The following is a 66,548-nucleotide window of genomic DNA, read 5'->3' on the forward strand; positions in this document are numbered from 1 at the left end:
CTGGGGCTGGGGGGTCCTGCGGGGGGCAGCCCCCCAGCCACTCCCCCCCAGCCCCTCTCTTCCGTCCAGGCCCCGGGACTGGAGCTGACGGGCAGTGTCTCGCCCCCCCTGCCCGACAGCAGCATCGAGATCCTGCCCCCCGAGGAGCCCGCCATGGCCCAGAGCCCCCTGCCCTGAGCTGGACGCCGGGGTCCGCCCACCCCTTCCAGCTGTTCAAACCAGCACTTTAACAGGGGTCGGGGGTCCCATTGTGCCCGGGGGGGGGGGTGTCGGGGCCAGACCTTGTTCCCAGGGTGCACTGGGTTCTGCTCCCGGCCCTGCGAGCTCAGACTCCTGGGTTCTGAGCCCCGGCCCCCTCCCTGAGCCCGGACTCCTGGGTTCTAGCCCTGGTTCTGGCGAGGGGAGGGGGTCCTTCAAACACCATCACCCCACTTGCCCGGGCCCATGACCTTCAGGGGGGCTGGGCCTGACCCTCATGCCATATGGGGGAGCAGCAGGTGGGGCGACACCCATATTCTCGTGGCCTCGGGGGGGTCCCCGGAGTTGCCTGTGAGTGGAAGTGGGGGGCAGCCTGGGAACCAGGACTCCTGGTTCCCCCGGAGGTCCATCCCCTGCCCTCCCCCCCTGCCCAGCTGCTGTTCACCCCAGCCCCGGGGCTCCCCCATTGCTGCCCTGAGGCTCGCTGCTTTCTGCGATGTACAGACCCCAAAGGGCTGGGGGGTCCCTACTGCTCCCCAGACACTGACACCCCCCTAACGGCTGCTGTCCTGGGGGGCCCTGCCCCTCCTGCTTCCTTTGTAATGTACATTAAAAACTCATGTTTACCAAATGCCTTGTATCTTTCCTAATTGGGGCTGGGAGCCAGGACTCCTGGGTTCTCTGCCCAGCTCTGGGAGGGGAGTGGGGTCTAGTGGTTACAGCGGGGAGGGGTGGGAACCAGGACTCCTGGGTTCTCTCCCTAAGCTGCAGCGGGAGGCCCCTTGTCCTCCCGAAATCCGCTTCTGAGGAGTTTGCAGCATCCGCTTCACGGCCTGTGACCCCTCCCTGAGCATGTCACGTGTGTGTGTGGGGGGGGTATTTCCCAGCGAGGGGGCGCCAGCCCCCCCCATCCAGGGAAGGGAATTTCTTGGGTCTGCTCTAACCTGCCCCCATCTGCCCCAGCCAGAGCCCCATGTCCCCCTCCCCCTCATCAGGGAGATGGGGGCCAGGGTCGCTGTCTCGGGTGGGGGGGCCCGCTGGGTGTTGGGGGTAGGAGGGGGCAGAGAAGGCCTGGACTCCTGGGTTCCAACACTCCTCCTGCGGGTCATTGTTGGTCTGTAGCCTTTATGTGTGTGTGTGTGCGGGGGGGGACTTCATCATTTCCCCTCCCCTGCCCTGATAGGGAGAATCTAGGCCGCGCGTCCCCCCCCACAGCGGGGGCTATTTTGAGCCACGCAGCCCCCTCGGCGGCTCCCTTATGTAACCAGCTGCGGCCCCCGGGACACGACCTATTTATAGCGAAATGCAGGCAGCTGCTCCCCCCCCCCCAGCAGGGATGGACAGATGGGGGGGCTGGGTCAGCCTGGAACATGGCCCCCCCTGCACCGCCCCCATGCAGCTGGGCTGCTGCCCCTCACTCCCGACCCACAGCCCCCTGCCAGCCCAGCCCTGTCCCCCCCCCAGCCCTGCCGGTGCCCCTCACTCCCAACCCGCAGCCCCTGCTAGCCCGGCCCTGGGTCCCCCCCCCCCAGCCCTGCCAGTGCCCCTCACTCCCGACCCGCAGCCCGCTGCTCGCCCAGGTGTTGCTCTGTGTTTGTCTCCTCCAGGGCCTTTGCCAGGCTGCCCCAGCCCCACAGAGGCCCCCTGGCAGGAGAGGGGAGAATCCAGCTGCCGTGGGGGAGTCACAGGCTCTCCCTGATCCAAGGCCAGCCCTGGCATCACCCAAACGTTGACCTCGGCTCCAGCCCCTCCGTGGGGCCCGGCCATCCCAGCGCTGCCACCAACGCGACCCCCCCTGTCAGCCGCTGCGGCCTGCAGCATGAATGGGGGCATTGGAGCCACCAGGGAAGACACCCCCCCTCCACCACAGCCCCAGCCATGGGGGAGGGGAGCCCAGGGCTGGGCTAGCAGGGAGCTGTGGGTCAGGAGTGAGGGGCACCGGCAGGGCTGGGGGCTGCCAACTCGTGCGGGGGGCTCATACTGGTTGTGGCGGAGGATAGAAAGGAGGGCAGCCCCTGCCAGCTTCCCCTCCCCGGCGGCTGAGCAGCAGCTCATTACTACCACCCCCACGCCCAGTGGGCCCGGAGAATTAATTAGCTACAACCGAGCTAAACTGGGTCTGGAAGGACTGAAATAGAGCGAAAATGGAGAACTGAGAGAATTCCACCCCACCCCCCGGCCCCGCTCCGGACTCCTGGGTTCTCTGGAGTCCTGGCCCTGGGAGGGGAGTGGGGTCCAGTGGTTAGAGCAGGGGGAGCTGGGAGCCAGGACTCCGGGTTTCTCTCCCTGGCTCGGGGAGGGGAGTGGGGTCTAGTGCTTAGAGCAGGGGGGGCTGGGAGCCGGGACTCCGGGGTTCTCTCCCTGGCTCGGAGAGGGAGGGGGTCTGGTGATTAGAGCGGGGGGGCTGGGAGCTAGGACTCCGGGGTTCTCTGTCCCGTCCTACTTGTACCCGGGGTCAGTCCCTGCCTGGTGGTGGGTCGAGACCAGGCTGTGCGGGCTCAGGGCTGCTGGGGAAGGGGCCGGGGGCTCGGAGCTGGGCAGGGTCATGGGCCTGGTGCCTGAGGCTGGTTCTGCCAGCTGGGCGCCTTCGAGCTGCCAGGATCCGGCCGGGAGCTGGCAGATCCGGCCCAGCCCCAGCTGTGGGCCTGGTTCCCGGCCCAGCTCCCCAGCGCCAGGCCTGGGACAGGAGCCCAGAGCTCCCCTCCCCGCCCAGCGCGGCTGCAGGGGACAGAGCCTAATTAGGGGCTCAAAATTAACCAAATTAATTCACTAACAAAGGGGCTGGATGGATGGAGGAGCAGAGAAATGGGGGGGTTGGCGGCAGACCAAGCTGGGGTGGGCGGCATCACTCCCACCCCGCAGACCCCCCCCCCCAGCTCTGCCGGTGCCCCTCACTCCTGACCCACAGCCCCCTGCCAGCCCGGCCCTGGGCTCCCCCCACCCCAGCTCTGCCGGTGCTCCTCACTCCCAACCCGCAGCCCCAGGTTCCCCCCAGCCCTGGGCTCCCCCCAGTTCTGCTGGTGCCCCTCACTCCCAACCTGCAGCCCCCTGCCAGCCTGGCCCTGCCCCCCCGGCCCCATGTTTGCTAGACCCCCGCAGCCTCTCACTGGGGCAGGGTTTGGGGGGGGTGACAGTTGGCTGGGGGACTTTTGGGGTTCTCAGACTTTGTGGGTGGGGGGGCAGTGCCTGGGGAGGCCCAGCTTGGGGTGGGGCTGGCAAGTGGTTGCCCAATTCTGCTATTTCCCCCTCCCCCTTAGGCTCAGAGCCCCCACCCCACCCCCACCCCTACCCCTGGCAGTTGCCTGCCCCCACCTCAAGGAAGAAGCTGGAGCCCCTAAAGGGCCCAGAGACGGGGGGGGTGTTCCCTATTAGGGGGGGGATTCCCAGCCAGCCCTAGGATGGGGGACTGGGTGGCTGGGGGGGAATGGGGCACGGGGGGGGGCCTGCTCTGGGCCCTGTTTCCCTGGCAGTGTATGGGGGTGCCCCCCCAATTCCCCCCCCTCGGCGCTGGTCAGAAGGAGGCGCTGCCCACGCGGGGTGAAAGGTTTCCATGAAAAGGATTCGTTTATTTCATGCTGTAAAGTCCTGGCCTGGCCGATCATGCAGCCCCCGGACCCCCTCCCCGCCCCCCCGGCAGGCAGAGACCGGGGAGGGGACATGGGGGGGACAGATAACAGGGGAGAGAAAAGAAACAGCAACAAAAGCACAACCCCCCCCCCAGGAGCTGCTCAGCCCCCCACCCAGCCCTGAGTGCTTGGGTGGGGGAGTCCAGGCGGGCCGGGGGGGGCAACACCACGCCCCCCCCAGGGGTCGCGTAGCACCAGAGTTGAATGGGAGCGGGGGGGGTGAAGGATGCCCCCCCAGAGGTGCGGGGGAGGAAGACTTGCTGGGGAGGATCGGGGGGGGGCTGGTGGCGGGGGGGGGTCGATATGTGACAGGAAGGGGGGGGTGGAAGGAAGGTTATGGGGGGCCTGGAAGATGGGGTGGCTGGACGAAGGAGGGGGGCAGGCAGACTGGGGGGCAGGGGGTTGAAGGACAGATGGATGGGGGGGGTGGATGGGGAGGCAGGATATGGGGGGGCGGTCCCTCGGCTCACGGCCTTGGCTGAGTTGGGGGGGGGGTCACCCTGGGTCCTGCTGGCTCATGGGATGGGGGGAACCCACTGGGGCTCGGAGCTCAGCCAGGTCCTGCCCCCCCCAGACCTGCCCCCCCCCGCTCAGGACGCTGCTGGGGCAGTATTATTGCTTTGTGTGGGGGGGCAGCACTAGGGAGACCCCCCCCAACCCAGGCGCACTGATCCCACGAGGGACCCCCCCCGGGGGGATGTGGGTGCGGGGGGGGGGGGGCTGGTACCAACACATGCCTGGGGCAGCCGAGAAGGGTGGGGAGGGATGAGAGATGGGGGAGGGCTGGAGCAAGGGGGGAGACATGGCACATGGGGGGGCCACAGGCGGGGGGGGCCGGAATTACACGTCATCCAGCTATTTCCACCCCCCCATCACAACTCACAAATTTGGCACACTCGTGGGATTGGGGCCAGGACCTGCCGCGGGATGGGAAGGGGGGGAGCAGGAAATATGGGGCGATGGGACCCAGGCGTCCGGGGGGAGGCAGGAGCGTGTCTCTCCCCCAGCCACATGGCTCATGCCCTGCGGTGCCCCCCACCCCCGACTCCCTCACAGCTGGTGCTTTGCCATGGAAACTGGGAGCCGGGGGGGCCGGGGGGGGGGCTTGTTTCTATGAAAAAATAATGTCGCGATTCTGCATTTTATTAAACATCTGCTTGAAAAAATAGACCTGTGCCCCCCCGGCCCCCCCCACCTGCCCATCCCCCCACTTTGCACCTTTCCCTGCCTCCTGCCCCCCCCCCCGGGGGGCTGGACCATCCCCAGGCCCCCCCTTCCTGAGACTAAAACACCCTGTAGTTGCTGGAAGACATTGTCAACCCTGTCCTCTGTGGGGCTGCCCCACAGCTACAGGGCTCAGCTCCCCCCACCCCCGGTTCTTAAATCAGGGACCCCCCCGGGAGATAATTTAATCAAGGAGCCAGCCCCGCCCCCCCCAGGTTACAGGGTGACCTGTAACTCCCCCAATATATGAAGCGAGGAGCTGAAATTCCCAAGGGGGGGTGTGTGTTTAAAGTGCGATATGTGTGTGTGTGTGGGGGGGGAACCACAGAAAAAGATTAGCCCCCCACCCCAGCAATGGATGGGGGGTCAGACACGGGGGGGGAGCCAAGTGTTTATGGGGGGGGCTTATTTTAAATTAATTGGAACCCCCCCATACCATGCACCTGGGGGAGGTGGTAGACAGGCCTTGCCCCCCCCTTTAAGTAGCATCTCCCCCCACATGAGGGGCTGGGCGACGCACCCACATTCCCCACCCTGGTGGGGGGGGCTCAGAGCCAGGGGGGAAGCCAGCCAGGCTGGGGGGGGATTGGAGCCGGGGGGGGGGGAACCCAGCCAGGATGGGGGGGGGAGGGCCTTCGGTCAATATGACCCATTAGCTGCCCTCAGCAGTGGGCAGGGACAGGGGTGGGGTGGGGGCAGCACTACAGGGGAGTCCCCTCCCCCCAGCCTTCCCCCCCCCATCTGCTTCTCCAGGGTGGGAGCAAAGCCAGACCCCCCCTGCCCCCGCCAACTTGCGAGAGAATCGCTTTCATTTTGCATAGGAATTGTTGCATAAGAAGCTTCTGGTATCTGCTGGGGGGGGGGCAAGAGACCGGTGGGGGGGTCGGGGGGGTCTCTCAGAGCAATGGCAGGAAGGGGCTGGAATTGAGGGGGCTTCCCCCCAGGAGACCCCCCCCCCGGCTCAGACAGGGTGATGTTGCATAGTGTGACAGATGAATTTCCCGGTGGGGGGTTGTCCACCCTGCAAAGGGGTGGGGGGTGATGTATCGGGGGGGGGGCAGACTCTCCCCAGCCCTATGCCATGCAGCTGCTGCAGGGGGGGGGGGGGGGCTCCAACCACTTTGAGGCCTAGTTTGCTGTAGGTGGAGGTTGTGGGGGTCTCTGGTGGGGGGGGAACTGAGTGAGGAAGAGCAGGGCCAGGTGGGGGGGGAGGCAGAGCTGTGCCCCCACCTCAAATGGCCCCCCACAGTCCCCCCACCACCACCGCATCCCCTCTCGCTATCCCCCCTTCCCGCAGGGGAGGAGGGCAAACCGGGCGCTAAAGGGGAGGAGACCCAGGGCTGGGGGGGGGGTCCAGTGCCCTCCCCCCCCCTCGGGCCGGGGGGGGGGCGTGGGGAGGGGAGTTTTGCATATAACACGAGCGGATTCACATGCAGACACATGCTGGCTGGCACAATGCAACTTGGAGATCAGCTCCGGGCGGGGGAAGGGTGTCCAGTCCCGATCCTGCACCCGCAGGGGGGGGACCCCCCCCCACACACACACACTGGTCCCACCTCCGGCCGCTGGGGCCCTCAGTTCCACTGGTGCCGGCGTCCGGCCCTGGGGCGCAGCCGGGGTGGGGATCACAGTGACGGGCCGCGCCAGGACGGGGGGCATGGCCCCGGGGCAGCCGGAAGCCAGGCAGGGGAGGAGGAGGAGGAGGAAGGTGGGAGCCGGCTGCCCCCCCTCACCCCACGCCGGCGCTCCTCCGTCCGTCCGTCCGTCCGACCCGACGGTCCGCGAAGTGTCTGCGTCCCGGGCCCGGCGGCATGCAGCCGGAGAGGCCAGCATGTAGCTTATTGCTTGTGTGATCCATGGAAGATCCATGCAGGAGAGAACCAAGCGGGCGGGGGGTCCGGCAGTGGGGGGGGTCCCTCAAAGGAGCAGAGTCTGTGAGTCCAGAAACCGGATGGGGGGGGGGACAGACAGACAGACAGGCGCACACAGGGGTGGACGGACAGAATGGTGCATATGGGGGCAGACAGGGGGATGGGGTGTGTATGGGGACAGACAGACAGCTGGAGGGGTGTGTATGGGGACAGACAGAGAGACGTAGGGATGTGTATGGAGACAGCTGGAGGGGGGTTGATGAGGACAGTCAGCTGGAGGGGGGTTGATGAGGACAGACAGACAGCCGGAGAGAAGTGTACGGGGACAGACAGTCGGACGGGGGTGTATGGGGACAGATAGCCAGAGGGGGGTTGATGAGGACAGACAGACTGACAGTCGGAGTGGGGTGTACGGGGATAGACAGCCAGCCAGAGAGGGTGTATGGAGACAGACAGACAGTTGGAGGGGGGTTAATGAGGACAGACAGTCAGAGGGTGCTGATGAAGACAGACAGTCAGAGGAGTGTGTATGGGGACAGACAGACAGACAGTCAGAGGGGTGTTGATGAGGACAGACAGCTGGAGGGGGGTGTATGGAGACAGACAGTTGGAGCGGTGTGTACAGGGACAGACAGCCGGAGGGGGGTGTCCGGGGACAGACAGACAGACAGACGGAGGGGTGTTGATGAGGACAGACAGACAGTCGGAGGGGTGTGTATAGGGGCAGACAGTCAGAGGGGAGTGTACAGGGACAGACAGACAGATGGAGCGGGGTGTCTGGGGACAGACAGACGGAGGGGTGTTGATGAGGACAGACAGACAGTTGGAGCGGGGTGTATGGGGACAGCCAGCCAGAGGGGCGTGTCCGGGGACAGACAGACAGCTGGAGGGCTGTTGATGAGGACAGACAGTCAGAGGGGTGTGCATAGGGGCAGACAGTCAGAGGGGAGCGTACAGGGACAGACAGACAGATGGAGCGGGGTGTATGGGGACAGACAGACAGACGGAGGGGTGTTGATGAGGACAAACAGTTGGAGCGGGGTGTATGGGAACAGACAGCCGGAGGGGGGTGTCCGGGGACAGACAGACAGAGACGGAGGGGTGTTGATGAGGACAGACAGACAGACACAGCCGGAGGGAATGGACTGAAGGACCCAGAGGTGCAGCGTGGGGCAGGGGGCTCCGGGACCCCCGTCTCTGTCCCTTGCTGACCCCCCCGCACAGTATTTGGATTCTCAGAGCAAACCTCCCTCCTGCCAAAAAATATAAACTCTACCCCCCCCAGCCCCAGGCCAGGCCCCTCCCCGGAGGGACCCAGGCGTCCTGCTCCAGGAGGGGGCAGGGGCGTAACTCATGGATGTTCCAGAAAGTGCCGTGTAGCGTGTCCTGTAGAAGCCAAAGGGGAGACGGGACCCACGTTGCCCCTGGCGACGAAGCCCCCCGCTTGCCCCTGGCGACGAAGCCCCCGGTTGCCCCCGGTGACGCCTCCTCTCTTCTGCCTTGTTCTTTTGCTTGTTCTTCTTTTTTGCTTAAAAAGTCGGGGGGGGCGCGGAGTCCGGGGCCCCCGGGCTATAGGATGGAGGGGAGCGGGGGGCGGGGGCGCCGGGGGGCGCCGGGCGAGCCCAGGGGGCTGGGGGCGGGCGAGAGGCGCAGCCCCGCGATGCTGTTCAGACTCCGGGACTTCTCATAACCTTCGGGGGGCACCGGTGGGGGGAGAGAGAGAGAGAGAGGGGAGGTGAGTGGGGGGGGCGAGGCACCCGCCCCCCCGACCCACGGCAACCCCCAGCTGGTTCTCCTCCGACCCACGGCACCCCCGACCCACAGCAACCCCAGGCCTGTTCTCCCCCGACCCACAGCAACCCCAACCCACGGCAACCCCAGGCCTGTTCTCCCCCGACCCACGGCACCCCCGACCCACGGCAACCCCAGGCCTGTTATACCCCGACCCACAGCAACCCGGACCCACGGCAACCCCAGGCCTGTTCTCCCCCGACCCACGTCACCCCCGACCCACGGCAACCCCAGGCCTGTTCTCCCCCGACCCATGGCACCCCCGACCCACGGCAACCCCCAGCCTGTTGTCCCCCAACCCACGGAAACCACCAGCGTGTTATCCCCCGACCCACGGAAACCCCAGGCCTGTTCTCCCCCGACCCACAGCAACCCCGACCCGTGGCAACCCCAGGCCTATTATCCCCTGAACCACAGCACCCCTGACCCACGGCAATCCCCAGCCTGTTGTCCCCCAACCCATGGAAACCACCAGCGTGTTATCCCCCGACCCACGGAAACCCCAGGCCTGTTGTCCCCTGACCCACGGCACCCCCAACCCACGGAAACCACCAGCCTGTTATCCCCCAACTCACGGCACCCCTGACCCACAGCAACCCCCACCCTGTTATCCCCTGACCCACTGCACCCCCGACCCATGGAAACCCCCAGCCTATCTCCCGACCCACGGCACTCCTGACCCATGGCAACCTCCAGCCTGTTATCCCCCAACCCACAGCTCCCCCGACCCACAGAAACCACCACCCTGTTATCCCCCAACCCACGGCACCCCCGACCCACAGCAACTCCCACCCTGTTATTCCCAACCCACAGCACTATACCTTGTCACGGACTCACACTCCCACTTTGCCCCATGCCCTGAGCACCCCCAACTCACAGCACCCTCTAATCCACAGCACCCCACACCCGAGGCAGCCTCTGGCCCACAGGACCCCTCTTCCCCCCCCCGCAACACCTAGGTGTGGCAAAGTGGGACTGTTCTTAATGTTCTCTCTGAATATGGTGTGAGTGCCTCAGTTTCCCCATGGCAGTTCTTAAGTATCTAGGTGGCGGGATAAGGGGGTGTGATTGTTGCAGAGCCCTAGAGGGCCAGTGTGATGGGGTCTGCACAGAGAATGGCTGAGACCCCGTCACCTGGCAGCTGATGGCCTGGGCCCCCCCACAAGGTGCCAACTGGAGGGGCTGGAGAACAAAGGGATCAGGTGGCCTCCTGGCCTGGGAAAGAGACAAAGGCCAGAGGAGGGCGGGAGAGTCTCAGTTTGGGGTTGGCTGGGGAAATGGAGGGAGGCCCAGATGGGGCTCCGGCCTCCTGGCCCCCCAAGACGGACCTGACTGAGGGGTCCTTGTCTCTGTACCTACCAGCTCTGGTTTAGACCATGCTCCTGTCGGCTAATAAACCTTCTGTGTCCCCAGCTGGCTGAAAGTCCTGTCTGACTGCTGAGTCGGGGGGCAGGACCCTCTGGCTCCCCCAGGACCCCGCCCCTGTGTGGAGTCACTGCGGGAAGCTCCGGGTGGGGCAGGGGAGGCTGGAGGCTCCGGGGTCAGCCCCAGGAAGAGGGAAGCCAGGGCAGGATCTTGCCCTGGGGACAGTAGCTCCGAGAGAGGAGGGTCCCCCCGAGTCCTGGCTGGGTCGTAGGGGGCAGTTCCAGAGCATCGCCCCGGGACGCCGTGACACCAGGCCACCCCCCAAAAAAGCCACAGTAACCCACACACCTATTCATCCCCCAGTCACCTCCACTGACTCACCCCCAGTACCCCCAATCCAGCTCCCATCACCCCCATCCCTGGGCATCCCCCAAATTGCAAGTATCCTCCCCCAGCTCCCGTGGAGCTCTGCACCCCTTTCCCCCCACCCCCCGCTCGTGCCGGTCTCTGAGCGAGGCATGGGGGGCAGGGAGGGGCGCCAGGGGATACCAGGGTGCACAGGCCCCCGGCTCTGATCTGGGAGCAGCCCAGTGCAGGCTTGGTACCTCTTCCCCTTTCTCCCCTCACCCCCTCCATCCAGCCCCTCAGGGTGCTTGGGGTCCCCACCCCGAACCTGTCAGCCCACCCAGCAGCTGGACCCTGGGCTTAGCAGCATCCCTGGAGGCAGGGGTGGGTTAGGGGCACCAGCTTAGCTTTGAGCATGGCAGCTCTGGGGAGAGAACCCAGGAGTCCTGGCTCCCAGCCCCCACTGCTCTAACCACTAGACCCTACTCCCCTCCCAGAGCCAGGGAGGGAACCCGTCATGTGCCGGGGTTGGCTTGTGATTCGCACGTGAGTGTCTGGCTATGAACACAGGTCTCATGCATGTATGAGACTGCACACACGCGTGTCCATCCACACATGCATGTACATGAGTGTGTGTCCAGGGCCTGGACTTATGTGTATGTCTGGCACACAGGCTGTGCGTGTTCTCCACCCGCCTCACACGCGTGTGCTTGCGGCATCTCCCGTGGGTGCATGCAGGGCTCGGGTGGGGTGTGAGGGTGTGTTACCTGGTACAGGTGGGGTGTGTTTGCGGGGTGCCAGCCGGAGCAGGTACTTTGGATTTGGGGGGGTGCCCTGTGATGCACGCAAGGGGCCACGTGTGTCACAGCCGTGGGGCGTGTAACACATGTCCTACTGGGCCATCCCACTAATCCTACCCCAGGATGCTGGGCCAGGGTGCAGTGTGTGTGTGTGTGGGGGGGGCCTCCATTTCCAGCTCATGCCTGGCCCCAAAATCCCGCCACTGTAACCAGCTCTGTTGGCAGGAGACCAGATTCCCCTACACTTCCTGTCCCATACTCCTGGGCAGGGTCCCTGTATACGCAGCCACGAAGCCCCACCCCAGAGCCAGCCGCATCTCAGGCCCCGTCGAGGGGTCCCGGTATAACCCCAGTCCCTTCGCCCTACCCCAGAGCCAGCCGCATCTCAGCGCCAGGCGAGGGGGTCCCCATATACCCAGCCGGGTGAGGGGTCCCCTTATAACCATCCCCCGCACCCCACCCCAGCGCCAGCCGCATCTCAGAGCTGGAGGAGGGGTCCCCATATAATTGGCCCCCCGCGCTCCGCCCCAGAGCCAGGTGCTAGGGGTCCCCATATACCCAGCCTCTGTGCCCCTCACCAGAGCCAGGTTCTTGCCCACGCAAACAGCAGGAAGGGGCCCAGGAGCCTGCGTGGACAGCGGGGGCGGGCGGTCAGTGCGGGCGCCCTAGGCTGGTGGGTGTGTCAGGGGTCAGGGGCGAGGGGGAGGCATGGATCTGCTTGGAGTGGTGGCGGTGGCGGCTGGGGGGGGGGGGGAGAGAGATGAGGTTTGGGGGGGGCGTCGGTGCCCCGCGGGGCGCCGGGGCAGGGTACGTACCTGGCTGACGCAGCCGGGGCATTACAGGGGCACTGGGCGAACCCTACAAGACGTATGAAATGGGGCGTTAATTGGGGGGGTGTCAAATATTGGGGCAGCCCGGGGTGAATACGAGGGGAGTCCTGAGCACCCCCCACTTGCGCCCCCCCCACTGTCTCCCCATTCCCTGAACCCCCTGGCCCTGAAACCCACCCCTCACCCCCATGTACCCCTCCTCCTATCTCCCCCACTAGCCTGTGCACCTCCTAGCCCGTGCCAGCCCCATTCCCAGCACCCCATCTCTTGCCCCGCACCCGTGAGACGCTCTGGTATAAGCGGGTGCCTCCAACCCCAGCTCCGACCCCGCCAGGAGGAATATGGAGACCTGGCACCACCCATGACCTGCCCTTGCTCCTGGCCTCCGGCCTTGTCTCCCTTCAGGCTTGGGATAATATTTTGTTTGACGACTGTGTGTGCCTCAGTTTCCCCACGTACTGCGCGGTCATGGTGGGGGGCGGGGGGTGTGTGGAAGAGGCTCCTTTCTTGCTGCACAGACCCAGGTGTGACCCACGCCGACTTCCTGGGGCCAGGCCCTGCCATGCCCAGAGAGGGGCCCAGAAGACAATGGCCCCTCCCTTTGCCTGGCCCACTGGCACCCAGCAGCTAACTCCCTTGGCTGCCCCCTGGGCAGGGAGCCGGCCGGGTGCGACCAGCTGGAGGACAAAGGGCTGGGAGGGGCCGGGGGGGTTGCTCCTTGTGGGGCTGCTGGGGGCACTGGCACTAAGGGGTCAGGGGGCTCAGGCCCGACCCAGCCGGCCTTGGCTGTAATTTCTGTTCCCGGCGCTAACCCAGGACTCTCCGCGCTGCCCAGACCCCCAACCTCCCCCCGCTCCCCAAGTCACTCCCGAGCCCGGAGCTGGGGGGCCTGGCTCCCGCTGGGGGGGTCCATCTGGCCCTGGGGCCCATCCTGGGGCACTTGCTGCAGGGTGCTCCCGGCCTGACCTGGGGAGGGGAGGTGCAGGCTCTGAGGGGGGGCCCCAGGGGGCGGGAAGCTGAGGGGCTCACCCCAGTGAGAGCGACCCTGAGGGGGCTGCCAGGCTGCAGGGGTCCCCCGCGGTCTGGGCCAGAGCTGACTCCTTGTACTACAATGAGGGGTTCCAGGCATCATCCCTGGGGGACCCCAACACCCCCCAACCCAGGGCAGGGACCCCTTGTATTCACCCACTGGGGGCTGGCCCCATATTTGCCTTGGAGATGGAGATGGGGCTGAGCAAAAGCAACAGGTAAAAAGGAATGGATGCGGGGGGGGAGGGGGGATGCTCGGGATGTGTGGGGGGGAGTCCCTGGCCAGGGGCGGGGCTTCTGAGATTCTGGGGGGCGGGGGGAGTGGTCTAGGGAAGCAGGGGCAGGGCTTGCGGAACGTCCCGGGAAGGGGGCGGAGCCTGGGAGCCGGGGGAGGGGGGCCTATGGATAAGGGGCGGGGCCTGGGAGTAGAGGGGCGGGGCCTGGGGGAGCACCAACCCCCCCCACCCCCACCCCAGGGCTCAGTTAAAGGGCCAGTGTCCCTCGCCACTCCCCCTTCCCTCACCCTGGAAATTCTGTGCCCCCAGTGCACTGAGTGGCTGAGTTTTGGCAGGACCCACAGGAATGGGTCTGAGGGGATGGCTGGGGCTTTGGTGTGTGTGTGGGGGAGTCAGACAATCAGGAGGAAATGGGGAGGGGGTATCAGGTGGGGGAGGGGATTGGGGCTGCACGGCGAGGGTGTGTCCCAGGAGACCCCGCTCCCCTCCCAGAGCCAGGATGGGACCCAGGAGTCCTGGCGGCCAGTGAGGCCTGGCTGTGTCTTTAGCCACACATGAAGGATGGGGAGGGGGCTTGTTCCTGGCTGGGAAGATGGGGGGCTGAGGGGTGCGCGGGGCAGGGCAGGGGCAGCTCTGTGGTAAGATGTGGCTGAGATGATGGAGGGAGCCTGGCGAGGTGCTGGGGGGGGTCCATGCGGGGGGGTGCAGCAGGAGGAGGGGGGTGCAGGGCTGCGGTGGGGGGATGGGAGGGGGAAGCGGGGTGCAGCAGGGAGGCAGGGCGGGGGGGGAGTGGGAGAATGGGGGGGTGCAGGGAGGGGTGGGACAGTGGTGCAGGGCTGCGGGGGGGATGGGGGGAAGCGGGGTGCAGTGGAGGGGCAGGGCAGGGGGGTAGCGGGAGGATGGGGGGGTGCAGGGAGCGGTGGGATGGGGTGCAGGGAGGCAGGGCTGCGGGGGGGATGGGAGGGGTGCAGCGGGGGGGCAGGGCAGGGGGGGCTACTCACCCGTTCCCAGCACGCCCTGCCTTCTAGTGCTGGCTCCAGGAGGCGGGCGCGGCATTGACGCCAGGCAGGCACCAGGGGGCGGCGTCCGGGGGCGGCAAGCGGAGCGCGGCTACGGGGGGGCCCGGGCGGGGGGGGCGGGGGGCCCGGGCGGCGATGTGGGGGGGAGATAAACAAACAGAGACGCCACGTGAGGAGGAGGCGCTGGCGGGGGAGGGGAGGGGAAGGGACCCGCCGCCCGACGTGCCCCCCCCCCCAACGCGTCTGCTGCATGCGTCGTCCCGCCGGACCCCCCCACGACTCCCCCCGCTGCATTCCCCACAGCACCTTCCCCCCAAACCATCCTCACTGCACCCCCACGGCACCCCCTCCCCCGAACCATCCCTACTGGACCCCTCACTCCGAACCATCCTCACTGCACCCCTGCTGCAACCCCCCCTGCACCTTCCCCTCACTGCAACCCCCCTGCACCTTCCCCTGTGCCATCAGCCCACTGCACCCCCAGCTGCACCTTCTCCCAAACCATCCTCACTGCACCTTCCCCCACTGCCCTGTCTCCACTGCACCCCCGCTTCACCCCCCTGCACCTTCCCCCGCTACACCCTGAAGTGGGACTGTTCTTAATGTTTCCTCTGAATAGTGTGGGGGTGCCTCAGTTTCCCCTATGCAGTTCTTGAGTATCTAGGGGGTGGGGTAAGGGTGTATGATCATTGCAGAGCCCTAGAGGGCAGGTGTGTGCAGGGGTCTGGACACAGAGAATGGCCGACACCCTGTTTCCTGGCAACTGATGGCCTGGGCCCTTCCCCCCTGCCAGGTGAGAGCTAAAGGGTTGGGGGACAAAGGAATCCGGTGACCTCCTGGCCCGGGAAAGGGACAAAGCCCAGAGGAGGGGGGGCTGGAGGGAGTTTCAGTTTGGGGCTGGCTGGGACATGAAGTGAAGGGCAGAGGGGGTTGTCTGGCTCACTGCCCCCCAAAATGGACCCAGCTGAGGGGTCCGGTTCTCTGCACCTACAAGCTCTGTGTTAGACCATGTTCCTGTCGTCTAATAAACCTTCTGTTTTACTGGCTGGCTGAGAGTCACGTCTGACTGCGGAGTTGGGGGGCAGGACCCTCTGGCTTCCCCAGGAACCCTGCCTGGGCGGACTCGCTGTGGGAAGCGCACGGAGGGGCAGAGGATGCTGAATGCTCCGAGGTCAGACCCAGGAAGGTGGAAGCTGTGTGAGCTGTGTGTCCTGAAGACTGTCTGCTCACAGAAAGGAGACTTCCCCAGAGTCCTGCCTGGCTTCGTAGGGAGCAGTTCCAGAGCATCACCCAGGGACTCCGTGACAACTGGTGTCAGCGGTGGGATGTACTGCACCCCGTGGATGGCACTTCCTGCAGTAAGTGACTGGGGAGCAGTAAAACGAAGGGGGATTGACGAGGACCAGGCGTGCTGAAGGCTCAGAGAGGAGCGGTTTCGGGGGGCGGTTCACCCCTAGGAGTGTGTGACCAGAGAGAAGGACTTTTGCAGTAACAGGGTCCCCTGGGGGATTGCAGCGAGTGGTCCCAGGGGCGGAGGAGTCTGCAGCTCCACCCTGGGAGAGAGGTGGTGACCTCGAGAAGGGCTGGCACACGAGGGGTTCTCCCTGGAGACCGTGGGGAGCTGAGAGCACACAGGCCTGTGAGTCCACAGCCACTTGGGAAGAGCGGGAGTGACGGCCTGTCACCGTCTCCTTAAGAAGGACATTGTAACCCTGTGCAGAAAGAGAGGGTTGAGCATTGGAAAGTTCACCAAGGCACAGTTAATCGTGCAGCTGGAGGAGAATGATCGGTCAAAGGAACAGTTTCCTGACCCCAAATGGGGCTATAGCAGGATCTGGGAGCAGCTGGAGTGGGAGCCAGGCATCCCCAAGACTCCTGTCCCCGACCAGACGAGGGTCTTCACGATCGGGTTCCCCATCGGGGGATCGGAGACGGACGGGATTGGAGCTGAGTCCGAGAGAGCAAGAGGACTGTGAGAGACAGCGAGAGCCCGAGAAAGAGCTGCAGAAGCAGCATGAACTGGCGGTGGGGGAACGGAGAGGCCTAGGGGACCACCCTGGGTTGAGTGGGGATAGACCCTGGGGGGCCAGTTCCGCAGGGAGCCTCGAGACTAAATTGCTGCCCCTGGTTAAGGAGGGGGGGGGATGTGGATGCCATTCACTGCCTTTGAGCAGGCTGGAGATTTGAACCAGGGGGACCCTGCGGAAAAGCCCCGGTATCTAGCTCCCTTGCTGGGTCCCAAGGCCACAGACTCCATCAGCCAGATGGGTGGGGAGGTGGACAGGCTCCCACTCCTCGTCCCAACCTATATGTCTGTGTGGAGTTTCCTGGGGCCAGGCCCCTCGGACCCCCAGTGGGAGCAGAAGGTGATGGTCAATGGGGAGACAGTCCTGGGGTGGCGAGATCCTGGGACAGAGAGAAGGGTTGTCAGGCCCCGGGTGGTGCAGCCTCAGATGCTGAGGGGCTGGGTGAGCTGGGTGAGGGTCCCAGGGATGAAGCCCCTCGCCCTGCCTATGGCCCAGATCCCTGTACAGACCCAGGAGGGGTGGGGCTGGCTGGACGTTGGGGTTCTCCAGGATACCAGCTGCGAGACCCTGTTGTGGGGTGACTGTGTCTCTTTGGGACAGGATCCAGGCCCTGCTCCTGTAACGGCCAAGGGTTTGAATTTGAATCCAGGGAACCAATCGGTGGACAGGGAAATGGTCAGTAAAAATGCAGATGACCTGGCTGGCAGCAGGGAGGAGCTGCTAGGCTCAGGCTACCTGCCTGCCTGTAACCAGCCCCCTGGGGCTGGGTGGGACAGAAAGGTGCTCCCCGCCCCCTTGCACACCGGAGAGGGGGCTCACGCTGGCTCTGATGCAGTGAGGAAAGCAGCGAGCTCGCTGCCTACCCCCACTGGGACAGCAAGGGCAGCGCTGAGCACAGGGGGAGCTGAGACCCCAGCTGAGTGGGGGGAGACACAGGCAGGGCAGGGGATCTGTGGGGAGTGGCAAGGTGCTTGGTAAGGATGAGCCTAGGCAGCCTTGTGAGCTGATGGCTGTGTCTAGTCAGCAGGGTGGGAAGGCGAGGAGAGTGGACGATGAGTGCCCCTGGACCTTACCTGTTAGCTGGGTGGAGAATTGGGACAGTGAAGGAAACGTGCCTGTGTCTGTCAGGGGTGTTGACTTGCCTATGGAGGGAGCTACCCTGGTCTCCAAGCAGTTGTCTGTGACCATCCCTGTGTGCTGGGACAGGGGAATGAGATCCCAAGCTGGGTGTCTGGGAAAGGAGAAAGTGTGTCCGGCTCTTCTTTGTCTGTGGAGCAGACAGAAGGGGCCTTGCAGCCTGTGATGGTTGAGGGTCGTGCAGTTGTCTCAGAGCTGGTTCTGGATTCAGCTGAAGCCCAGGAAGGGAAGGGTCCTAAGTTTGTGTCTGCTCGGGAGAATGGCCCTGTAACTAGGTCGCATCCAGTTAGTGTCTGTGTAAAATCCCAGAGCCCAGACAATTCTGGTGCTTGTATTTTGCCTGTTGCTCGTGTGTTGTTGGGAAAGGGTGGAGCAACTCTGTCTGATCAGGGTGAGATCCTAGCCAGGGCCCAAGGAGAGCAGGAAGGGGATGTGATTGTGTTACCGACTGAGGGTGTGGAAACCTGTAGCAAGAAGGAAAAGATTCCTGAACTTGTGTGTGGCAAAGGGAAGGAGAAGGCTTCTGACCTTTTATCCAGGAAGTCTGTCAGTTTGCCTGAAAGGGGATTGTGGAGGAATCCGCCGGATGGGCCAGAGGTAATTCTGGATGTAAGGGAGACCCAGAAAGAGTCTGTTTTGCTCGGGGGGGGGGGGGGGTGTGTTCCTCTAGAGCAAGCCCTAGGTAAAGAGGGTAAGAGCAGAATTTCTGGGAGGGGTGAATTGTTGCATAGAAAAGCCCTAGGGAAAGGAATCCTCATGGAGTCTTTGCAAGCAGTTTACTGCAACTGAAGGGTGTGAAAGTGATTTAATCAAGACAGGTTTCAGAGTAACAGCCGTGTTAGTCTGTATTCGCAAAAAGAAAAGGAGTACTTGTGGCATCTTAGAGACTAACCAATTTATTTGAGCATAAGCTTTCGTGAGCTAAAGCTCACTTCATCGGATGAAAGCTTATGCTCAAATAAATTGGTTAGTCTCTAAGATGCCACAAGTACTCCTTTTCTTTTTAATCAAGACAGTTTCAGTTCCTAACAGCCAGAAATTGTCTGTTGTGAATGGATCCACTGACTTTCCTGTTGAAAGATCCAGTGTGGAGAGCTTTGAGAAGGTCTCAGATGAAGTGAAAGCTGTTAAGAAAGTTAAACAGTCCTATAACCAAGTGGCTGTGTTTGGCCAGCTTGTTGGGGAGAAGACCCAATCCCAGTTTGACCCCCTGGGGTTTTGGGGTGGCCAAAGGGCACGGGCCGCATAAACGTTCCCCCATGCGGCCTGCCAGTGCTATCGACCAGCCCGCACCTAAGGGAGGGCGTGAAACTGGAAGGGCCTGGTGTAACTCCTACCAAGGAACGGGAGAGATGCTGGGGCATCCATGGGAACGTTGGTGGCTTCGAACTTCCCCAGGTCACCGGCTAAAGTGACCCCGCTCAGTTCGATCTCGAAGGGGGAAGAGATGTGACGAAGTGGGACTGTTCTTAATGGTTCCTCTGAATAGTGTGGGGGTGCCTCAGTTTCCCCTATACAGTTCTTGAGTGTCTGGGTCAGCTGGGTCCAGTTTCAGTTTGGGGCTGGCTGGGGACATGGAGTGAAGTGCAGACGTGGTTGTCTGGCTCACTGCCCCCCAAAATGGACCCAGCTGAGGGGTCCGGTTCTTTGCACCTACAAGCTCTGTGTTAGACCATGTTCCTGTCGTCTAATAAACCTCTGTTTTACGGGCTGGCTGAGAGTCACGTCTGACTGCGGAGTTGGGGGGCAGGACCCTCTGGCTTCCCCAGGACCCCGCCTGGGCGGACTCGCTGTGGGAAGCGCCCGGAGGGGCAGGGGAGGCTGGAGGCTCGGGGGTCAGCCCCAGGAAGGTGGAGCTGGGGGAGCTGTGTGCCCTGCAGACAGGCTGCTCCCAGAAAGGAGACTCCCCAGAGTCCTGCCTGGCTTCAGGGGGAGCAGATCCAGAGCACCGCCCGGGGACCCCGTGACACAGCCCCACTGCATCTTCTGCACACTGCACCTCCCCCCCCAAACACTCTCACTGCACCATCCCGCCACGGCACAAACAGTCACTGCACCCCACCATCCTCCCTGCACCATCCCCCCACTGCACCCCCATGCTTCACCCCCACTTCACCCTCCCCCCACCATCCTCTCCTCATCTCCCCCCGCACCCCTGCTTCACCATCTCCCCACACCATCCTCAATGCATCTTCCCCCCCCACTGCACCTCCCCACAGCTCCCCACTGCGCCACTGCTCACTGCACCTTCCCTCCACCACACCGGCTCCTACTGCACCCACCCCTGGCTCTCCCCATTGCACCATCCCCCACTGCGCCACCCCCCACCGCATCATTCTCCCACTGCAGTCCACACTGCACCACCACCTTCTGCCCGCCCCATGGCTCCCCCACTGACCCTTCCTCCCCCTGTACCGCCTACTACACCCCCATCCCTCCCCCCCACTGCACACAGCCCTGCCGCACCTCCCCCCACTGCATTATACACTGCATCCATCCCCTGCTGCCCCCCCCCCAGTGCCTGCCCCATACCACGACTCACCTGCTCCTTGGTGCCTAGTGGGGGGAGGGGCTCAATGGATTTATAGACCGGGGGGGGCTCTGAGCCCCCTCATTAGCCCTGGATCCCCTCTTAGAGGTGGGGTTGGAAGGGGCCTGAGCCCACGGGTGGGGTTCAAATGCCCCCCCAAGCCCTTGTCTGGAGGGAGGGGCCTGGGCTCCCCCTGCCTCAGCCCCCCACCTCCTGGGCAGGGCTGTCACTCCCTATCTGGGCCCACCCAGATGGCACCATGGTCTGCCCCCCTCCCACAGGCCCCAGCAGCTGCTCCTAAGTGGGCAGTGATTGGGGTGCGGCATTAGACCCCAGTGTGAATCCCGGGGGATCAGTCCTTGCTGCCTGCTCAGAGGAAGGGGGGGGTCTTCATGTCAGGGGGGGTGATGAGAGGATGGGGGGGTCTCTGTGCTATGGGGAGGGAGTGGGGCAAGATGAGGGGGCTGTCCTTACCATGGGCTGGGATGGGAAAGCAGAGGGGCTGGGGGGGTGTCTCAGTGTGGGGGAGGAGGTGGGGGGCAGGGTGAGGGCGATGGGGGCCTCCATGCTGTGGGGGGGTCCCATTGGATGGGGGAGGGGAGTGCCTATGCTGGGGGGGTCACTCGGGGAGGGGAAGGTTGGTGGGGTGTAGGTGGGGGGGGTGTCAAGGGGCAGTTGGGGTTCATGGGTGTGACATTCTGTGCCCCAAAGCAACCCCTTGCCCCCCCCCAGTCACCATGATGGCACAGTGTATCCCTGGTGAGGGGTCATCTTAAAAGTCTCCATCTGCTGGACTGACCTGGGGAAGGGGAGGTGGGGTCCCAGGCGAACCGCCCCCCCAGGGCGAGAGACCGGCTGGATTCAAATCGGACCGAGTTTATACAGCTCAGCTTTCGCAGGTGAGGGGGACGCTCGCTACTTCCCCCCCCCCCGAACATCGGTCTGTCGGCAGGTCATAAATCTGGTTTCTATTGGACCTAAAACCCACGGGTTTGGGGGTCGAGGTGCTGGGGAAGTCGGGTGCCTCGTCCTCTGTAAACTGACCCCGGCCGGGCCTTGACTGGGGCGAGCCGGTACCGCTCTGGGGTCCCAGGCTGGGGGGCTGGGGAGGAGCCTTGGTGGACGTGCAGCAGCTTGTCTCAGCGGGGGGGGCGAGGCGGAGGGCTCGGGGGTACCCCGCGGAAGCCGGTCACAAGGGGCTTGAAGGGGGTGGGGGAACAGAGCTCAGTGGGGTGGTGAGAGGGACAGGGGGTCACTGGGGCGGTGGATGTGCGCAGGAGTTGAGCTGGGGGTGGTCAGGTGGGGGGCTGCAAGTTGGGTGGGGGGGCTGCCCAGGGGGCTGTTGGGGGCTGGGCAGGGGCTGCAGGTCAAGCAGGAGGGGGGCTGCCCAGGGGGCTGTTGGGAGCTGGGCAGGGGCTGCAGGTCAGGCAGGGGGGGCTGCCCAGGGGGCTGTTGGGAGCTGGGCAGGGGCTGCAGGTCAGGCGGGGGGGGGGCTGCCCAGGGGGCTGTTCGGGGCTGGGTGCGGGGGCTGCCCAGGGGGCTGTTGGGGGCTGGGCAGGGGCTGCAGGTCGGGCGGGGGGGCTGCGGGTCGGGCAGGGGGGGGCTGGGCAGGGGCTGCAGGTCAGGCGGGGGGGGGCTGCCCAGGGGTCTGTTGGGAGCTGGGTGGGGGGTTGCACATGGGGCTGGGCAGGGGCTGCAGGTCGGGCAGGGGGGCTGCGCAGGGGGCTGTTGGGGGCTGGGGGGGGCCGCGGGGGGCCGGGCGGGGGGTCACCTTTGCGGAGGTTGCCGTCGGGCGCCGGCCCGAACTCGCCGGCCGTCAGCAGGAAGCAGGCGCGGTCGTGGCTGTAATGCTCGCGGGCCGCGGGGGTGGCGGGCGACTTCTCCTCGGGGGACAGGGCCTGGTCGATGGTGGGACAGTCCTCGTGGGCCAGCGCCGCCTTCGCCGCGTCCCCGTTCTGCTTGGAGTCTGCCAGCGACACAGCCCGGGTCAGGGGAGCCGAGACCCCGCCCGGGGGAGAACCCAGGAGTCCTGGCTCCCAGCCCCCGACTCTAACCACCAGGCCCCGCTCCCCTCTCATTGCTGTGGAGAGAACCCAGGAGTCCTGGGCTCCCAGCCCCCCCCGCTCTAGCCACCAGGCCCCGCTCCCCTCCCAGAGCTAGGGAGAGAACCCAGGTGTCCTGGCTCCCAGCCCCCCCAGGGTCCCAGCAGGAGGGGGGGTTGCTGTATGTGACCAGCCCATGTGGCACCATCTGCTCTTGTCCCCCCTCCCCCTCAAGTCCTCAGCGGGCCCATATGCTCCTGCCCCAGAGCATTGTGGGAACGGGCTGCTGCAGGTGTGAAAGCCGAGGCCCCCCCCCAGCGCTGACAACCCCCCCCACACACACACACACGGCACCGCGAGTGCACAACCCCCATCGGGCCCACAGCGGGCCAGAGCCATCGCCCCGTGCGGCCACGTCACACAGGCCCTCGGCACCCACACAAGAGATGACACGTGCCGCACGCCCCTGTGCACACCCATCGCCACGCACACGCCTGTACACACCCATCACCGTGCACACCCCTGTACACACCCATCGCCGTGCACGCCCCTCTGCACACCCATCGCCGCACACACACCTGGAACAGCACACACCCCTGTGCACACCCATCGCCACGCACACACCTGTGCACACCCATTGCCACGCACACGCCTGTACACACCCATCACCGTGAACGCCCCTCTGCACACCCATCGCCGTGCACGCCCCTCTGCACACCCATCGCCGCACACACACCTGGAACAGCACACACCCCTGTGCACACCCATCGCCACGCACGCCCCTGTGCACACCCATTGCCACACACACGCCTGTACACACCCATCACCGTGCACGCCCCTCTGCACACCCATCACCGTGCACGCCCCTCTGCACACCCATTGCCACACACACCCCGTGCACACCCATCACAACGCACACGCCTGTGCACACCCATTGCTGCACACACCCCTGTGCACACCCATTACCATGCACACCCCTGTGCACACCTAATCCCTGTGCACATGCCTGTACACACCTGGCACAGCACACACCCCTGTGCACACCCATTGCAACACCCCCCTAAGCACACCCATCACTGCACGCACCCCTGTGCACACCCATCGCCGCACACACGCCTGGAACAGCACACACCCCTGTGCACACCCGGCACGGTGCACACACCTGGCACAGCCCCCTGCTAGCCAGCCTTGCCCTCCCCAGTCCTGTTGGTGCCCCTCACTCCTGACCCACAGCCCCTGGCTCTCCCAGCCTAGGGGGAGCCCCTGGATTCACTCTACATGGGGGGAGGGTCCCAGTCCCACTGAGGTCTGGTCTGTGGGGCAGAACCGGAGCTGTCCAAGGGGAGCTGGGGAAGATGCTGCACTATCATGGGCAGTGGAGGGGGGGGTGACTGGGGAGGGGCTGGTGCCCCCCAGCTGCATTCAGGATGGGGCAGGGTGGGGGCATGACAAAGTGGGGAATTGAACCCTATGCGTGCCTCAGTTTCCCTGGCATGTTGGGGGGTGGAAGGGGCAGCGGGCACTGGGGCTGTCAGCTGGCTCAGAGCACCGGAGAAGACGAGGGCAGATCCGGAGGGAGATGGGCTTCCCCACCTCACCTCGGGGGGCTGAGGCGCATCTCCCCAGCTTGGGCAGAAAGACTGGGGCAGGGATTCTGTGGGGCACGGTGTGGTGCGGTGCTGGGATCCCATGGGGCAGGGATCCTGTGGGGCTCTGGTGTGGTGTGGTGCTGGGATCCCATGGGACTGGGATCACCATGGGGGCAGGTGTCGTGTGGGGCTGGGATCCCATGGGGCAGGGATCCTGTGGGGCACGGTGTGGTGTAGGGCTGGCATCACCATGGGGCAGGGTGTGGCGTGTGGCAGGGATTCCGTGGGGCTGGGCGACTCATTGCCTGGAGCTCACGGGGGCTGCAGGCCCAGGGGCCCCGCTTATTAAGGGGGGGAGAGGCCGTGGGGCTGACTCTGGCTGGAGCGTGACACCTGGGGGGTGGGATCTGGCCCCCTAACAGGGGCCTCGCAGGGGATGTTCCAAAGCTGGGGCTGTAACAGCGGGTCGGAGCCCTGCAGTGGTTTAGGGCTGGGCCCCATGGGGCTGGCAGGTGCCGGATGTGAGGCTGGGGCAGGGTGTGGGGCTGGGATCCCCGGGGTGTGTGGAGTGGGGCTAGCAGCCCTACACCAATTGGCAGCAGCACCCCAGGGAGGTTCTGCTGTGGCCAGAGTCCGGCCCCCTGCCCGAGCGGTGGGAGCCCGGGGCCGGGAGAGCTCGGCCAAGGGCCAGGGTAGTTATAGCCGCCTGGATGAGGAGCGCTGTGGGGCTGGGAGTCTTGTGGGGCAGGGCGTGGGGCTGGGATCGCCGTGGGGCAAGGCGTGGGGATGGAATCCCCATGGGGCAGGGGGTGGAGTAAAGGTGGGATCCCATGAGGCTGGGATTGCTGTGGGGCAGGGCACGGGGCTGGGATCCCCGCAGGGCAGGGCACGGGGCTGGGATCCCCGCAGGGCAGGGCTCACCATTGGGAAGGGCGCGGGGCAGGGATCCCCGTGGGCAGGGCCCCCTACCTGCCCGGTTGATCTCGATGATCTCCTCCTGGGCCAGGGGGCAGGCGTCGGCGGCGGGGGGGCCGGGCCGGGGGCCGGGGGCTCCCTCGGGCTTGCAGTAGTTGGGCGAGCCGGGCTGGGGCGCCCGGGGGATGTGCTTGTTCTTCTTCTTGGGCAGCTTCTGCTTGGCCATGGCCAGGGAGTAATACATGCCGAAGTTGTTGACGATGACGGGCACGGGCATGGCGATGGTCAGCACCCCGGCCAGGGCGCACAACGCCCCCACCAGCATGCCCGACCAGGTCATGGGGTACATGTCTCCGTAGCCCAGGGTGGTCATGGTCACCACGGCCCACCAGAACCCGATGGGGATGTTCTTGAAGTCGGTGTGCTTGCTGCCCGTGATGTCGTCCGGGTCGGCCCCGATGCGCTCGGCGTAGTAGATCATGGTGGCGAAGATCAAGACGCCCAAGGCCAGGAAGATGATGAGCAGCAGGAACTCGTTGGTGCTGGCCCGGAGCGTGTGGCCCAGCACCCGCAGCCCCACGAAGTGCCGGGTCAGCTTGAAGATCCGCAGGATCCGCACGAAACGCACCACCCGGAGGAAGCCCAGCACGTCCTTGGCCGCTTTGGAGGAGAGGCCCCGCAAGCCCACCTCCAGGTAGAAGGGCAGGATGGCCACAAAATCGATGATGTTGAGGCTGCTCTTGACGAACTCCAGCTTGTCCGGGCAGAAGCAGACCCGCATGAGGAACTCGAAGGTGAACCAGATCACGCAGGCCCCCTCCACGTAGGTGAGGAACGGCTCCGTCTCCACCTCCACCGCCACCTGGGTGGCCGTCCCGTTGGCCACCGCCACCGTCTCCGTCTTGTTGATGACGCGGTTGAAGGCCTCGTGTGTCTCCAGGCAGAAGGTGGTGATGGAGAGGAGGATGAAGAAGAGGGAGGCGAAGGCCAGGAGGCGAAGGCCACGTACTGGTGAGAGGGTGTGGGGGAGGGGCAAGGGGTGGCCAGGGAGGGGGGGTGGGGGTGAGGATGGGGGCAAACACAAAGGATTGTTATTCGCCCCGTTCTAGAAAGCTGAAACACCTCCCCTCCTGGAGAGGGGAGACCCCCAGCAAGACTGGGATCCCCCCGCCTTGTGCCCCAGCCCCTGAGCCAAGCCAGTCCCCACCCTGGGGCCGGATGGGAGCCAGCGCCCCTGAGAGGGAAAGACCCCAGGAATTCTGGATTCCCTCCCCCACACATTTTCCAATGGCCCCATTTATATCCAGAGGTCACCCTGGGCAGCGGGAGCATTGCACATTGGGGGGGAGGGGTTGTGGGGAAACATGGAGCCCCCCCCAGATTTCCCAGTGGGAGGGGCACCCTCAGCCCCCCCTCCCGGGACTGAATGAGCCCCGATATTTCTGCTTAATAGAGGGGAGACACCAAACAGAGCTGGGAAAGAACCCAGGCGTTCTGGTTCCAAGCCCCATCCCCCCGCCAGCTCTAACCCACCGGACCCTCCCCCTCCCGGGAGCCAGGACAGAACCCAGGAGTCCTGGCTCCAGCTCTGTTAATTGGGGAGATGGTCCGCACCCAAGGGGGGAGGGGGAGTCACCGGCTCGGCGGCTGCTCCCCCCCCCCAGTAAGAAGAGGGTGCTACGATCAGGCGGAACCGGGTTGCTGGTTGGGGCCCGGGGGGGACACAAGGGCCGGGGGGGTCGCGGGTGGGGGGGGCACGGGCCGGGGCAGACACACACGGGGGTGGCGGCTGCGGGACGGAGGGGCACAAACAGGGGGTGCGGAGGGACTTCGGGGTCGGGGGTCCGCGGGGCGGAGTCGCGGGGGGACACACGGGAGTTGCGGGGGGAGCCGCGGGGGCTGCGGGTCCGGGAGCGGGGGCCACACGGGGGGGGGGGGCTGCGGTGAGCGGATGTGCCGAGTTTGCGGGATTCGCTGCTGCAGCGCGAGCTGCGCTGCGGGCCGGTCCAGCGCCCCCTGGTGGGGCGACCAGCTCCTCTCCCCCCCGCTCCGTGGGTCAGGCGGCCCGGGGTGGTGGGGGGAACGTCTCTATAAATAAACCCAACAGTCCTGAGCCCCGGCCCCAGCACGGGAGGGGGGGGCGGAGGTGTATCACGCTGCCCCACCAGGAGTTTATCTGGGTGGATCTTAAAGAGCCCCCCCACTGCGCCCCGTCCCAGCCCCTCCTGCTCCCTGAGCCCCCCACTGCTCCCCAGCCTCCACGAGCCCCTCACTGTGCCCCGTCCCAGCCCCTCCTGCTCCCTGAGCCCCCCACTGCTCCCCAGCCTCCCCGAGCCCCTCACTGCGCCCTGTCCCAGCCCCCTGCTGCTCCCCAGCGTCCCTGAGCCCCCCACTGCCCCCCATACCAGCCTCCAGCCTCACACTGTGCTGTGTCCCGGCCCGTACCCTCCCCCCACGGCAGTCTTCTTCCATTGCAAGGGGGCTGTGGCCAGTGTGTGTGTGTGTGTGTGTGCGTGCGCACAAGTGTGGTCCCGTGAGTGTGTGTGTGTCCATTGCTGTGTGTCTGTGTTCACTGCTGTGTGTGTCCATATGCGTGTGTGTCCATCCGTGTGTCCATGCGTGTCCGTTTGTCTGTGTCCATCTGTGTGTGTGTCTGCGTGTGTCCGTGTGGGTGCGTGTCCGTGTCTATCCGTGTGTGCCCATGTGTGTCTGTGTCCATATGTGTCCATCTCTGTCTGTGTCAGTCCATTTTCATATCTGTCCGTGTGCATCCATGTGTGTGCGCATATGTGTCCATGTCCATCCATGTCGATATGTGTCCATCTCGGTCCATGTGCATCCTTGTCCATGTGCGTCCATGTGCGTGTCTGTGTGTGTCTGTCTGTGTGCCTATGTGGCCATGTCCATCCATGTCTATCTCGGTCCTTGTGTGTCGTGTGTGACACCAACCCCACGACCCGTCCATCCATCGATCCATCCATCCACCCTCCATCCATCCATCCATCCACCTTTCCCTCTACCCACCCATCCGCCCTTCTACCCATCCTTCTGTTCACCCCCCCTGCTACCCATCCCTCTGTCCATCCCTCTGTCCATCCATCCATCCATCCATTCCACTACCCGTCCATCCATCCATCCATCCATCCATCCACCGGCCCCCTCTACCCACCCATCCGCTCTTCTACCCATCCTTCTGTCCACCCACCCTGCTACCCATCCCTCTGTCCACCCTTCTATCCATCCATCCATCCATCCACCCTCCTATCCGTCCATCCATCCATCCATCCATCCAGCTACCCGCCCCACTACCCACCCATCCGCCCTTCTACCTGTCCATCTGTCCATCCGCCCCTCTACCCGTCCATCCATCCAGCTACCTGTCTATCCATCCGCCCTTCTACCCACCCATCTGCCCTTCTATCCATCCACCCCACTACCCGTCCATCCATCCATCCACCTTGCCCCTCTATCCACCCATCCGCCCCACTACCCACCCCTCCCATCCCCCCTTCTACCCGTCCATCTGTCCACCTGTCTGGCTATCCATCCATCCATCAATCCATCCATCCAGCCACCCTCTATCCATCCATACATCCACCTGCCCCTCAACCAGTCCACCCACCCTTCTATCCATCCATACATCCATTCACTTCCCCCCACCCATCCATCTGTCCAATCTGTCCACCGCCCTGCTATCCATCCATCCATCCACCCCTCTACCTGTCCATCCACCCTTCTACCCATCCCTCCATCCACCAGCCTGGCTACCTGTCCATCCATCCATCCATCCACTCACACACCCCTCTATCCGTCCATCCCTCTACTTCCCCCTATCCATCCATCCATCTGCCCCTCTACCCATCCATCCGCCCCTCTACCCGTCCATCCATCCACCCCTCTACACGTCCATCCATCCCTCCCTCTACACGTCCATCCATCCATCCATCCATCCACCCCTCTACCCATCCATTCATCCACCTCTCTACCTGTCCCTCCATCTATCCATCCACTCCTCTACCTGTCCATCTGTCCCCCCGCCCTGCTATCCATCCACCCGTCCATCCACCCCTCTACCTGTCCATCCACCCTTCTACCCATCCCTCCGTCCACCAGCCTGGCTACCTGTCCATCCATCCATCCATCCATCGTCCATCCCTTCACTTCCCCCCAATCCATCCATCCATCCATCCGCCCCTCTACCCGTCCATCCATCCTCCCATCCCTGTACCCATCCACCTGTCCTCCCACTCCGCTACCCGTCCATCTGTCCATCCATCCACCCACCCCTCTACCCGTCCATCCATCCACTCCTCTACCCGTCCATCCATCCCTCCTCTCTACGCGTCTATCCATCCACCCCTCTGTCCATCCGTCCATCCATCCACCCCTCTACGTGTCCGTCCATCCATCCAGCCCTCTACTCATCCATTCATCCACCCCCTACCTGTCCCTCCATCTATCCATCCACTCCTCTACCTGTCCATCTGTCCACCCGCCCTACTACCTGTCCCTCCGTCCACTCACCCCTCCACCTGTCCCTCCGTCCATGCATCCACCCCCTCTACCCATCTGTCCATCCACCCGCCCCTCTACCCGTCCATTCATCCACCCCTCTACCTGTCCATCCATCCACCCACCCCTCTACCCGTCCCTCCATTCACTTGCTTTTCTACCCATCCATCCGTCCATCTGCCCCGCTATCTGTCCCTCCGTCCACCCACCCCTCTACCCATCATTTCTCCACTTGCCCGGCTACCTGTGCATCCACCCTGCTATCCGTCCATCCGCCTGCCCCTCTATCCATTCATCCGTCCACCTGCCCCACTACCTGTCCCTCCGTCCATCCACCCCTCTATCCGTCCATCCGTCCACCCACCCCTCTATCCCTCCAGCCTCACTTCTGCCCCTCCCCCATTCATCTGTCCACCTGCCCCTCCATCTGTCCCTCCGTCCATCCACCCCTCTATCCGTCCATCCGTCCACTCACCCCTCTATCCCTCCAGCCTCACTTCTGCCCCTCCCCCATTCATCCGTCCATCTGCCCCTCCATCTGTCCCTCCGTCCATCCACCCCTCTATCCGTCCATCCGTCCACCCACCCCTCTATCCCCTCCAGCCTCACTTCTGCCCCTCCCCCCATTCATCCATCCATCTGCCCCTCCATCTGTCCCTCCGTCCATCCACCCCTCTATCCGTCCATCCGTCCACCCACCCCTCTATCCCTCCAGCCTCACTTCTGCCCCTCCCCCCATTCATCCGTCCATCTGCCCCTCCATCTGTCCCTCCGTCCATCCACCCCTCTATCCGTCCATCCGTCCACCCACCCCTCTATCCCTCCAGCCTCACTTCTGCCCCTCCCCCATTCATCTGTCCACCTGCCCCTCCATCTGTCCTCCGTCCATCCACCCCTCTATCCGTCCATCCGTCCACTCACCCCTCTATCCCTCCAGCCTCACTTCTGCCCTCCCCCCATTCATCCGTCCATCTGCCCCTCCATCTGTCCCTCCGTCCATCCACCCCTCTATCCGTCCATCCGTCCACCCACCCCTCTATCCCTCCAGCCTCACTTCTGCCCCTCCCCCCATTCATCCATCCATCTGCCCCTCCATCTGTCCCTCCGTCCATCCACCCCTCTCCGTCCATCCGTCCACCCACCCCTCTATCCCTCCAGCCTCACTTCTGCCCCTCCCCCCATTCATCCGTCCATCTGCCCCTCCATCTGTCCCTCCGTCCATCCACCCCTCTATCCGTCCATCCGTCCACCCACCCCTCTATCCCTCCAGCCTCACTTCTGCCCCTCCCCCATTCATCTGTCCACCTGCCCCTCCATCTGTCCCTCCGTCCATCCACCCCTCTATCCGTCCATCCGTCCACTCACCCCTCTATCCCTCCAGCCTCACTTCTGCCCCTCCCCCCATTCATCCGTCCATCTGCCCCTCCATCTGTCCCTCCGTCCATCCACCCCTCTATCCGTCCATCCGTCCACCCACCCCTCTATCCCTCCAGCCTCACTTCTGCCCCTCCCCCCATTCATCCGTCCATCTGCCCCTCCATCTGTCCCTCCGTCCATCCACCCCTCTATCCGTCCATCCGTCCACCCACCCCCTATCCTCCAGCCTCACCTCTGCCCCTCCCCCATTCATCCGTCCATCTGCCCCTCTATCTGTCCCTCCGTCCATCCACCCCTCTATCCCTCCAGCCTCACTTCTGCCCCTCCCCGCATTCATCCGTCCATCTGCCCCTCCATCTGTCCCTCAGTCCACTCACCACTCTATCCGTCCATCCGTCCACCCACCCCTCTATCCCTCCAGCCTCACCTCTGCCCCTCCCCCCATTCATCCGTCCATCTGCCCCTCCATCTGTCCATCTGTCCCTCCCTCCGTCCATTCATCTGCCCCTCCCCCTCCCCATCCCTCCGTCCATCTGCCACTCACTCCCTCCTTGCCCTTGGACCAAGTCACTAGAGGAGAGGGGCCCAGTGGGGAGCCCCCCATTTCATTACCCCCTCCCAGGGTCCCTTGGAGCTAACTTTTCTCCCCCCACCCCCTGAAGCAGCAGCTGACAGGGCAAGGAGTGGGGGGGTCACTCTGTGCATCTGGCAGAACCGGCTGCACCAGGGCACTGCTGGGTGGGGGGGCTGAGGTGCATCATGGCGGGGGGGGGCATGGCAAGCTGGGCTGGATGCAGACTGCAGTGCGGCCCCCCCTCCGACCCGCTGCCTCTGCAGAACCAGCCCAGCGCAGAGCCAGCGCCAGCCGCTGTCCTCCAAGTGATCCTGAGCTGGGGGGTGCAGGGGGGGGCCTGGGCCAGGGCTGTTCTGGGGGGTGCAGGGGGGGCCGGGACTGCGGGGTGCAGGGAGCTGGGACAGGGCTGTGCTGGGGGGGTATGGGTGGCCTGGGCCAGGGCTGTGCTGAGGGGTGCAGGAGGCCAGGCCTGGGCTGTGCAGGGGGCTGGGACAGGGCTGTGCTGGGGGGAGCAGGGGGGGGCTGGGACACGGCTCTGCTGGGGGGTGCAGGGGGGGCCGGGACTGGGGGGTGCAGGGAGCCAGGACAGGGCTGTGCTGCGGGGTGCAGGGGGGGCTGGGACAGAGCGGTGCTGGGGGGTGCAGGGAGCTGGGACAGGGCTGTGCTGGGGGGTGCAAGGAGTCGGACAGGGCTGCAGGGGAAGCTGGGGCAGCTGAGTGTATGGGGGGGACAGGGGTTCAGGGGGGCTGGGGCCGCAGGGAAGGGGGTAAGCAGGGGGGGATGGGCCGTAAACTGACCCCCCCAGGGAACTCGTTGTCTCCCCCGAAGGGGTCTGGCTGGGCATGTTACCCCCTGCTGGGGGTTGGGTCCCCCCATAAAGATCCCAGACCCTCACCCCAGGTATTAGCCTAGGAGCCCCCCCCATGCCACTTGCACCCCCTCAGGCCCCTGCCTCCTGCCAGTTGCACACTCAGTCCCTTCCACACTTGCTCACTTTATTTCCTTTTTGCACAAGCACCCTCTGGTGCCCCCTGGTTCTTTGCCACCACCCCTGCCTTCTCTTACAAACTCACCTCTCTCCTTCCTTGCACACACCAAGCCCCTCTCATGCCCTGTGTCCCGTGCACACTCACACACCATAATGCCTGCACAGGCACACCCCTTGCACACTCATCTGTGCACACTTGAAAGAACCCTCGCATGAACTGCATTGCACACTCATGCTGACCTTGACATGCACACACGTAGATGCTCACACTGACACTTGCACTATTCTCTCACACTCACACTAGCTTTGGTGCACACATAGGTGCATACTCACACTGACCTTTGCACTATTCCCTTGCACACCTATATTGACCTTGGTGCGCGCACACTTGCACAGTCACACTGACCACTGCATTATCCCCTGCACACTTACATTGACCCTGGTGCACATCCTTGCACACTAACACTGACCATTGCACTATTCCCTCCTACACTCTCATTGACCCTGGCATACCTACCTTTGCACATTCACACTGACACTTGCACTGTCTCCTCACACACTCACACTAATGCTGGTGCACACACCCTTGCACACTGAAACTGACACTTGCGCTATCCCTTCACACACTCACACAGTCCCTGGCACACACGCCCTTGCACACTCAAATGGATCTCACGCTATCCCTTCACATTCTCTCGCTAACCGGGGCGCACACACCCTTGCACACTCACACTGACACTTGCACTATCCCATCACACACTCACACTTGCACTGGTGCACACACCCTTGCACACTGAAACGGACCCCTGCGCTATTCCTTCCCACACACAGACCCTGGTGCGCACACCCTTGCACACTCAAATGGACACATGCACCATTCCCTCATGCGCTCACATTGACCGTGGCGCACATACCCTTGCACACTGAAACCGCCCTTTGCACGATTCATGTGCACACCTACAGTGGCCCTCGCACGATCCCCTCCCACACTTACGTCGCCCCTGGCACGCGCACACGCGCCCTGGCATGCTCCCGGCCCCCCTTGCCCGACCCTCATGCACACTCACCTTGACCCCGCGCTCCCTCTGACCCCGCCACGATCCCCGCGCCCACTCAGGCCGAGCCCCCCCCCTTACCCTGGCCATCTTGGAGGAGTACGGGTCCTCAAAGAGCGCCCAGACCTTGGGCTGCCAGCGGCGCCACCAGCCGGCCTGGCGCCCGTCCTCCTGCAGGCAGAGCCGCTTGAGGTCCCCGGCCGTGTCCTCCTCCTCCTGGGCCTCGGGGGCCTCGAAGCTGTCCAGCGCCTCCTCGGCGTCCCGGTGCTGGCGGTAATTCATCCAGCAGCAGGCCTCCACGTCGGTCTCGTCGATGCCCCAGAAGGCCAGCTCCTCCTCGAAGAGCGGGCCGCACACGTCGGCCGGGCAGTGCAGCTTGCCCGTGCGGTAGTAATTGAGGACGTAGGCGAAGACCTGCGGGTGGCGGTCGAAGAAGAACTCGTCGGCGGCCGGGTCGTAGTCGAAGTTGCTGCAGGCGTCGGGCTCGGTGAGCCAGGCCAGGCGGGTGCCGGGCAGGGTCTGCAGGGTGCTGCGGTAGGTTTCGTGCCGCACCCCCCCCACGTTAATCACGATCTTCTCGCTGTCCTCGTGCCGGCCCATGTCCCCCCTGGCGCATGACTTGGCTGGCGCCTGGCTGCCCGGCTTGCGCCCGCGGAAGGAGGAGACGCACACTGAGCTCAGCATTGGGGGGGGCGGGCACGGCGCGCCCCCCGGCACGCGGCGGGGGGGGAGGGGAGGGGGGCGGTCAAATCAGGGCGCTCCACGGGGGAGGCGTCATCGCAGGCCCGCCTCCGCTGGCCCCGGCGGGGGGGGGCAGGACCAAGGTGTGGGGGGGAGGTCGGGATCCCGGACGAGAGAGAGGGTGCGGGGGGGGGGGGGCTGGAGTTTGGAGAGAGGCAGAGAAGCTGGCAGGCAGCAGGCGCTGAGAGAGAGAGAGAGAGAGAGAGAGAGAGAGAGAAGTGGGGCAAGGTTAGTGCGGGCTCCAGCCCTTTCCCGTTCCCTCCATCCCTCCGTCCCCTCCATCCCTCCGCCGAGCCTTTCCCGTTCCCTCCATCCCTCCGTCCCCTCCATCCCTCCGCCGAGCCTTTCCTGTTCCCTCCATCCCTGTCCCCTCTATTCCTCCTCTGAGCCTTTCCCGTTCCCTCCATCCCTCCACCCCTCCGCCGAGCCTTTCCCATTCCCTCCATCCCTGTCCCCTCCATCCCTCCGCCGAGCCTTTCCCGTTCCCTCCATCCCTCCATCCCCTCCATCCCTCCACCGAGCCTTTCCTGTTCCCTCCATCCCTGTCCCCTCTATTCCTCCTCTGAGCCTTTCCCGTTCCCTCCATCCCTCCACCCCTCCGCCGAGCCTTTCCCATTCCCTCCATCCCCTCCAGCCCTCCGCCGCGTCTTTCCCATTCCCTCCATCCCTGTCCCCTCCATCCCTCCGCCGAGCCTTTCCTGTTCCCTCCATCCCTGTCCCCTCTATTCCTCCTCTGAGCCTTTCCCTTTCCCTCCATCCCTCCATCCCTCCGCCGAGCCTTTCCCATTCCCTCCGTCCCCTCTATCTCTCCTCCAAGCCTTTCCCATTCCCTCCATCCCTCCGTCCCCTCCATCGAACCTTTCCCATTCCCTCCATCCCTCCTCCAAGCCTTTCCCATTCCCTCCATCCCTCCGTCCCCTCCATCCCTCTGCCGAGTCTTTCCCATTCCCTCCATCCCTGTCCCCTCTATTTCTCCTCTGAGCCTTTCCCTTTCCCTCCATCCCTGCACTTTCTCTCTTTCTGTTCCTTTCCTGGTGTGTTTGGGTTTCAGATCAGGGACCCTTCCCCCAAACAGACCCCCCCACCCCAACTCTCCCTGCTCCTGCCCCCCCGCCTCTGTATCTGATGCCGTTCCCCTGCTCGCACCCCCCCAGCTAGGACCTGGCCGGCCGTCCCATCTCCCTCGACCCACAGGGTCCCGGCTGGCAGGGCGGGGGGTGGGACTTTGGGGCTGGGGACTGGGATGGGGGGACGCTGCACTTCCCCCCCAGGACAAGTTGCTGCAATCTCTGCTCCCCCCCCCAGCGGCTGTGCACTCAACGGGGGGGGGGGTCTGGAGCCTGCAGTCATCCCCCCCCAGCTCAGCTTTCACCTGGGGAGGCTACTTCCCTCGCCCTCCCCCCCTCTAACTTTTGCTGCAAACTCTCTGCAGCCTCCCCCCCGCCCCCCTGAGCCCACGTCCTTCCCAGGGACTCTTGTGTAACTGAGGCTAGCGGGTCCCCCCTCCCCACTCCAGGGGCGACTGGGAATGAGGCATAAAAACCTCACAGGGGTCGCAGGGACTCCCCCCAGCAAGGCTGCTGAGCTGCCCCCCCCAATGCCACTCCCCCCATGGCTGAGCTGCCCCCCTGACCTGATCTCCCCCTGCCCCCACCTCAGGTGAGGGCAGCAAGGACAGGTGCGGGGGGGGAGCCTGGGGGCCGGGACAGCTGCCTCAGCAGATTGGGGGGGGAGTGAAGCCCCCCCGCACCCAGAACCTGCCGCAGCCGAGCTGTGGGGGGCTATGGGATGCCTGAGTGCGGGGGGGGTGTCCTGAGGTGGGGGGGTAGAAGAGGAGGGCTCTGGGACTGGGGGAGTTCCTGAGGTGGGACTGGGGGGCTGGTACATGGGGTGCATGCCAAGGGGGGGCTGGATGTGCGGGGTATTGGGGTGGGGGGGTGCTCCAAAGGGGGTCTCTGGGGCTGGGTGTCAGCTTTCTGGTGGGGGGCTGGGGGGCATTCCAGGGGGCTGGAAGTGGGGAGTTCTGGGGGGGGGGGTTGGGGAGTGGGGCTGGGTGTGGGGGTCAGGGGGTCTGGATGTGGGGAGGACTCAGGAGGGTTGGGGGCAGTTCTGGGGGGGTTGGATGTGGAAGGGTTGTGGGGGGTGGGGCTGGGTGTGTGGGAGGTTCTAGGGAGGCTGGGGGTAGTTCTGGGGGGGGTTGGATATGGGGAAGTTGTGGGGGATGGGGCTGGGGGTGGGGGTTCAGGGGGCTGGATGTGGGGGGATTCTAGTGGGGCTGGGAGTTGTTCCAGCGGGGGGGGGGCTGGGGGGATCCCTAAGATTGCTGGAACAGAGAGGTCCCCCTGTTCTGCCCCCTCCCTTCTTTCAATTGCCCCAGTGTGTGGGTTTGCCCCCTGCCCCCGAGCTGAGTGGTGGGGGTAGGGGGGGCAGGGCCCCCAGGCAGCCCAGCCCGGGGGTCCGGACAGGCCCTGCTCAGGGAACATCCCAGGGGAGGCCTCCAGGAACTCGCTGACTCTGTGTGTGTGTGTGTGAGTGAGTGTGTGTTTGTCGTATGTGTGTTGGTGTGTACAAGTGGGTGTGTGCATGCTCTGTGTGTGTGTGTATTTGCACTGTGTGCTTGTCCACTGGTGTGTGCGCGTGTGGTTGTGTGTGCGTGTGCTGGGGGGGTGTTCACGGTGTGTGTGTGGGCTCTGTGTGTGTTTGCATGTGCGCGCTGTGTGTGTGTATGTGCTGGTGTGTGCTGGTGGTTGTGCATGCCGTGTGTGTGGTCACTGGGTGGGAGCCGACCCCCCCTCTCTCCTTTGGGGGTCCTCTTCTGTGTCTAAAATCATCAGCCTCCCAGAGCCCCCTCGATACACACACCCCGACACACACACACTGACACCCCCCCCAGACACACAAACTGACACACACATCCTGACACACACACACACACTGACACACACCCAGACACACACACCCTGACACACACACCCCAACACCTCAACACACACCCCAACACACACACCCGACATACACACACACCCATCCCGACACACACACCCCTGACACATACATCCTGACACACACACACAAACCGTGACACACACACACTGACACAGACACACACACACTCCGACACCCCAACACACACACCACAACACACACACACACACACACACACTCTGATGCACATGCACCACAACACATACCCCCAACACACACACACACCCTGACACACACACACCCCAACACCCACACACCCAACGCACACCCTGACACACACACATACCCACACACCAACACGCACACACACCCCGACACAAACACACCCTGACGCACACGCACCCCAACACACACACACACTGACACACACACCCCATCTGTCCAAGGCTGAGATCCCCCCAACTCCCTAATCCAGAGATACTCAGTCAATTCTTGGGGGGGGGGCAGCCTCCAGGCCAGGCTCCCCCCGCCCGCGCCTGCCGAGCCAGGAGCTCCTGACATCACCCCTCCCTCCATGCAGACACCTGTCATCCACCCCCATCCCCCATTGCACCCCCATTCCCCATTGCACCCCATCCCCCCAATGCACCCCCATCCCCCAGGTACCCCTCCATCTCCTCCATCCCCCCATTGCCTCTGCACCCCTCTGCGTCCTCCCTCCCCCGCACCCCCTCCCTCCCCAGCTGATACTCACTTGTCAGTCAACGCCCGCCCCCCGTTATTTTGGGGGGCGGCTCCACCACCTCCCGGTGTGTGTGTGTCTGTGGGGGGGGGCCGGGCTGGGCCGGGCCGCGGCGGGTGCTGGGGGGGGGGGCGGGCGCAGCAGGGCGGAGGGGGGCGAAGGCGGCCGGATCCTGCTGGCGGGGCCCGATCCTGGCTCTGGGTCCCTCCCCCCCCCCCCGCGGCGAAGCTGGGGATGCGGAGCCCGGCTGCCGCTGCGGGGACTGCGGACCCTGCTATGACATCACCGCCCGTGAGGTGGAGCCTGGCCATTCCGGGGGGGGGCGGGGGGGCTGGCCCGGCAAGGGGGGGGCTGGAGTCTGCGAAGGGCTGGGCTCTGATCTGCCCCCCCCCCCGCACGAGAGGTCAGTGGGGCGCAGTCGCGGGGGCGCAGGGGGGCGCAGGTGGCGGCTGCTGGCGGGGGGGGGAACACGGTCAGTAACTGCAGCCCCCCCCTTACGATATGGGGGCGGCAGGGGGGGGGCGCTGGCCCAGTTAATTTGGGGCCGTTGCTTTGAATGCGGAGCCACCTTAAAGACCCTGCAAAGAAATTGGGGGGGGGGCGCTGGGAGGGAGAGGTGGGGGGCGTCCCTGGGGGGAAGAGGGGGGCTCTGGGAGGGAAGAGGCAGGGGGAGTCGCTGGGAGGATGGGGAGTTGCTGGGGGAAGGGGGGAGTCCCTGGGGGGAAGACGGGGGGGCTCTGGGTGGGAAGAGGCAGGGGGAGTCGCTAGGGGGATGGGGAGTTGCTGGGGGGAAGGGGGGGTCCCTGGGGGGAAGACGGGGGGCTCTGGGTGGGAAGAGGCAGGGGGAGTCGCTGGGGGGATGGGGAGTCACTGGGGGGATGGGGAGTTGCTGGAGGGAAGGGGGGAGTCCCTGGGGGGAAGAGGGGGGCTCTGGGAGGGAAGAGGCGGGGGGAGTCAATGGGGGAAGTCCCTGGAGGGAAGAGGGGGGCTCTGGGAGGGAAGAGGCGGGGGGAGACGCTGGGGAGGAAGGGGAGTCGCTGGGGGGAAAGACGGGGGCAGCAAGTGGCTGCATTAACCCTGAAGAGTCTGGAGGGGAGGGGAGGGGAGCTGGGGGGAAGGGAGAGATGGACCCCAACTAACCCCCCCTGCCAAGTCACACACAAAACCAAACCTACCTGTTACACACACACACACACACACACACACCCCAGAGACTCTCACAGCTGCTAGGGTCTTACCCTCTAACTGTCCCTAACTTGGGCGGGTAACTGGGGGGCTTGGGGTTGGGGCCCCTGGATGTCACTAGTTACCCCCCTCCCGCTGGCTGGGCAGGGCCCTGGCAGCTCTGGGCTGGCAGAAGCCGTGGGGGACGAAGGGGGCTCATGGGCTGATAATTCATACAGGCCAAGGCTCCTCCCCATTTGTGGATTTTTCAGCCTTTCAGGGACTAATTCGGGGGCTCTTGAATATTGTTTGGCTGGGGGAAAGAAATGGGCACTATGCCCCCCCCCACAGTGCCAGGTCTCCCCCTCCACAGACTCCCCGCCTGCCCTCCAGGAGCCCTGTTCCCAAACATTCACCCCCTCCCCCTGCCCCAAATTGGAGTAATCCCCCGCCCCCGCCCATCGTCATGCTCAGCAGCTGGTGCTCGGGGCTCCTATGGTGATAGGGCCGGGCCAAGCAGATCCTGTTCCAGGCCCCAGCCCCCCCACCCCCTGCCGCAATCCCTTCATTGTTGGGATTCAGAAATGCAGCATCCAGAACAGCAGGCCAGGGCGACTGATGTGGGCTCTACATGGGGATAGAGACCGGGGCGGGGGTGACAGTGGGGTGAGGAGGGGACTCTACACAGGGATAGAGACCGGGGTGGGAGGAGGGGCTCCACAGGGGGACAGAGACTGGGGGAGAGGCTCTACACGGGGATAGAGACCGGGGGAAGGGGGAGGGGCTCTACACAGGGATAGAGACCAGGGGAGGGGCTCTACATAGGGATAGAGACCGGGGAAGGGGGGAGGGGCTCTACACGGGGATAGAGACCGGGGGAGGGGGGAGGGGTTCTACAACCCAAGCTCACAGTTTCTCAGCCCCGAAGGTCCCGTGTGCCCAGCTCCTGGGACCTGCAGAGCCTGGCCTGGGGCTGCCCCAAATTCTCTGCCCCAGCTCCCCTGCTCCCTCCTGACCTGCTCCTTCCCAGGCTGGCTCCAGCCTGCAGCACTGCCCTCCCTCCCTCTGCCGGGCGGCCGAGCCCATAGGCCCAGATTTGTCCCCCCGCCATAGGGACCTGGCGCTGGGCTCAGCCCCCCCACAACCTGCCCTGTGGGGAGCGGCCGAGCTGGGGCTCCTGGCATCTCTCGCTCTGGGGCAGGTTTTCTGTAGGAAGGGAGGAATGGGGGCTCACAGAGTGCCAGGCATGGGGGGGCGTGGAAAACGGGGGGACCAGCTAGGGGGAGGGGGTGGGGGGTTGCAGGGAGAAGGGGCTGGGAGGGGGGTACCCAGGGGGACCCTCGAAACCCCTGAGAACCTTTCTCCCCCAATCTGGTGGTATGGCCTGACCTCTGCATCCCCCAGCCCCCTGCCTGGGCCCCAACACCCTTCCCCCCAAACCCCCAGTCCCCTGCCTGCCCCCAAACACCCAGCCCCCTGCCTACTCCTCCAACACCCTAACCCCCCAAATCCCCAACCTTGCCCAGCAATGAAGACCACTCAGGCCCTCAGTAACCAGCTCTCTTTATTGACTGCTTGGACCAGCCCCTGGGCCCCCCAGGCTCCACTGGAGAATTAGTGTAGGTGGGGGGGGGGTTGGCTGATGCAGGGGCGCAGTCCAAGGAGGGAGCCTGCCAAAGTCAACAGAAGTCGGTTTACGAACCAGCGACAAAGTGGGAATTTTCGGACAATTTTGTACGAATACTGTGCATGCCTCAGTTTCCCCGACAAAGTCAGGGAATGTGCCTGCTTGCCAGTTCCCCGTCCGGCCCGGGAACATGGCAAAGGGCCTGGTGTTCACGGGAACATGATGTGCCAGAGACCGACTCCATCCCAGAGTGACAGCATGAGCCCCGGCCCAGCGGGCGGCCTGCGGATGCCCCGACCCCTCCTTGGAGGCTGGGCCGTGGGATGGGGAGGTTTTGGAGGGGCCGGATCAGTAAGTCACCGCGTGATTGTACCGGTGGCCAGCAGAGAGATGGTGGGAGGGCGTCTCTGGCCGGCCCGGGGGCAGCAGACAGCCCCGCTGCGAACTGAACTGGTCCCTGGTGACGGGCATACGTGTGTTAGCGTGTTGTGATGAAGCGGGACTGTTCTTAATGTTTCCTCTGAATATTGTGAGGGTGCCTCAGTTTCCCCTAGGCAGTTCTTAAGTATGTAGGGGGTGGGATAAGGGGGTATGATCATTGCAGAGCCCTAGAGGGCAGGTGTGTGCAGGGGTCTGGACACAGAGAATGGCCGACATCCTGTTTCCTGGCCACTGATGGCCTGGGCCCTTCCCCCCTGCAAGGTGAGAGCTAAAGGATTGGAGAACAAAGGAATCCGGTGACCTCCTGGGCCAGGAAAGGGACAAAGCCCGGAGGAGGGGGGGCCTGGAGGGAGTGTCAGTTTGGGGCTGGCTGGGGACGTGGAGTGAAGGGCAGACGGGGTTGTCTGGCTCACTGCCCCACAAAATGGACCCGGCTGAGGGGTCCTGTTCTCTGCACCTACAAGCTCTGTGTTAGACCATGTTCCTGTCGTCTAATAAACCTTCTGTTTTACTGGCTGGCTGAGAATCCCGTCTGACTGCGGAGTTGGGGGGCAGGACCCTCTGGCCCCCCCAGGACCCCGTCTGGGCGGACTCGCAGTGGGAAGCGCACGGAGGGGCAGAGGAGGCTGAATGCTCTGAGGTCAGACCCAGGAAGGTGGAAGCCGGGTGAGCTGTGTGTCCTGCAGACAGGCTGCTCACAGGAAGGAGACTTCCCCAGAGTCCTGCCTGGCTTCGTAGGGAGCAGTTCCAGAGCATCGCCCGGGGACCCCGTGACAACTGGTGGCAGCGGTGGGATGTACTGCACCCCATGGATGGCACTTCCTGCAGTAAGTGACTGGGGAGCAGTAAAACGAAGGGGGATTGACGAGGACCAGGCGTGCTGAAGGCTCAGAGAGGAGCGGTTTCGGGGGGCGGTTAACCCCTGGGAGTGTGGGACCAGCGAGAAGGACTGTGCAGTAATGGGGTCCCCCTGGGGACTGCGGTGAGCAGTCTCAGGGGCAGAGGAGCCTGCGGCTTGGCCCTGGGAGAGAGAAGGACTTTTGCAGTAACAGGGTCCCCCAGGGGATTGCAGCGAGCGGTCCCAGGGGTGAAGGAGTCTGCGGCTCGAGGTGGTGACCTCGAGAAGGGCTGGCATACGAGGGGTTCTCCCTGGAGACCGTGGGGAGCTGAGAGCACACAGGCCTGTGAGTCCACAGCAACTTGGGAAGAGCGGAGTGACGGCCTGTCACCGTCTCCTTAAGAAGGACATTGTAACCCTGTGCAGAAAGAGAGGGTTGAACACTGGAAAGTTCACCAAGGCACAGTTCATCGTGCAGCTGGAGGAGGATGACCGCTCTAAGGGACAGATTCCTGACCCCAAATGGGGCTATAGCAGGATCTGGGAGCAGCTGGAGTGGGAGCCAGGCATCCCCAAGACCCCTGTCCCTGACCAGACGGGGGTCTTCACGATCGGGTTCCCCATCGGGGGATCGGAGACGGACGGGATTGGAGCTGAGTCCGAGAGAGCAAGAGGACTGTGAGAGACAGCGAGAGCCCGAGAAAGAGCTGCAGAAGCAGCAGCAGCATGAACTGGCGGTGGGGGAGCGGAGAGGCATTGGGGACCTCCCCGGGGTGAGTGGGGATAGACCCCGGGGGGCCAGTTCCGCAGGGAACCTCGAGACTAAATTGCTGTGACGAAGCGGGACTGTTCTTAATGTTTCCTCTGAATAGTGTGGGGGTGCCTCAGTTTACCCTATGCAGTTCTTAAGTATCTAGGGGGTGGGATAAGGGTGTATGATCATTGCAGAGCCCTAGAGGGCAGGTGTGTGTAGGGGTCTGGACACAGAGAATGGCCGACACCCTGTTTCCTGGCAGCTGATGGCCTGGGCCCTTCCCCCCTGCAAGATGAGAGCTAAAGGGTTGGAGAACAAAGGAATCCGGTGCCCTCCTGGCCCGGGACAAAGCCCAGAGCGGGGGGGGGGGGGCTGGAGGGAGTGTCAGTTTGGGGCTGGCTGGAGACATGGAGTGAATTGCAGACGGGGTTGTCTGGCTCACTGCCCCCCAAAATGGACCCGGCTGAGAGGTCTTGTTCTCTGCACCTACAAGCTCTGTGTTAGACCATGTTCCTGTCGTCTAATAAACCTTCTGTGTTACTGGCTGGCTGAGAGTCAAGTCTGACTGCGGAGTTGGGGGGCAGGACGCTCTGGATTCCCCAGGACCCAGCCTGGGCGGACTCGCTGTGGGAAGTGCACGGAGGGGCAGAGGATGCTGAAGACAGGCTGCTCCCAGAAAGGAGACTTCCCCAGAGTCCTGCCTGGCTTCGTGGGGAGCAGTTCAAGAGCATTACCCAGGGACTCCGTGACAATTGCTGCCCCTGGTTAAGGAGGGGGGGATGTGGATGCCACCTGTGACGAAGTGGGACTGTTCTTAATGTTTCCTCCGAATATTGTGGGGGTGCCTCAGTTTCCCCTATGCAGTTCTTAAGTATCTAGGTGGTGGGGTAAGGGTGTATGATCACTGCAGAGCCCTAGAGGGCAGGTGTGTGCAGGGGTCTGGACACAGAGAATGGCCGACACCCTGTTTCCTGGCAACTGATGGCCTGGGCCCTTCCCCCCTGCAAGGTGGGAGCTAAAGGGCTGGAGAACAAAGGAATCAGGTGCCCTCCTGGCCCGGGAAAGGAACAAAGCCCAGAGGAGGAGGGGCTGGAGGGAGTTTCAGTTTGGGGCTGGCTAGGACATGGAGTGAAGTGCAGACGTGGTTGTCTGGCTCACTGCCCTCCAAAATGGACCCAGCTGAGGGGTCCTGTTCTCTGCACCTGCAAGCTCTGTTTTAGACCATGTTCCTGTCGTCTAATAAACCTCTGTTTTACTGGCTGGCTGAGAGTCCCGTCTGACTGCGAAGTTGGGGTGCAGGACCCTCTGGCTTCCCCAGGAGCCCCGCCTGAGCGGTCTCGCTGTGGGAAGCACACGGACGGGCAGAGGATGTTGAATGCTCCGAGGTCAGACCCAGGAAGGTGGAAGCCGTGTGAGCTGTGTGCCCTGCAGACAGGCTGCTCACCGGAAGGCGACTGCCCCAGAGTCCTGACTGGCTTCATGGGGAGCAGTTCCAGAGCATCGCCCGGGCACTCCGTGACACCACCCCACTGCCTTTGAGCAGCCTGGAGATTTGAACCAGGGGGACCCTGCGGAAAAGCCCCGGTGTCTAGCTCCCTTGCTGGGTCCAAAGGCCTTAGACTCCGTCAGCCCGATGGGTGGGGAGGTGGACAGGCTCCCACTCCTGATCCCAACCTATATGTCTGTGTGGAGTCTCCTGGGCTCAGGCCCCTCGGACCCCAGTGGGAGTGGAAGGTGATGGTCAATGGGGAGACATTCCTGGGGTGGCGAGATCCTGGGACAGAGAGAACTGTGGTCAGGCCCCAGGTGGTGCAGCCTCAGATGCTCAGGGGCTGGGTGAGGGTCCCAGGGACGAAGCCCCTCGCCCTCCCTATGGCCCAGATCCCTGTGCAGACCCAGGAGGGGTGGGGCTGGCTGGACATTGGGGTTCTCCAGGGTATCGGCTGCGAGATCCTGCTGTGGGGTGACTGTGTCTCTTTGGGACAGGATCCAGGCCCTGCTCCTGTAACGGCCAAGGGTTTGAATTTGAATCCAGGGAACCAATCGGCGGAGAGGGAAATGGTCAGTGAAAATGCAGATGACCTGGCTGGCAGCGGGCAGGAGCTACTAGGCTCAGGCTACCTGCCTGCCTGTGACCAGACCCCTGGACAGGGAAGGAAACGTGCCTGTGTCTGTCAGGGGTATTGACTTGTGTCACGGAGTCCCTGGGCGATGCTCTGGATCTGCTCCCCCTGAAGCCAGGCAGGACTCTGGGGAGTCTCCTTTCTGGGAGCAGCCTGTCTGCAGGACACACAGCTCCCCCGGCTCCACCTTCCTGGGTCTGACCCCGGAGCCTCCAGCCTCCCCTGCCCCTCCGTGCGCTTCCTCCAGCGAGTCCGCCCAGGCGGGGCTCCTAGGGAAGCCAGAGGGTCCTGCCCCCCGACTCCACAGTCAGACGTGACTCTCAGCCAGCCAGTAAAACAGAGGTTTATTAGACGACAAGAACATGGTCTAACACAGAGCTTATAGGTGCAGAGACCCGGACCCCTCAGCTGGGTCCATTTTGGGGCCAGTGAGCCAGACAACCCGGTCTGCCCTTCACTCCATGTCCCAGCCAGCCCCAAACTGAAACTCCCTCCAGCCCCTCCTCCTCTGGGCTTTGTCCCTTTCCCGGGCCAGGAGGGCACCGGATTCCTTTGTTCTTCAACCCTTTAGCTCTCACCTCCCAGGGGGGAAGGGCCAGGCCCATCAGTTGCCAGGAAACAGGGTGTCGGCCATTCTCTGTGTCCAGCCCCCTGCACACACCTGCCCTCTAGGGCTCTGCAATGATCATACACCCTTACCCCACCACCTAGATACTCAAGAACTGCCTAGGGGAAACTGAGGCACCCCCACACTATTCAGAGGAAACATTAAGAACAGTCCCACTTCGTCACATCTTGCCTATAGAGGGAGCTACCCCGGTCTCCAAGCAGTTGTCTGTGAACAGCCCTGTGTGCTGGGACAAGGGGAATGAGATCCCAAGCTGGGTGTCTGGAAAAGGAGAATGTGTCTCCGGCTCTTCCTCTGTGGAGCAGACAGAAGGGGCCTTTCAGCCTGTGATGGTTGAGGGTCGTGCAGTTGTCTCAGAGCTGGTTCTGGATTCAGCTAAAGCCCAGGAAGGGAAGCGTCCTAAGTTTGTGTCTGCTCGGGAGAATGGCCCTGTAACTAGGTCGCATCCAGTTAGTGTCTATGTAAAATCCCAGAGCCCAGACAATTCTGGTGCTTGTATTTTGCCTGTTGCTAGTGTGTGGCTGGGAAAGGGTGTCACAACTCTGTCTGATCAGGGTGAGATCCTAGCCAGGGCCCAAGGAGAGCATGAAGGGGATGTGATTGTGTTACCTACTGAGGGTGTGGAAACCTGTAGCAAGAAGGAAAAGATTCCTGAACTTGTGTGTGGCAAAGGGAAGGAGAAGGCTTCTGACCTTTTATCTAGGAAGTCTGTCAGTTTGCCTGAAAGGGGATTGTGTAGGAATCCGCCGGATGGGCCAGAGGTAATTCTGGATGTAAGGGAGACCCAGAAAGAGTCTGTTGTTGCTCAGGAAAGTGTTCCTCTAGAGCAAGCCCTCGGTGAAGAGGGTAAGAGCAGAATTTCTGGGAGGGGTGAATTGTTGCATAGAAAAGCCCTAGGGAAAGGAATCCTCATGGAGTCTTTGCAAGCAGTTGACTGCCACTGAAGGGTGTGAAAGTGATTTAATCAAGAAAGTTTCAGTTCCTAACAGCCAGAAATTTTCTGTTGTGAATGGATCCACTGACTTTCCTGTTGAAAGATCCAGTGTGAATAGCTTTGAGAAGGTCTCAGATGAAGTGAAAGCTGTTAAGAAAGTTAAACAGTCCTATAACCCAGTGGCTGTGTTGGGCCAGCTTGTTGGGGAGACAAGGTTGTGGAGAAAGGGATGTCTCCATGCTAGTTCTGTAAGTGAACAGTACGTGGCCCAGGTCAAGATGGGGGCTCTTAACCAAGAGAGCCCGAATTGCAGCCCTCCAGATGGGAGCGCTGGGAGAAGACCCGATCCCAGTTTGACCCCCGGGAGTTTTGGGGTGGCCAAAGGGCACGGGCCACATAAACCTTCTCACATGCGGCCTGCGAGTGCCATCGACCACCCTGACCTAAGGGAGGGCATGAAACTGGAAGGGCCTGGTGTAACTCCCACAAGGAAGGGGAGAGATGCTGGGGCCTCCATGGGAACGTTGGTGGCTTCGAACTTCCCGGGTCACTGGCTAAAGTGACCCCGCTCAGTTCAGTCTCGAAGGGGGGAGAGATGTGACGAAGTGGGACTGTTCTTAATGTTTCTTCTGAATAGTGTGGGGGTGCCTCAGTTTCCCCTAGGCAGTTCTTAAGTCTCTAGGGAGTGGGTTAAGGGTGTATGATCGTTGCAGAGCCCTAGAGGGCAGGTGTGTACAGGGGTCTGGACACAGAGAATGGCCGACACCCTGTTTCCTGGCCACTGATGGCCTGGGCCCTTCCCCCCTGCAAGGTGAGAGCTAATGGGTTGGAAAACAAAGGAATCTGGTAGGAAAGGGACAAAGCCCGGGCGTGGGGTGGGGGCTGGAGATAGTTTGAGTTTGGGGCTGGCTGGGGACGTGGAGTGAAGTGCAGACGTGGTTGTCTGGCTCACTGCCCCCCAAAATGGACCCAGCTGAGGGGTCCTGTTCTCTGCACCTACAAGCTCTGTGTTTGACCATGTTCCTGTCATCTAACAAACCTTCTGTGTTACCAGCTGGCTGAGTCACGTCTGACTGCGGAGTCGGGGGTCAGGGCCCTCTGGCCCCCACGGACCCCGCCTGGGTGCACTCGCTGTGGGAAGCGCACGGAGGGGCAGGGGAGGCTGGAGGCTCGGGGATCAGCCCCAGGAAGGTGGAGCCGGGGGACCGCATGACAGGGGCTGGCTGGGGACACAGGGGGAGGCCCAGAACCAGGGTGTGGTCTCCCCACCCCCCAAGATGGACCTGACTGAGGGGTCCTGTTTTGGGCTCTGTTGCTGTCGTCTAATAAACCTTCCGTGTTACTGGCTGGCGGAGAGTCTCCGTGAGTCGCAGGAAGTCGGAGGTGCAGGGCCCTGACTCCCCCCACTCTGTGACACCAGCCCCACCCCCCCGCTCTAATCACTAGACCCCCCCTCCCCTCCCAGAGCTGTGGGTGGAACCCAGGTGTCCTGAGGCCTCAGTGTGTGCCGTGGGCTGGGGGGTGCTCAGGGCTGGGGGGTGGGTTTTGGGGCTCCCCGTGGTGCTGGGTGGGGGTGTCTCTTGCGGTGCTGGGGGAGGGGGCGACTTGGCCCGTGCCAGCCCCACACGGTCCCGTTCCCGGTCGAACACGGAGTAGTGCTGGCCCAGGAAGACGTCCCCCAAGATCCAGAGGGGGCCAGCGGGGGGGGGAACATCCAGGGCCATGAACCCGCTGACACACACGGTGATGCCCATCTGCGTCACCTGGATGGGGGGGAGATGGGGGAGGGGGTCAAGCTGGGCCTGGGATGGACCATGTGGGCCCAGCCACCTGCCACCCCTCCCACCCTGGGTCCAGTGCCCCCCAGCACTGCCCTCCTGCCACCCATGGGCCCATGCCCCCCTCTCCCTTGGGCCCAGCACCCCCCAGCATGCCCCCCAGGGGCCCATGCCCCCTCACCCTGTGTGCCCAGCATCATCCTCTGGCCCCCCCTTTCCTCCTAATGGGCCCATTCCATGCCCCTGTGGGCCCAGCACCCCCCCCATTCTTGCCTCCCCATATGCACAGCTCCCCCCTCCCCCCCCACAAGCCCAGCCAGTCCCCACCTGCCCCTGCCCAAGTCGCAGCGCCCCCCAGGCCAGACAATCCCAGCAGCAGCCCCCAGCCCGCCATGGGCCCAGCCTGTCCCAGCGTCGCCCCCCAACCCCGAGGGGGACCCTCACCTTCAGTATGTACTGCTCCCCCGTCAGGTTGAAGGGCTTCCCCCGCAGCACGAAGGAGACCTCGGGCAGGGCTGAGAGCTGGTCGCAATCCAGCAGGTACTGGGGGAGAGCGCAGGGGTGGGAGGGGTCTTAGATAGTCCCAGGGGGGCGCAGCATGCACGAGAACCCAGGAGTCCTGGCTCCCAGCCCCCCTGCTCTAACCACTAGACCCCGCTCCCCTCCCAGAGCTGGGGAGAGAATCCAGGAGTCCTGGCTCCCAGCCCCACTTGCTCTAACCACTAGACCCCGCTCCCCTCCCAGAACTGAGGAGAGAACCCCGGAGTCCTGACTCCCAGGCCTCCCCAGCTCTAACCCCTAGGCCCCATGGCTAGAACCCAGGCATCCGGCCCCCTTACCTGTCCCTTGAGGGCATAGAAGGGTCCCAGGGCTTTGTGCAGCTTCTTGATCTCCTTGCTGGGGCCCGTGATGAGGGAGGTGCCCGTGTCCACAATGGCCTGGCAGCCCCCCCGGCAGAGAGCCGGCCCCTTGCACCGGTGCCCGCCCCGGGATTTCTTCACCCGGATCCTGCAGAGAGGGGGTCAGGGGAATGGGGGGAGGGGGGTCAAGGGGAGTAATCGGAGTTCAGGGGGTGGAGGGAGGATAGGGGGTGGGGAGGGATTTGGGGACTGGATGGAGGTTCAAGGGTGGGCTTGGGTGGGGGTTGACTGTGGGGTCCAGGCCTGGTTTTTGGGACCGAGCAGGGGGCTAGGGGTGGTTTGGTGGAGCCAGGGGGGGGATCAGGGACCCAGGGGGGTCAAGTGGGCATCTGTGAGGGTCCAGAGGGGTCCAGAGGGTTGGGTGGGGGCCCATGAGTAGTTCTGGAGGTCGGGTGGGGGTCTGGGGAGGTCGGGGGAGGGGGTCCAGGGGGTCAAGATGCCTGTGGGTCAGGTGGGGATCCAGGGTTTTACTGAGGGCTGGGTGGGGGTGTGTCCAGGGGTTCTGGGGGTTGGGTGGGGGTCCAGAGGAATTGGGGGACCCTGGGGGGTTCTGGGAGTCAGGTGGGGGTCCAGGGAGTTGGGGAGAGTCCAGAGACTCGGGGGGGGGTCCAAGGGTTCTGGGGGGGGTGGTGGTTCAGAGGGCCGGGAGGGGTCCCAGGGGGTCCAGAGGATCAGGGAGGTCTGGGGCTACAAGGGGTCAGGTGGGGGTTCAGGGTTGTGTGTCTGGAGGCTATGGGGGGCCCAGGGGCTTGGGGGAGGGTCTGGGGGCCAGAAGGAGTCCCAGAGGGGTCCAGAAGGTTGCAGAGGTCCGGGTGGGGGATCTGGGAGTCAGGTGGGGGTCCAGGGGGTCAGGGAGGGTCCAGAGGCTTGGGGGTACTGGGAATCTGGGGGGTTGAGGGAGATCCTGGGGTCGGGTAGGGATCCAGGGAGGACAGGGGGGCCCTGGGGTTGGGGAGGTCTGGGGGGGGGTCTGGGTGTCAGATGGAGGTCCAGGGGTTCAGGGGGATCCAGAGGCTCAGGGGGGTCCAAGGGCTCAGGGGGTGGTGGTCCCAGGGGGGTCCAGAGGGCTGGTGAGGTCCGGGGGGCTCCAGAGGCTTTAGGGGGGCCAGGGGGTTCTGGGGGGTCTGGAGGCTTTAGGGGGGTCTGGGTGGCTCCAGAGGCTCTAGGGGGAGTCCAGGGGGTTCCAGGGGATCTGAAGGTTTTGGGGGGGTCCGGGAGGTTCTGGAGGTTTTAGGGGGGTCCGGGGTGTACTCACTTGTCCACCTTGATCTGCCAGTAGGCCTTGCGGGACACGGGCACATAATGCAGGTCCCCCTCGTACAGCCGCGGATCCGTGCCCCCCAGTAGCAGCTCGCCCCCACCTGCCGCCGAGCCCCTGCAAACCAGGGGTGAGAGAGAGCTTGGGCGGCTGGCCTGGGGGGCAGGGGAGGTGGGCACTGAGATCAGGAGGGGGCAGGGGGGCTGACTGGGGTGTTGGCCAGGGTATGGGGGCTGTGGGGTGGCAGGGGGTCAGGGCCGGGGCTCCTGCGGAGGAATGAGGGTTTGGGGGTGGGGGGATGGGTGCTTAGTTGGGCACCGGGGGTCTGGGGACACCGGGGGGGGGAGGGGCTTCAGGGTCTGGGCACCAGGGGGCTCAGGGGTCTGGGCACTGGCAGTTCAGGGATGCCAGGGAGCTCCAGGCACTCCAGGGTCCGGGCACCCGGGGGCTTTGGAGTCCAGGTGCCAGGGATCTGAGGACACAGAGGGGCTCAGGGGTCCGGGCGCTGGGGGTCCAAGGACACTGGGGGGGCTCAGGGGTCTGGGTGCTGGAGTCAAAGGACACCGGGGGGGGTTTGGTGGTCCAGGGGATCTGAGGACACTGGGGGGCTCAGGGGGCCTGAGGACACTGCGGGGCTCAGGGGTCTGGGGGGCTCTGGGGTCGAAGGACACCGGGGGACTCAGAGGTCTGGGCACCGGGGGCTCTGGGTGCTCGGGGGCTCTGGGCACCAGGGGCTCTGACCTGCGGAGGTGGAAGGAGAAGACATTCTCGTCCAGCAGCCCCTGCGCCATCATGTTGTCAAAGACGGGGGTGACCCCACCCACTGAGAGGATGGGGTACCCCATCCCCAGGATCCCGTCGAACTTGGTTGCCACGAACACCAGCCCCGGCAGGTCCACGGCCTCAGCGAACGTCTGGTTCTCCACTGTCAGGTTGGACACCTGGGAGCAGAGCTGGGATGGAACCCAGGCGTCCTGGCTCCCAGCCCCTCCCACCTGCTCCAACCACCGGCTCCCACTCCCCTCCCAGAGCCGGGGGGAGAACCCAGGCGTCCTGGCCCCCACTCACCTTGACCTTGTCCTGGCTGAGGAAGCCCTTCAGGCTGCCACTCCCGTAGTGGATGGAGAACTTGGTGTGGTTGCGTTTGTGGGTGCAGGAGAAGAGTGAGTAGTAGTGAGTGTGCACCCCTGCGGGGAGAGGGGGGGTCAGGAGAGACAGACACAGACCGCCCCCCCCGCCGATGGAGCCTCCCTGTTCATCCCTGCGGGAAGAGATGTGCCGAAGTGGGACTGTTCTTAATGTTCTCTGAATACGGTGGGGGTGCCTCAGTTTCCCCCAGGCAGTTCTTAAGTCTTGGGGGGGGGATGGGGGGGTGATTGTTGCAGAGCCCTAGAGGGCCAGTGTGATGCGGCTGGAGAACAAAGGGATCCGGTGGCCTCCGGCAAAGAGACAAAGGCCGGAGGAGGGTGGGAGAGTCTCAGTTTGGGGCTGGCTGGGGAAATGGAGGGAGGCCCAGATGGGGCTCTGGGCTCCCTGCCCCCAAGACGGACCTGACTGAGGGGTCCTGGTCTCTGTACCTACCAGCTCTGGTTTAGACCATGCTCCTGTTGGCTAATAAACCTTCTGTGTCCCCGGCTGGCTGAAAGTCCTGTCTGGCTGCGGAGTGGGGGGCAGGACACTCTGGCCCCCCCAGGACCCCCCCGTGCGGACTCGCTGCGGGAAGCGCGGGGTGGGGCAGGGGAGGCGGGAGGCTCCGGGGTCAGCCCCAGGAAGAGGGAAGCCGGGGCAGCGTCTTGCCCTGGGGACAGCAGCTCCGAGAGAGGAGGGTCCCCCCGAGTCCTGGCTGGGTCGTAGGGGGCAGCTCCAGAGCACTGCCCGGGGACGCCATGATGGGGGGGGGGTCAGGAGAGACAGACACAGGCCCCCTGTGCGCTTCTGGGGGGGGTTAGGAGAGACAGACACAGTCCCCCCCCAACAGAGCCCCCCTATGCACCCCTTGGGGGGTCAGGAGAGACAGACACACCCCCCAGCACCCCGGGGGCAGAGGGGGCACAGGATGGACTGACACCCCCAGCCCGCCGGCACCCCCCGGGCCCCCACTCACAGCACGCCAGGTGCAGGAGACAGCAGCCGGCCGAAGGCACCCACAGGTCGGAGGAGCCCGTGTCGAAGACGACTTTGAACTGCTGGGGCGGCGTCCCGACCCCGATCTCCCCATAGTACTGGGCCTGGGGGGGGTCAGCGCTGAGGGTCAGCACCCAGCCCGGTCCCCCAGAGCCATCGCCCTCTCCCAGCCCCCCAACCCCCCAGTGCTGTCCCCTGCCCCCCAGCCCTGGCTCCCACAGAGCCACCCCCGTCTCTCAGCCCCCCTAAGTACCATCCCCTGCCCCCCAGCCCCCCAGAGCCGCTGCCCTCTCCCAGCCCCCCAACCCCCCAGTGCCGTCCCCTGCCCCCCAGCCCCGGCCCCCCAGAGCCACTGCCCTGTCCCAGCCCCCCAACCCCCCAGTGCCATCCCCTGCCTGCCAGCCCCGGCCCCACAGAGCCCCTGCCCCCCAAACCGCCCCCCAGCACAGCCCCCCTCCCTTCCAGCCCAGTCCCCCCAGGCTGAGCTGCCCCAGGGCCGGGTTTGGGGGCTGACTCACGTCCATGTAGCTGTGCAGACGCTGGGGGGCAGCTGAGCGCCTGTGGGAACCCCTGCCCGGCCCCCCGCCAGCCCCCAGGTCGGCAAGGGGGAGCCTCGTCCCACCAAAGCGGCTCCGGACCGAAGGGAACTTCCGCAGGGGGATCCTGCCGGAGGGAGGGTGGGGTCAGTGCAGGGAAACCAGGGGACCCCCCCCCAGGACCTCCCCGAACCCCCCCCCCCAGGCAGCCAGTCCCTGCCCTGGGGCTGGGTGGGAGCTGGCGCCCCCCAGAGGGGAGAGGCCCCGTGCTCCCTTCCCCACGCCCCAGCCAGCCAGTCCCCGCCCTGGGGCAGATAGGAGCCGGCACCCCGCAGAGCGGACAGGCCCCGTGCCCCATTCCCTGCCCCACTGAGTCAGCCAGTCTCTGCCCTGTGGGAGGGTGAGAGCAGCAGAGGTACCAGTCCCACGCTGGGGCCTGGAACTGGCCGGACTGGTCGGGGGACTGGCTGGGTGGGGCGAGCTCAGAAATCCCTGGGGGGGGCGGGGGGTGTGCCGGGAGCTGGAACCGCCAGCGTGTGTGGGGCACCGGGATCCTTTGATCTGCCGTGCCAGGCAGCCCCTGCCCACGTGGCACCTGCCTCATCCCGGCCGGCCGTGACCCCACTTGCCGCCTCCCTCCCTCCCTCAGCTGGGAGAGAACCCAGGTGTCCTGGCTCCCAACCCCGCCCCCCCCCAGTTCTAACCACTAGACTCCCCTCCCCTCTTCTCTTCGAGCTGGGATAGAACCCAGGTGTCCTAGTTCCCAGTCACCCCTGCTCTAACCACTAGACCCCACTCCCCTCCCAGAGCTGGGGAGAGAACCCAGGAGTCCCGACTCCCAACCCCCCCGCTCTAACCACTAGACCCCACTCCTCTCCCAGAGCTGGGGAGAGAACCCAGGAGTCCTGGCTCCCAACCCCACCTGCTCTAATCACTAGACCCCACTCCCCTCCCAGAGCTGGGGAGAGAACCCAGGAGTCCTGGCTCCCAACGCCCCCCCGCTCTAACCACTAGACCCCACTCCCCCCGACAGGACCCAGGCGTCCGGGGCCCTCACCGGATCAGCGCCTGGGTGCCCAGCACCAGCAGCAGGAGGGCGGCAGCGCCCGGGGCCCCCATCCTCGCTCCGGTGCGGCAGCCGCTCTCGGCCCGTCTGTCCCCAGCCCCCGCAGGGAGCTCGGGAACCGCCTCTTCCCATTGGCTGGGTCACCTGGGGTGCAGTGCCTGATTGGCTGGGAGCCCTGGGGCTCGGGCTCGGATTGGCCCCGGCCTGCCGGGGTGCAGCGCCCCATTGGCCCCGGCTCGGCCGGCGAGGGCAGGCTGCGGGCGGGGTGCCCCGGGTGAGCCCCACGCCCTGACTGGGGGTGGGAGCTGGGAGCTGGGAGCTGGGCCGGGGGGGGGCTCCTGCCCCTTGGCCCCCCTCAACCCCTGCCACCTTCCCACAGCCCCATAGACCTCCCCACAGCCCCCCAACTTGCACCCTAACCCTCCCCCACCCTCACAGATCCATAGCCCTCCCCACAGCCCCCCAACCTAAACCCTAACCCTCCCCTTCCTCACAGCCCCCTAGACCTCCCCACAGCCCCCCAACCTGCCCCCAACCCTCCCCTTCCCCACAGCCCCATAGACCTCCCCACAGCCCCCAACCTGCACCTAACCCTCCCCACCCCCACAGCCCGCCCCACAGCCCCCCCAACCTACACCGTAACCCTCCCCCACCCCCCACAGCCCCATAACCCTCCCCACAGTCCCTTCCCTGCACCATAACCCTCCCCCCACTTGCTCCCCTACAGCCCCATAGCCATCCCCACAGCCCCCCAACCTGCACCATAACCCTTCCCCCACAGCCCCATAGCCCTCCCCACAGCCCCCCAACCTGCACCATAACCCTCCCCCCACAGCCCCATAGATCTTCCCACAACCCCCTCCCATCCCCTTCCGCACAGCCCCATAACCCTCCCCCACCCCCACAGCCCCATAGCCCTCCCCACAGCCCCCCAACTTGTACCGTAACCCTCCCCCCCACACCGCTTCCCCAGAGCCCCATAACCCTCCCCACAGCCCCCACCCTGCACCATAACCCTCCCCCCACCCACTCCCCCACAGCCCCATAGACCTCCCCACCCCCTCTCCCCACAGCCCCGTAACCCTCCCCACAGCCCCCTCCCTGTACTATAACCTTCCCTATAGCCCCCCTTGGCCCATCTACCCTGCCCCATCTACTGTCCCCCAGCCCTGCCGGTGCCCCTCACTCCTGACCCACAGCCCCCTGCTAGCCCGGCCCTGGACTCCCCCCAGCTCTGCCGGTGCCCCTGCAGTGAGGCACAGTTGGGGAGTGGGGGGCGGGGGGGGGCTGTTGCATGTCAGGGATGGACTCAGACTCTGCGGCGGGGGAGTTTCAAGATTTTATTGTTGTTTCTGTAAGAGCCGGGGGTGTCCCAGACACGGGGGACCTGTGGGGGGATCGTAGATGGGGTCATGGGGGTGGCAGACATCGGGGGCTGAAGTGGGCCTGGGGGGTGGGTGGGATCAGGGCTCCCCTGAGATCTCTCCCCCAACAGCCCCCACCCCCCAGGCAGGTGGGCATGTGGATTGGGGCCACTTGGGGAAAGCGGGGGCTGGCTGTTGCAGGGGTCAGCAGGGCACGGTTTGGGGGCGTCGGGGCAGGGTCCCCCCTTCCCATCCCTGCCGCAGCTGACGGTGGGTGGCGGGGCGCAGCCCTCCACGGAGAGGGGCGCTGAGGTCAGGGCACCGGCTGGACGTAGTTGGCAGGGTACAGCCCCACGCACCCCCTGTCCGTCACCCCCTTGCACCAGCCCTGGGGGTCCTGCTCCTCCAGCTTCGTCAGCTCCTCCCCTGCAAGGACAGGCAGCGCGTTAGGGGGTGGGGGGGGTCACTGGGTCTGTAGGCCGGTTGGGGGGGGAGGTGGGGGGGAGTCAGTGGGGTTTGGGTCCATAAGGGGAGGGGTCAGTTGGGGGATGGGCTCAGTGACGTGTGGGTCTGTTAAGGGGGATGGGGTCCATGGGGAGGGTAGGGGGATCCATCAGGGGCTGTGTGGGGTGGGGTCTGTCAGGGAATGGGCTCAGTGGGGTGTTTTGGGGGGTCCAGTGGAGTGGGGGCTGCTGTCAGCAGATGGGCTCAGTGGAGCATGGATGGGGGTCCACTCAGGAGGGGTGGGGGATGAGGTCCATGGGGGGGTTTGTTGGGGGAAGGGGGTATGTGGGATGGGGGTGGGCTGTGTTGGGGGAAGAGCTCGGTGAGGGAGTCGGGGGGGGGATGGGCTGGGGGGTCCAGAGGGGTCAGGGCCCAGCCGGGGGATGGGCTGGGGGGGTCCAGAGGGGTCAGGGCCCAGCCGGGGGAGGACCTGGGGGGGTCCCGTGGGGGTAGGGGGGTCATGGCCCAGCCAGGGGATGGGCTGGGGGGGTCCAGAGGGGTCAGGGCCCAGCCGGGGGATGGGCTGGGGAGGCCCAGCGGCGGGGGGGGAGAGCTGGGGGGGGCTCGGGGGGGCAGGGTCCCCCCGGTGGTCACTCACCCGCAGTGAAGCTCAGCTCGTCCGGCTCCTGCCCGGCGTAGTCGTAAATGGCCCGAACCCGCTGGCCCAGAACCGGCGCCGGCACCTCGGCCGCGCTGCGGGGGCAGGGGAGACAATGAGGGGGGCGGAGCTCCTGGGGGACACGCCCACACCTGAGCCCCCCGCATCGCCCCAAGGGCCCCCCCCCACTCCCTCCCAAACGCGGGGCTGCCCCATGCGGGCTGGGGGTGGGGCAGGGTTTTCCGAGAGGCTGGTGTGTTGTTATAGGGTTTCCGGGAGGGGAGGGGGGGGCTGGTGGGTCAGCGTAGGTGTCCTGGGGGGCTGGGGCATTATTGGGTTGTCCACCCTGCTCGCCTGCCCCTGGCCGGCCCCCCCACTCACCTGCCCAGGGCCGGGCGGATGCTCTGCAGCGTCACCTTCTCCTCCTCCTTCGCCGGGGGCGGCGCCTTGGGGCTCGGTTGCTCCCACTCCGGGCTCCACGCCTGGGGGTGGGGGGGAGGAAATGGGGGCTCAGCCCTGGGGGGCTCCCAGCCAGACCCCTACTTGCTTGGGGGGTGGGGGGAGCTCTGGGGTTTCCCATGCAGATGGGCCCAGAGCTGGACCCGCGGGCTGCGGTGTGTGTGTGTGTGTGATGAAGTGGGGATTTTCCCTTGTTGCGTTGTGCGTGTTTCCCGCTGTTTTCCATGGATGCCGTGTGTGCCTCAGTTTCCCTGTGTGCTGCACCAGTGTCTCGGTGGTGGGAATGGGGGGGCTGCTCCAGCTGCCTGCAGGGATGCTCTGGCCGCCCCCTTTGAAAACCTGAGACCCAGCAGGGGGATGCGACCGGGGGGACTCTTGGCCCGGGAAGTGAGACAAAGGCCAGAGGAGGAGCAACGGGCAGGGCAGGGGCTGGGCGGCTGGAAGCGAGTGAGTCTTGGGGCGCCAGGGGGAGGACCAGAGCCCTGGCTCTGGGCTCCCCGACCCCCAAGCTGGACTTGGCTGAAAGTCCCTGACTTCTGTGCTAACAAGCTCTGGTTTAGACCGTGCTCCCGTCGGCTATTAAACCTTCTGTGTCCCCGGCTGGCTGACGGTCACGGCTGGCTGCAGAGCTGGGGGGCAGGGCCCCCTGGCTCCCCCAGGACCCCCGCCCCAGGCAGACTCGCTGTGGGAAGCGTGGGGTGGGGCAGGGGAGGCTGGAGGCTCCGGGGTCAGCCCCAGGAAGGTGGAAGCCGGGGCAGCGTCTTGCCCTGGGGACAGTAGCTCCGAGAGAGGAGGGTCCCCCAAGGTCCTGCCTGGCTTCGTGACGGGGGGGGGGGGGTCTCACCTCGAACTCGGGCCATGCCATGGCCATGCCGGGCCCGCGCTGGCGGCGCCACCAGTCCAGGTCCTGGCGGGCGCTGATGTCGCCGATGACCTGGCGGAGCTGGGTCTGTGCAGCCTGCACCCTGCGGGGGGGGCGGGGGGGAGGGATTTGTCTCTGTCCAACCCCCCCGACCCGGCCTCCTCCCTCCCCTGCACCCCCACAACTCCTCCCCTGCACCCCCACGACTGGCCCAGCCCGTCTTCCCCAGCAGCCTCCTGCCTGCAGACCCAAAGTGCTCGCCCACCATTGATCCCACCTGGGGCGGGCAGTGGGGTCCAGCCGGTGGGGGAGGGGGGTCTCTCTTACCCGGGGCGGGCGGTGGGGTCCAGCCGGCGGGGGGAGGGCGTTCTCTCTTACCCGGGGCGGGCGGTGGGGTCCAGCCGGCGGGGGGAGGGGGGTCTCTCTTACCCGGGGCGGGCGGTGGGGTCCAGCCGGCGGGGGGAGGGGGGTCTCTCTTACCCGGGGCGGGCGGTGGGGTCCAGCCGGCGGGGGAGGGGGGTCTCTCTTACCCGGGGCGGGCGGTGGGGTCCAGCCGGCGGGAGGAGGGGGGTCTCTCTTACCCGGGGTGGGCGGTGGGGTCCAGCCGGCGCTGCAGAGCCGCCAAGGCCTCCTTGAGGAACTCGATGCGTCTCTGCTCGAACTCCTGGCCCTTCTCGAAGACCGACTCCATCTCCTCCACGTAGCGCGGGCTGGCGCGGGTCAGCTCCGCCAGCGCCTGCTCGTAGTGCTGCCGCTCCTGGGGGGCAGGGGCGTCAGGGGGGCCCTGGGGGCAGGGGCAGCCCCAAGGCCAGGAGAAGAAAGGGCCTCCCATGGACTGGCGCGGGGCGGGGGAGTCCAGCAGTCTGGACCAACGAGGAGGGCGTGGGAATTTTCTGCAATCAGTTGGAGGAACACGGTGTGTGCCTCAGTTTCCCCTATGAACTACACTGTGCCCTGCGGGTGGCACAGGGCTGGTTACTCCCTGCGGAGGCCCAGAATCGCAGCTGTGTCCCGCGCCGGCTGTCTGGGGCTGGGGCCTGGCGCCGGGAGAGCCCACGAAGACAAAAACTGGGACATTGGCTACCTGGCAACTAACGGCTGCGGCGGGCCGGCCAGCCGGATCTGACCAGCCAGGGAGCAAAGGGCGGAGGGGTGGGGGGGCTGGCGCCCCCAACCTGGGACCGGGACCAAGTGGGAGCTGGGAGGGTCGTTGCTGGGCCAGGCTCCGGGGCACCAGAGCGGTCCAGGGGGCAACTCCTCGCCGTGCTACCCAAGGAGCGTCCCGTCCCACCGGCTAGGTGGCACAGGAGGGGTGTGGTGGGGTCCCGCTGGTGGCGGGCTGCCCCCCAGGGGGTACGGGGCTCTCTTGGGGGGTCTGTTGCTGGGGGGGGGGGAATAAACCGGGGGGCTGCAGGCTCCAAGGAGGCAGAGCAGCCGTGGGGCTGACCCTGGTGGAAGAGCGGGACCCCTGGGGGTCCGGCTCACGGACGGGGGCCTCCCTGAGGCTGTCCCGAAGCTGGACCCAGTGCCAGGCCCGTGGCCCGGGGAGAGGGGTCCGCGGCCGGGCGCGCCCACCTTGTGCGTCTCCAGGGAGTGGCGCTGGCGCTCCTCCCGCAGGGCCCGCTGGCGGTCGGGGGCCAGCGGGGGGCCCCCCGGGGCCAGCTGCTCCCGCCCCGCGGCCACGTGCTCCTTGCGGCAGGCCCGGTGGTACGAGGCTTTGGCCTTCTCCACCTGGGGGAGGGGCGAAACAAGGGGCTGCAACTGGGGCTGGGACCCCAGGGCCCCTGACCCCCGCCCCCCCCGCAGCCCCACTGACTCCCACCCCGTGGCCCCCCTGACCCTCCCATATTCCCGTAACCTCCCCACAACCTCCACCCAGTGCAGCACCCCCCACTCAGAATGCACCCCCCATACACTGGGCCCCATGCAGCGCCCCCAATGTGCCCCCACGCAGCACCCCACCCCCTGCTCCGTGTTACCCGGGCAGTGCCCCCCAGCGCGGTGCCCCATCCCCTGCCCTCCATGCAGTGCCCCCCATGCACAGCGCCCCCCGCAGCACCCCACTCCCTGCTCCGTGCCTCCAGCCTGCCCCATCCCCTGCCCTCCATGCAGTGCCCCCCATGCACAGCCCCCCCGCAGCACCCCACTCCCTGCTCCGTGCCCACCAGCCTGCCCCATCCCCTGCCCTCCATGCAGTGCCCCCCATGCACAGCCCCCCCGCAGCACCCCACTCCCTGCTCCGTGCCCACCAGCCTGCCCCATCCCCTGCCCTCCATGCAGTGCCCCCCATGCACAGCGCCCCCCGCAGCACCCCACTCCCTGCTCCGTGCCTCCAGCCTGCCCCATCCCCTGCCCTCCATGCAGTGCCCCCCATGCACAGCCCCCCCGCAGCACCCCACTCCCTGCTCCGTGCCCACCAGCCTGCCCCATCCCCTGCCCTCCATGCAGTGCCCCCCATGCACAGCCCCCCCGCAGCACCCCACTCCCTGCTCCGTGCCCACCAGCCTGCCCCATCCCCTGCCCTCCATGCAGTGCCCCCCATGCACAGCCCCCCCGCAGCACCCCACTCCCTGCTCCGTGCCCACCAGCCTGCCCCATCCCCTGCCCTCCATGCAGTGCCCCCCATGCACAGCCCCCCCGCAGCACCCCACTCCCTGCTCCGTGCCCACCAGCCTGCCCCATCCCCTGCCCTCCATGCAGTGCCCCCCATGCACAGCCCCCCCGCAGCACCCCACTCCCTGCTCCGTGCCCACCAGCCTGCCCCATCCCCTGCCCTCCATGCAGTGCCCCCCATGCACAGCCCCCCCGCAGCACCCCACCCCCTGCTCCGTGCCCCCCAGCCTGCCCCCCCCGCGCCCCCGCCCCGCCCCGCCCCCCGCAGCACCCACCTTGTGCAGGCGGCGGGCCCAGGGTTTCTGGGCGCGCCGGAAGCCGCTCTCCAGCTCGCGGGCCTCGCGGAACCTGCCCAGCAGCTTGCGGTGGTAGCTGTCCCGCTGCCAGCCCCGCACGCGGGCCAGCTCCTCCGCCACCAGCGCCCGCTGCGTCTCCCGGTGCAGCCGGCTCAGCCGCTCCGTGGAGTCCAGGAAGGCCTGCCAGGCCCGGCGCACCGAGCCGTACAGGGGGCCTGCGGGAGAGCGGAGATGGGGGCGCCGTGCTCCGGGGCTCGGCAGGGGGCGCTGGGCTGCGGGGTCGTGGGGTGGGGGGCTCGGCAGGGGGCGCTGGGCTGCAGGGTCGTGGGGTGGGGGGCTCGGCAGGGGGCGCCGTGCTCCGGGGCTCGGCAGGGGGTGCTGGGCTGTGGGGTCGTGGGATGGGGGGCTCGGCAGGGGGCGCTGGGCTGCGGGGTCGGCAGGGGGTGCTGGGCTGCGGGGTCGTGGGGTGGGGGGCTCGGCAGGGGGCGCTGGGCTGCGGGGTCGGCAGGGGGTGCTGGGCTGCGGGGTCGTGGGGTGGGGGGCTCGGCAGGGGGCGCTGGGCTGCGGGGTCGGCAGGGGGTGCTGGGCTGTGGGGTCGTGGGATGGGGGGCTCGGCAGGGGGCGCTGGGCTGCGGGGTCGGTAGGGGGTGCTGGGCTGTGGGGTCGTGGGATGGGGGGCTCAGCAGGGGGCGGTGGGGCAGGAGGCTCGGTAGGGGGCACTGGGCTGCGGGGTCGTGGGGTGGGGGGCTCGGCAGGGGGCGCTGGGCTGCGGGATCGGCAGGGGGTGCTGGGCTGCGGGGTCGTGGGGTGGGGGGCTCGGCAGGGGGCGCTGGGCTGCGGGGTCGGTAGGGGGTGCTGGGCTGTGGGGTCGTGGGATGGGGGGCTCAGCAGGGGGCGGTGGGGCAGGAGGCTCGGCAGGGGGTGCTGGGCTGCGGGGTCGTGGGGTGGGGGGCTCGGCAGGGGGCGCTGGGCTGCGGGGTCGGCAGGGGGTGCTGGGCTGCGGGGTCGTGGGGTGGGGGGCTCGGCAGGGGGCGCTGGGCTGCAGGGTCGTGGGGTGGGGGGCTCGGCAGGGGGCGCCGTGCTCCGGGGCTCGGCAGGGGGCGCTGGGCTGCGGGGTCGGCAGGGGGTGCTGGGCTGTGGGGTCGTGGGATGGGGGGCTCGGCAGGGGGCGCTGGGCTGCGGGGTCGGTAGGGGGTGCTGGGCTGTGGGGTCGTGGGATGGGGGGCTCAGCAGGGGGCGGTGGGGCAGGAGGCTCGGTAGGGGGCACTGGGCTGCGGGGTCGTGGGGTGGGGGGCTCGGCAGGGGGCGCTGGGCTGCGGGGTCGGCAGGGGGTGCTGGGCTGTGGGGTCGTGGGATGGGGGGCTCGGCAGGGGGCGCTGGGATGCGGGGCTCGGTAGGGGGCGCTGGGCTGCGGGGTCGTGGGATGGGGGGCTCGGTAGGGGGCGCTGGGCTGCAGGGGGGCTCAGCAGGGCTGCAAAGTCGTGGGGTGGGGGGCTCGGCAGGGGGCGCTGGGCTGCGGGGTCGGTAGGGGGTGCTGGGCTGCGGGGTCGTGGGATGGGGGGCTCGGCAGGGGGCGCTGGGCTGCGGGGTCGGTAGGGGGTGCTGGGCTGCGGGGTCGTGGGATGGGGGGCTCGGTAGAGGGCGCTGAGCTGCAGGGGGGCTCAGCAGGGCTGCAAAGTCGTGGGGTGGGGGGCTCGGCAGGGGGCGCTGGGCTGCGGGGCGCTGGGGCAGGAGGCTCAGTAGGGGGCGCTGTGCTGCAGGGGGGCTCAGCAGCGGGCGCTGGGCTGCGGGGCGGTGGGGCAGGAGGCTCGGTAGGGGGCTCTGGGCTGCGGGGTCGTGGGGTGGGGGGCTCAGGAGGGGGCGCTGTGCTGTGGGGCGGTGGGCCAGGCACTGTGCTGCAGGGGGGCTCAGCAGGGGGCGCTGGGCTGCAGGGGGGTCGGGTGGGGTGCTCGGTAGGGGGCACCGTGCTGCAGGGGGCAGGGGGTGGGGACTCACTCGCATCCACCAGGGGGCGCCACTTCTGCACCCAGGCCCCCATGTGCCGGGCGTAGCTGCCTTCGATCCGCGCCCGGTCCCGGAAGCAGCCGACCAGCTGGTCGCAGACCTGGGACCCCTCCTCCAGCCGCCGCACCGTGCGCTGGTACCGGTTCGGCTGGGGGGGGCAGACGTGTGGGGGGGTCAGACCCAGATGGAGCCCTGCTCCATTTCACCCCCCACTCCCATGTCGCCCTGGGGGGGGTGTTTGGGGAAGAAGCTGGGGGAAGGAGATGGGGGAGTCCCCTATGTGTACCCCCCATCTCCTCCCCAACAGCCGAGCCACCCCTCAGCCCCAGAGCCAGCCCCACCCAGAACTCCACTGCAGGGACCGAGCCCCCCTCCACTGCCCCTCCCGTGGCCCCCTCAGCCGCTCCCCCTCCCCCCGGCCGCTCACCATCCAGAAGCTGTCGCTGGGGGGCTCGTCCCCGGCCACCTCGCTGTAGATCTCCGACATGGTCCAACCTGGGGGGGGGCCAAAATGGGGGTGGGGGGTGGTGAGGCCTGCCCGGATGGCCTCTCCTCCAGCCCTCCAGGGGGACCGGCCCCCGGAGGCTGACCCCTCTCTTACTTGCACCCCCACAGTAAGACTAGAGTCCCCTCCTCAAGCTCCCCCCTCCATGGCCTTCTCTCCCCACGGCCAAACCTGCCCGGTCAGTGTGCCGGGGCCCCACGGCCCCGCCACAGCCCCACGGGAAACCCCCAGCTGCACAGGGAACCCCTGGCCACGCTCCAGGCCCACGCGCCCCCCTCCGGCCCCCTCGGCCGGTACCTTCTGGGGCTGGCGCTGCCCGGGGCCCGACAGAGCCCGGCTGCAGCACGGGGTGGCTGGGGGGGGGTCGGGCGCTGATGTGGAGGCGGGCGGCGCGGGGAACGACATGTGTTAGCAGTTAGGGAAGATGGAGCCGCGCCACGGGCCAGCCCCAGCCAGGAGGCCGACGGGGCTGGTTCCTGCATCCATCCCCCCCCGCCGCCTGTCACCGGGGGGGCTGTCAGGGCGGTGCCGGTACTGGGGTCAGGGGCACCCTGCTTCCACCATCGCCTGCCTTCCCCGGAGCCACCCCCACCTCGCTAGGGGTCACCATGGGGCTGCTAGGGGCTACCGTGGCATTGCCAAGGGCTGCACCAAGGTCGCTAGGGGTCGCCGTGGCATTGCCGAGGGCCTTGCTGGCATCGCGAGGGGTCGCCGTGGTGTCGCTCGGGGCTACCATGACGTTGCCGAGGGCCTTGCTGGCATGGCGAGGGGTCGCCGTGGCGTCTCCCTCCATGGCAGCCAGGCCCGGATGCGGGGACCCAAGCCCCCGCCTTAGTGGGACAGGCCTTGCCCTTTTTTGGGGGGGCTGCTGGCTCCCCACGGGAGCTGCTCCCCAGCTGGGCAGGTGTCTCGGCCGCCCCATAAGACCTGGACCCTGGGGCACCATGCAGCTGGGGCTGGCTCCCCACCTGGAAACGCTGCCCCTTCCCCGTGGGCCTCTGCTCTGGACCTCCAGGGATGTGCCCCCTGCTCTTCCCTCTCCCCCACCCCCGGAGTGTGTCCCCCCTCCCGGTCCCATCTCCCCCGGCCGGGACCAGGGTTGACTCGGGGTGAGAAACTGGAAAAAAATTAAGTGTGTGGGGGGGGAGTAGGGACAGAGAACAGGCTTCCTGGCCCTGCCCCTTCCCCTCAGCCCCCCTCTGGCCCTGCCCCCCTCCTTCCACTCCCCCCCTCCACCCCGTCCTCCCCCGCTCCTGGCATCTGCGCCTGGATTTTCCAGCCACTTGCACTGGCCAGGAAGCAGGGAAAATAACGGCCGAAGGGAAGAATGGGGGGGCCAGGACCTGCCAGTGCCCCTGATGGGGGGAGCAACATGGGGGAAAGGCCATGAGTGAGTTTCTCCCCTTATCCTGCCTGCTCCCTCCCGACTCTGGCGCCCCCCGACCTCTCTTCTCTGTCTCCCCCCGCCCATCCCATGGAAACCCTTAATCTCTCCCAGCAGCTGTGCAGACCTGTCTCCCAACCAAAGAGCCCCCCCTGCCCCCCAGCCCTGTCCCCAGCCCCCCTCTGCCCACCCCCAATTCCCATCTCCCCACTCCCTGTGCCCCAATTCTCCCTTTCTCCCAGCCCTGACCCCCCCACCTCGTCCTCTGAGCCCCCTCCGATTCCTACCCCCCCAACCCCCTCCTCCCAGCCCCCCAGTGCTCCGTAATCCCTCCTGTCCTCCCCCACACCCCACTCCTCCCCAGCTGGGACACATCAACTGGCAACATAGGCGGTGGGGGGGGCAGTCCTGGTGGGGGGGTCCCAGCCCAGTTACCCTCCTTTACACTCACCCCTTCCCCTCTCTGGGTGTCTCTCCCTCTCTGCAGGGGCGGGCGGCTCCAGGATTCCTGGGCAGGGAATGTCAGAATTCAGGGGGAGGGGGCTGGGGGCTCTCGACACACATGAGCTGTTAACCCCTTCAGCTCCCCGCACAGCTCAAAGGGCCTGGCCGGACACTGCTATGGGGAAGCTCGCAGCGCTGGGGTCCCCGACTGGAGGCACTGCCATGAGAAAGTTTGCAGCACTGGGGTCCCTGGCTGGGGGCACTGCTGTGGGGAAGCTCACAGTGCCAGGGTCCCCGGCTTGGGGGCACTGCTGTGGGGGAGCTTGCAGTGCTGGGGGCGCTGCTGTGGGGAAGCTGGCAGCACCGGGGACACCATGTGGGGAAGCTCACAGCACCGGCATCCCTGGCTTGGGGGCACTGCTGGGAGGAAGCTGGCAGCATTGGGGACCCCAGTTTGGGGGCACTGCTGGGGGGAAGCTCGCAGCACCGGGAGTCCCTGGTTTGAGGGCACTGCTGTGGGGAAGCTCACAGCGCCAGGGTCCCTGGCTTGGGGGCACTGCTGCGGGGAAGCTCGCAGGGCTGCAAAGCTCTCTCACACACGTCACCACTCCCGACATGCCCCGGCCGCCCCACCCCGAGCGGGGTGCGTGCCAGGCCCGTTCAGGGCCTGACAGCTGTGGCAGCTGTTCCACTGGGCTATTTCCAGGCAGTTTGGACGGAGGCATGGCCACCCCCACCCCCACCCCCGCCCCTTCCTGCTGCCATGGGGCTGCTCGGGGCCCAGAGCCAGCCGTCCCCAGGGGCAGACGTGGGTCTGGGACACCCCGTGCCAGGCAGAGCTGTAAAAATAACCAGCGCGGCCACCGCGGCCAGCCCCGCCCAGGACCGGCTGGGCCAGGAATATTTCTGGCTCCTGGGCCCGGTGTCTTGTTTCCAGGGCTAGTAGCAATTGAAGGACAGGGACCACTGGGGACTGGGGCCAGGCCTCAGGGCTGGGGGTTCCTGGGGTCTGGGATATAGCTGGGGGGGGGTCCATGTCTCAGTTCTGTAGGTTCCTGGGGGCTGGGATACAGTGGGGGAGACAGGTTCGTATCTCGGTGCTGGGGGTTCCTGGGGGATGGGATAAAGCGTGGGGGGGCATGTCTCAGTTCTGGGGGTTCCTGGGGGGTGGGATATAGCAGGGAGCTGTCAGGAGCCCCTGAGAGGGTGTTCCATCCCCTTCCTTTTTTGGGGGGTCCTCCTGTCCTTGGGGGTCCTCCTTGCCCCTCACTCTGCCCCCGAGCGCTGTGCTACCCCATAGGCATGGGGCAGACCACCCCTCTTCCTGCTGCTCTAGCTCCTGCTCCCCCCACTCCCAAGCCCCACCCCATCCCGGCCTCTCCCTCCCCTTCTCAGGCTCCTCCCCCTCCTTAGGCTCCTCCCCACTCCCAGGCCCTGCCCCTGCCCCTGCCCCTTCCTAGACCCCACCCCATCCCTAGCCCCTTCTTAGGCCCCGCCCCTTCTGCCTCCCCTCTCAATTCCTAGCCCCCCCCCACTCCCGGGCCCTCCCTTCAGCTATTCCTAGGCCCCGCCCCTTGAGCGCTGTCTTTCCAGGTGCCTGTCCCGCTCTCACACAAAGATACCCCCGCTCCCCTCCCGCCCCTTCCCCCCAGCGGTCTCCTCCTCCTCCTCCCCACAGCCCCCTCCTCTCGCCGGGAGAGGAGAGGCGAGGCGAGGCGGGGTCCTGGCCTTTTCCGTCAGGCGCGCTGCTGGACAGCCCTGATCCGGGGGGTCCTCACGGGGAGCTTTAAATGGCGAGGCCCCCCGCGAGGACCGCGCCACGTGGAGCAGGGGATG

General features: G+C 65.7%; 4 protein-coding genes and 1 long non-coding RNA gene across 6 annotated transcripts in view; 2 read left to right on the forward strand and 3 right to left on the reverse strand.

Annotated features, from left to right (window-relative positions):
- TBC1D17 (TBC1 domain family member 17) overlaps nucleotides 1-249 on the forward strand; it is an 11,842-nt gene extending 11,593 nt beyond the window's left edge. Inside the window, exon 16 of the mRNA XM_074937438.1 lies at nucleotides 1-249. This exon is cut by the window's left edge and continues 27 nt beyond it. Coding sequence (XP_074793539.1) covers nucleotides 1-177 — 177 coding nt within the window. The 3' untranslated portion in view covers nucleotides 178-249.
- Nucleotides 250-8,488: 8,239 nt separating this feature from the next.
- KCNC3 (potassium voltage-gated channel subfamily C member 3) lies at nucleotides 8,489-33,764 on the reverse strand. Its single transcript, XM_074937651.1, has 4 exons — nucleotides 33,166-33,764; nucleotides 24,629-25,572; nucleotides 21,800-21,994; nucleotides 8,489-8,610 (listed from the first exon to the last, which is right to left on the reverse strand). The coding sequence occupies exons 1-4, from the start codon at nucleotides 33,762-33,764 to the stop codon at nucleotides 8,489-8,491; spliced, it is 1,860 nt and encodes a 619-aa protein (XP_074793752.1).
- A 13,321-nt stretch (nucleotides 33,765-47,085) lies between these two features.
- On the reverse strand, nucleotides 47,086-53,732 carry NAPSA (napsin A aspartic peptidase). The gene is made up of 10 exons (XM_074937439.1): nucleotides 53,671-53,732; nucleotides 52,596-52,740; nucleotides 52,058-52,181; nucleotides 51,022-51,140; nucleotides 50,695-50,894; nucleotides 49,951-50,070; nucleotides 48,615-48,783; nucleotides 48,220-48,318; nucleotides 47,582-47,760; nucleotides 47,086-47,128 (listed from the first exon to the last, which is right to left on the reverse strand). Exons 1-10 carry the CDS (start codon nucleotides 53,730-53,732, stop codon nucleotides 47,086-47,088), a joined length of 1,260 nt encoding a protein of 419 aa, XP_074793540.1.
- A 1,510-nt stretch (nucleotides 53,733-55,242) lies between these two features.
- Nucleotides 55,243-64,735, reverse strand: LOC141976589 (protein kinase C and casein kinase substrate in neurons protein 3-like). 2 transcript variants are annotated; one of them, XM_074937632.1, is made up of 10 exons: nucleotides 64,720-64,735; nucleotides 62,807-62,874; nucleotides 62,371-62,527; nucleotides 60,355-60,590; nucleotides 59,042-59,197; nucleotides 58,048-58,223; nucleotides 57,449-57,569; nucleotides 56,527-56,627; nucleotides 56,146-56,240; nucleotides 55,243-55,469 (listed from the first exon to the last, which is right to left on the reverse strand). In XM_074937632.1, exons 2-10 carry the CDS (start codon nucleotides 62,864-62,866, stop codon nucleotides 55,357-55,359), a joined length of 1,215 nt encoding a protein of 404 aa, XP_074793733.1. In that variant the 5' UTR covers nucleotides 62,867-62,874; nucleotides 64,720-64,735; the 3' UTR covers nucleotides 55,243-55,356. The 2 variants fall into 2 exon arrangements, with proteins under 2 accessions (XP_074793733.1, XP_074793732.1); XM_074937631.1 differs by lacking the exon at nucleotides 64,720-64,735 and adding an exon at nucleotides 63,182-63,241.
- A 1,745-nt stretch (nucleotides 64,736-66,480) lies between these two features.
- LOC141976599 (uncharacterized) overlaps nucleotides 66,481-66,548 on the forward strand; it is a 1,472-nt gene continuing 1,404 nt past the window's right edge. The window contains exon 1 of the long non-coding RNA XR_012636138.1: nucleotides 66,481-66,548. This exon is cut by the window's right edge and continues 25 nt beyond it. This is a non-coding gene — a long non-coding RNA (uncharacterized LOC141976599).

This window comes from Natator depressus, chromosome 23, assembly GCF_965152275.1.
Source record: "Natator depressus isolate rNatDep1 chromosome 23, rNatDep2.hap1, whole genome shotgun sequence".
Taxonomy (NCBI): Eukaryota; Metazoa; Chordata; order Testudines; family Cheloniidae; genus Natator; species Natator depressus.

Coding starts and splice junctions, on each gene's coding strand:
- KCNC3 (XM_074937651.1), bottom strand. CDS start 33,764: ATGCTGAGCTCAGTGTGCGTCTCCTCCTTCCGCGGGCGCAAGCCGGGC. Junction 25,573..33,165: donor CCGTACTCCTCCAAGATGGC/CAGGGTAAGGGG, acceptor AGTACGTGGCCT/TCGCCTCCTGGCCTTCGCCT. Junction 8,611..21,799: donor CGACGGCAACCTCCGCAAAG/GTGACCCCCCGC, acceptor TGCCCCCCGAAG/GTTATGAGAAGTCCCGGAGT.
- NAPSA (XM_074937439.1), bottom strand. CDS start 53,732: ATGGGGGCCCCGGGCGCTGCCGCCCTCCTGCTGCTGGTGCTGGGCACC. Junction 50,895..51,021: donor TCAGCCAGGACAAGGTCAAG/GTGAGTGGGGGC, acceptor CTCTGCTCCCAG/GTGTCCAACCTGACAGTGGA. Junction 47,761..48,219: donor GGGAGCAGTACATACTGAAG/GTGAGGGTCCCC, acceptor CCCCCCATCCAG/GTGACGCAGATGGGCATCAC.
- LOC141976589 (XM_074937632.1), bottom strand. CDS start 62,866: ATGTCGGAGATCTACAGCGAGGTGGCCGGGGACGAGCCCCCCAGCGAC. Junction 56,628..57,448: donor TGGCATGGCCCGAGTTCGAG/GTGAGACCCCCC, acceptor CCCCACCCCCAG/GCGTGGAGCCCGGAGTGGGA. Junction 55,470..56,145: donor CGAGCTGAGCTTCACTGCGG/GTGAGTGACCAC, acceptor CTGTCCTTGCAG/GGGAGGAGCTGACGAAGCTG.